Below are 70,738 nucleotides of genomic sequence, written 5' to 3'. Positions count from 1 at the left end.
TTGCGGCGGGAACCTGGGGTATATTCTCGAGTTATGACGGGGATGGCCCTTCCACCCACGTGTTTGTTCAGCGACGTCAGGACTCCTGCCTAGTTGCGAGGGACAACTCGGGATTCTCCTCGAGGCTTGGGAGGGCAATTGGGACGCCTCTCCAGCTGAGGCGGGAGACCAAGGGTCCCTTTCCACGTGCCACAGGAATCCTGGGACTCCTATCAAGTTTCACGAGGAGTCAGGCATCGTCTCCTTTGGAGGCACTGATCTCCGCGTACCTCTGGAGTTTTCAAAGGATGTGAGGCCTCCGGTCACGATGAGGTGGGGAACTAGGTCTTTCTCTGTGGTCTCCACAGGGGATTCAGACATCCTTTCGTCTTGGGAGATGCAAGACGAGCCTGCATTCAAGTCACTGCAGGGATGTCCGGCCTTATTTCGAGTCAGGGCATTGCGGTGTCCATTCCACTTGAGGCCGCAAAATCAGGGTACCTCTCACATACCTAGAGCTGAGAGAAGCCTCCTCCTGAGGTGCTTGTGGTAAGGTGGTATTCCTCTGGAGTCGAAGCCAGGGACTAACCTCTCATCTCGACTTGATTTTTGGTCCACGGAGCTCTTTCGTGATGCTACAGTGACCTCAGAATCCCTCTAGCCTTGAAACAGTGTTCTTGGGGTTTCTCTGGAGTGCCATCAAGGAAATCAAGGCTCCTTTCATGTTTGATGTGCAACACGGAATTGCTCTGCACGCACTGCAGGGGAATCGGGCCTCATCTCGCGGCGAGGGGGACGTCTCATGATTTTTCTCGAGTTGCGGCGGGAACCTGGTGTATATTCTCGAGTTACGAGGGGGATGGCCCTTCCACACACGTGTTTGTTCAGCGACGTCAGGACTCCTGCCTAGTTGCGAGGGACAACTCGGGATTCTCCTCGAGGCTTGGCAGGGCAATTGGGATGCCTATCCAGCTGAGGCGGGAGACCAAGGGTCCCTTTCCACGTGCCACAGGAATCCTGGGACTCCTATCAAGTTTCACGAGGAGTCAGGCATCGTCTCCTTTAAAGGCACTGATCTCCGCGTACCTCTGTAGTTTTCAAAGGATGTGAGGCCTCCGGTCACGATGAGATGGGGACTAGGTCCTTCTCTGTGGTCTCCACAGGGGATTCAGACATCCTTTCGTTTTGGGAGATGCAAGACGAGCCTGCATTGAAGTCACTGCAGGGATAACAGGCCTTATTTCGAGTCAGGGCATCGCGGTGTCCATTCCACTTGAGGCCGCAAACTCAGGGTCCCTCTCACATACCTAGAGCTGAGAGAAGCCTCCTCTTGAGGTGCTTGTGGTAAGGTGGTATTCCTCTGGAGTCGAAGCCTGGGACTAACCTCTCATCTCGAGTTGATTTTTGGTCCACGGAGCTCTTTTGTGTTGCTACAGTGACCTCAGGATCCCTCTAGCCTTGAAACTGTGTTCTTGGGGTTTCTCTGGAGTGCCATCAAGGAAATCAAGGCTCCTTTCATGTGTGATGTGCAACACGGAATTGCTCTGCACGCAGTGCAGGGGAATCGGGCCTCATCTCGCCGCGAGGGGGAAGTCTCATGGTTTTTCTCGAGTTGCGGCAGGAACCTGGGGTATATTCTCGAGTTACGACGGGGATGGTACTTCCACACACGTGTTTGTTCAGCGACGTCAGGACTCCTGCCTAGTTGCGAGGAACAACTCGGGATTCTCCTCGAGCCTTGGCAGGGCAATTGGGACGCCTCTCCAGCTGAGGCGGGAGACCAAGGGTCCCTTTCCACGTGCCACAGGAATCCTGGGACTCCTATCAAGTTTCACGAGGAGTCAGGCATCGTCTCCTTTGGAGGCACTGATCTCCGCGTACCTCTGGAGTTTTCAAAGGATGTGAGGCCTCCAGTCGCCATGAAGTGGGGAACTAGGTCTTTCTCTGTGGTCTCCACAGGGGATTCAGACATCCTTTCATCTTGGGATATGCAAGACGAGCCTGCATTCAAGTCACTGCAGGGATATCCGGCCTTATTTCCAGTCAGGGCATCGCGGTGTCCATTCCACTTGAGGCCGCAAACTCAGGGTCCCTCTCACATACCTAGAGCTGAGAGAAGCCTCCTCTTGAGGTGCTTGTGGTAAGGTGGTTTCCTCTGGAGTCGAAGCCAGGGACTAACCTCTCATCTCGAGTTGATTTTTGGTCCACGGAGCTCTTTCGTGTAGCTGCCGTGACCTCAGAATCCCTCTAGCCTTGAAACAGTGTTCTTGGGGTTTCTGTGGAGTGCCATCAAGCAAATCAAGGCTCCTTTCATGTGTGATGTGCAACACGGAATTGCTCTGCACGCACTGCAGGGGAATCTGGCCTCATCTCGCGGCGAGGGGGACGTCTCATGGTTTTTCTCGAGTTGCGGTGGGAACCTGGGGTATATTCTCGAGTTACGACGGGGATGTCCCTTCCACACACGTGTTTGTTCAGCGACGGCAGGACTCCTGCCTAGTTGCGAGGGAAAACTCGGGATTCTCCTCGAGGCTTGGCAGAGCAATTGGGACGCCTCTCCAGCTGCCGCGGGAGACCAAGGGTCCCTTTCCACGTGCCACAGGAATCCTGGGACTCCTAAGAAGTTTCACGAGGAGTCTGGCATCGTCTCCCTTGGAGGCACTGATCTCCGCATACGTCGGGAGTTTTCAAAGGATGTGAGGCCTCCGGTCGCGATGAGGTGGGGAACTAGGTCTTTCTCTGTGGTCTCCTCAGGGGATTCAGACATCCTTTTGTCTTGGGAGAAGCATGACGAGCATGCATTCAAGTCACTACAAGGATATCCGGCCTTATTTCGAGTCAGGGCATCGCAGTTTCCATTCCACTTGAGGCCGCAATCTCAGGGTCCCTCTCACATACCTAGAGCTGAGAGAAGCCTCCTCTTGAGGTGCTTGTGGTAAGGTGGTATTCCTCTGGAGTCGAAGCCAGGGACTAACCTCTCATCTCGAGTTGACTTTTGGTCCACGGAGCTCTTTCGTGTTGCTACAGTGACCTCAGGATCCCTCTAGCCTTGAAACAGTGTTCTTGGGGTTTCTCTCGAGTGCCATCAAGGAAATCAAGGCTCCTTTCATGTTTGATGTGTAATACGGAATTGCTTTGAATGCAGTGCAGGGGAATCGGGCCTCATCTCGCGGTGAGGGGGAATTCTCATGGCTTTTCTCGAGTTGTGTCGGGAACCTGGGGTATATTCTCGAGTTACGACGGGAATGGCCCTTCCACACACGTGTTTGTTCCGTGACGTCAGGACTCCTGCCTAGTTGCGAAGGACATCTCGGGATTCTCCTCGAGGCTTGGCAGGGCAATTGGGACGCCTCTCCAGCTGAGGCGGGAGACCAAGGGTCCCTTTCCACGTGCCACAGGAATCCTGGGACTCCTATCAAGTTTCACGAGGAGTCAGGCATCGTCTCCTTTGGAGGCACTGATCTCCGCGTACCTCTGGAGTTTTCAAAGGATGTGAGGCCTCCGGTCGCGTTGAGGTGGGGAACTAGGTCTTACTCTGTGGTCTCCACAGGGGATTCAGACATCCTTTCGTCTTGGGAGATGCAAGACGAGCCTGCATTCAAGTCACCGCAGGGATATCTGGCCTTATTTCGAGTCAGGGCATCGCGGTGTCCATTCCACTTGAGGCCGCAAACTCAGGGTCCCTCTCACATACCTAGAGCTGAGGGAAGCCTCCTCTTGAGGTGCTTGTGGTAAGGTGGTATTCCTCTGGAGTCGAAGCCCGGGACTAACCTCTCATCTCGAGTTGTTTTTTGGTCCACGGAGCTCTTTCGTGTTGCTACAGTGACCTCAGAATCCCTCTAGCCTTGAAACAGTGTTCTTGGGGTTTCTCTGGAGTGCCATCAAGTTAATCAAGGCTCCTTTCATGTTTGATGTGGAACACGGAATTGCTCTGCACGCAGTGCAGGGGAATCGGGCCTCATTCCGCGGAGAGGGGGAAGTCTCATGGTTTTTCTCGAGTTGCGGCGGGAACCTGGGGTATATTCTCGAGTTACGAAGGGGATGGCCCTTCCACCCACGTGTTTGTTCAGCGACGTCAGGACTCCTGCCTAGTTGCGAGGGATAATTCCGGATTCTCCTCGAGGCTTGGCAGGGCAATTGGGACGCCTCTCCAACTGAGGCGGGAGACCAAGGGTCCCTTTCCACGTGCCACAGGAATCCTGGGACTCCTAAGAAGTTTCACGAGGAATCAGGCATCGTCCCTTTTGGAGGCACTGATCTCCTCATACCTCTGGAGTTCTCAAAGGATGTGAGGCCTCCGGTTGCGATGAGGTGGGGAACTAAGTCTTTCTCTGTGGTCTCCACAGGGGATTCAGACATCCTTTCGTCTTGGGAGATGCAAGACGAGCCTGCATTTAAGTCACTGCAGGGATATCCGGCCTTATTTCGAGTCAGGGCATCGCGGTGTTTATTCCACGTGAGGCCGCAAACTCAGGGTCCCTCTCACATACATAGAGCTGAGAGAAGCCTCCTCTTGAGGTGCTTGTGGTAAGGTGGTATTCCTCTGGAGTCGAAGCTAGGGACTAACCTCTCATCTCGAGTTGATTTTTGGTCCACGGAGCTCTTTCGTGTTGCTACAGTGACCTCAGGATCCCTCTATCCTTGAAACACTGTTCTTGGGGTTTCTCTGGAGTGCCATCAAGGAAATCAAGGCTCCTTTCATGTGTGATGTGCAACACGGAATTGCTCTGCACACAGTGCAGGGGAATCGGGCCTCATCTCGCTGCGAGGGGTAAGTCTCATGGTTTTTCTCGAGTTGCGGCGGTAACCTGGGGTATATTCTCGAGTTACGACGGGGATGGCCCTTCCACACACGTGTTTGTTCAACGAGTGAGTACTCCTGCCTAGTTGCGAGGGACAACTCGGGATTCTCCTCGAGGCTTGGGAGGGCAATTGGGACGCCTCTCCAGCTGATCGGGAAACCAAGGGTCCCTTTCCACGTGCCACAGGAATCCTGGGACTCCTATCAAGTCTCACGAGTAGTCAGGTATCGTCTCCTTTGGAGGCACTGATCTCCACGTACCTCTGGAGTTTTCAAAGGATGTGAGGCGTCCGGTCACGATGAGGTGGGGAACTAGGTCTTTCTCTGTGGTCTCCACAGGGGATTCAGACATCCTTTCATCTTCGGAAATGAAAGACGAGCCTGCATTCAAGTCACTGCAGGGATATCTGGCGTTATTTCGCGTTAGGGCATCGCGGTGTCCATTCCACTTGAGGCCGCAAACTCAGGGTCCCTCTCACATACCTAGAGCTGAGAGAAGCCTCCTCTTGAGGTGCTTGTGGTAAGGTGGTATTCCTCTGGAGTCGAAGCCAGGGACTAACCTCTCATCTCGAGTTGATTTTTGGTCCACGGAGCTCTTTCGTGTTGCTACAGTGACCTCAGGATCCCTCTAGCCTTGAAACAGTGTTCTTGGGGTTTCTCTGGAGTGCCATCAAGGAGATCAAGGCTCCTTTCATGTGTGATGTGAAATACGGAATTGTTTTGAATACAGTGCAGGGGAATCGGGCCTCATCTCGCGGCGAGATGGAAGTCTCATGGTTTTTCTCGAGTTGCGGCGGGAACCTGGGGTATATTCTCGAGTTACGACGGGGATGGCCCTTCCACACACGTGTTTGTTCAGCGACGTCTGGACTCCTGCCTAGTTGCGAGGAACAACTCGGGATTCTCCTCGAGGCTTGGCAGGGCAATTGGGACGCCTCTCCAGCTGAGGCGGGAGACCAAGGGTCCCTTTCCACGTGCCACAGGAATCCTGGGACTCCTATCAAGTTTCACGAGGAGTCAGGCATCGTCTCCTTTGGAGGCACTGATCTCAGTCTACCCCTGGAATTTTCAAAGTATGTGAGGCCTCCGGTCTCAATGAAGTGGGGAACTAGGTCTTTCTCTGTGGTCTCCACAGGGGATTCAGACATCCTTTCGTCTTGGGAGATGCAAGACGAGCCTGCATTCAAGTCACTGCAGGGATATCCGGCCTTATTTCGAGTCAGGGCATCGCGGTGTCCATTCCACTTGAGGCCGCAAACTCAGGGTCCCTCTCACATACCTAGAGCTGAGAGAAGCCTCCTCTTGAGGTGCTTGTGGTAAGGTGGTATTCCTCTGGAGTCGAAGCCTGGGACTAACCTCTCCTCTCGAGTTGATTTTTCGTCCACGGAGCTCTTTCGTGTTGCTACAGTGACCTCAGGATCCCTCTAGCCTTGAAACTCTGTTCTTGGGGTTTCTCTGGAGTGCCATCAAGGAAATCATGGCTCCTTTCATGTTTGATGTGCAACACGGAATTGCTCTGCACGCAGTGCAGGGGAATCGGGCCTCATCTCGCGGCGAGGGGGAAGTCTCATGGTTTTTCTCGAGTTGCGGCAGGAACCTGGGGTATATTCTCGAGTTACGACGGGGATGGCCCTTCCACCCTCGTGTTTGTTCAGCGACGTCAGGACTCCTGCCTAGTTGCGAGGAACAACTCGGGATTCTCCTCGAGGCTTGGCAGGGCAATTGGGACGCCTCTCCAGCTGAGGCGGGAGACCAAGGGTCCCTTTCCACGTGCCACAGGAATCCTGGGACTCCTATCAAGTTTCACGAGGAGTCAGGCATCGCCTCCTTTGGAGGCACTGATCTCCGCGTACCTCTGGAGTTTACAAAGGATGTGAGGCCTCCGGTCGCCATGAAGTGGGGAACTAGGTCTTTCTCTGTGGTCTCCACAGGGGATTCCGACATCCTTTCATCTTGGGAGATGCAAGACGAGCCTGCATTCAAGTCACTGCAGGGATATCCGGCCTTATTTCGAGTCAGGGCATCGCGGTGTCCATTCCACTTGAGGCCGCAAACTCAGGGTCCCTCTCACATACCTAGAGCTGAGAGAAGCCTCCTCTTGATTTGCTTGTGGTAAGGTGGTTTCCTCTGGAGTCGAAGCCAGGGACTAACCTCTCATCTCGAGTTGATTTTTGGTCCACGGAGCTCTTTCGTGTAGCTGCCGTGACCTCAGAATCCCTCTAGCCTTGAAACAGTGTTCTTGGGGTTTCTCTGGAGTGCCATCAAGCAAATCAAGGCTCCTTTCATGTGTGATGTGCAACACGGAATTGCTCTGCACGCACTGCAGGGGAATCGGGCCTCATCTCGCGGCGAGGGGGACGTCTCATGGTTTTTCTCGAGTTGCGGCGGGAACCTGGGGTATATTCTCGAGTTATGACGGGGATGGTCCTTCCACCCACGTGTTTGTTCAGCGACGTCAGGACTCCTGCCTAGTTGTGAGGGAAAACTCGGGATTCTCCTCGTGGCTTGGCAGGGCAATTGGGATGCCTCTCCAGCTGAGGCGGGAGACCAAGGGTCCCTTTCCACGTGCCACAGAAATCCTGGGACTCCTATCAAGTTTCAGGAGGAGTCAGGCATCGTCTCCTTTGGAGGCACTGATCTCCGCGTACCTCTGGAGTTTTCAAAGGATGTGAGGCCTCCGGTCGCGATGAGGTGGGGAACTAGGTCTTTCTCTGTGGTCTTCACAGGGGATTCAGACATCCTTTCGTCTTGGGAGATGCAAGACGAGCCTACATTCAAGTCACTGCAGGGATATCCGGCCTTATTTCGAGTCAGGGCATCGCAGTGTCCATTCCACTTGAGGCCGCAATCTCAGGGTCCCTCTCACATACCTAGAGCTGAGAGAAGCCTCCTCTTGAGGTGCTTGTGGTAAGGTGGTATTCCTCTGGAGTCGAAGCCAGGGACTAACCTCTCATCTCGAGTTGACTTTTGGTCCACGGAGCTCTTTCGTGTTGCTACAGTGACCTCAGGATCCCTCTAGCCTTGAAACAGTGTTCTTGGGGTTTCTCTGGAGTGCCATGAAGGAAATCAAGGCTCCTTTCATGTTTGATGTGCACTATGGAATTGCTTTGAATGCAGTGCAGGGGAATCGGGCCTCATCTCGCGGTGAGGGGGAATTCTCATGGTTTTTCTCGAGTTGTGGCGGGAACCTGGGGTATATTCTCGAGTTACGACGGGAATGGCCCTTCCACACACGTGTTTGTTCCGTGACGTCAGGACTCCTGCCTAGTTGCGAAGGACAACTCGGGATTCTCCTCGAGGCTTGGCAGGGCAATTGGGACGCCTCTCCAGCTGAGGCGGGAGACCAAGTGTCCCTTTCCACGTGCCACAGGAATCCTGGGACTCCTATCAAGTTTCACGAGGAGTCAGGCATCGTCTCCTTTGGAGGCACTGATCTCCGCTTACCTCTGGAGTTTTCAAAGGATGTGAGGCCTCCGGTGGCGATGAGGTGGGGAACTAGGTCTTACTCTGTGGTCTCCACAGGGGATTCAGACATCCTTTCGTCTTGGGAGATGCAAGACGAGCCTGCATTCAAGTCACCGCAGGGATATCTGGCCTTATTTCGAGTCAGGGCATCGCGGTGTCCATTCCACTTGAGGCCGCAAACTCAGGGTCCCTCTCACATACCTAGAGCTGAGAGAAGCCTCCTCTTGAGGTGCTTGTGGTAAGGTGGTATTCCTCTGGAGTCGAAGCCCGGGACTAACCTCTCATCTCGAGTTGATTTGTGGTCCACGGAGCACTTTTGTGTTGCTACAGTGACCTCAGGATTCCTCTAGCCTTGAAACAGTGTTCTTGGGGTTTCTCTGGAGTGCCATCAAGGAAATCAAGGCTCCTTTCATGTGTGATGTGCAACAAGGAATTGCTCTGCACCCAATGCAGGTGAATCGGGCCTCATCTCGCGGCGAGGGGGAAGTCTCATGGTTTTTCTCGAGTTGCGGCGGGAACCTGGGGTATATTCTCGAGTTACGACGGGGATGTCCCTTCCTCACACGTGTTTGTTCAACGTCGTCAGGACTCCTGCCTAGTTGCGAGGGACAACTCGGGATTCTCCTGGAGGCTTGGGAGGGCAATTGGGACGCCTCTCCAGCTGAGGCGGGAGACCAAGGGTCCCTCTCCAGGTGCCACAGGAATCCTGGGACTCCTATCAAGTTTCACGAGGAGTCAGGTATCGTCTCCTGTGGAGGCACTGATCTCCGCGTACCTCTGGAGTTTTCAAAGGATGTGAGGCCTCCGGTCACGATGAGGTGGGGAACTAGGTCTTTCTCTGTGGTCTCCACAGGGGATTCAGACATCCTTTCGTTTTGGGAGATGCAAGACGAGCCTGCATTCAAGTCACTGCAGGGATATCCGGCCTTATTTCGAGTCAGGGCATCGCGGTGTTTATTCCACGTGAGGCCGCAAACTCAGGGTACCTCTCACATACCTAGAGCTGAGAGAAGCCTCCTCCTGAGGTGCTTGTGGTAAGGTGGTATTCCTCTGGAGTCGAAGCCAGGGACTAACCTCTCATCTCGAGTTGTTTTTTGGTCCACGGAGCTCTTTCGTGTTGCTACAGTGACCTCAGAATCCCTCTAGCCTTGAAACAGTGTTCTTGGGGTTTCTCTGGAGTGCCATCAAGGAAATCAAGGCTCCTTTCATGTTTGATGTGCAACACGGAATTGCTCTGCACGCAGTGCAGGGGAATCGGGCCTCATCTCGCGGAGAGGGGGAAGTCTCATGGTTTTTCTCGAGTTGCGGCGGGAACCTGGGGTATATTCTCGAGTTACGACGGGGATGGCCCTTCCACCCACGTGTTTGTTCAGCGACGTCAGGACTCCTGCCTAGTTGCGAGGGATAACTCCGGATTCTCCTCGAGGCTTGGCAGGGCAATTGGGACGCCTCTCCAGCTGAGGCGGGAGACCAAGGGTCCCTTTCCACGTGCCACAGGAATCCTGGGACTCCTAAGAAGTTTCACGAGGAAACAGGCATCGTCTCTTTTGGAGGCACTGATCTCCTCATACCTCTGGAATTCTCAAAGGATGTGAGGCCTCCGGCTGCGATGAGGTGGGGAACTAGGTCTTTCTCTGTGGTCTCCACAGGGGATTCAGACATCCTTTCGTCTTGGGAGATGCAAGACGAGCCTGCATTCAAGTCACTGCAGGGATATCCGGCCTTATTTCGAGTCAGGGCATCGCGGTGTTTATTCCACGTGAGGCCGCAAACTCAGGGTCCCTCTCACATACCTAGAGCTGAGAGAAGCCTCCTCTTGAGGTGCTTGTGGTAAGGTGGTATTCCTCTGGAGTCGAAGCCAGGGACTAACCTCTCATCTCGAGTTGATTTTTGGTCCACGGAGCTCTTTCGTGTTGCTACAGTGACCTCAGGATCCCTCTATCCTTGAAACACTGTTCTTGGGGTTTCTCTGGAGTGCCATCAAGGAAATCAAGGCTCCTTTCATGTGTGATGTGCAACACGGAATTGCTCTGCACACAGTGCAGGGGAATCGGGCCTCATCTCGCTGCGAGGGGTAAGTCTCATGGTTTTTCTCGAGTTGCGGCGGTAACCTGGGGTATATTCTCGAGTTACGACGGGGATGGCCCTTCCACACACGTGTTTGTTCAACGACGTGAGTACTCCTGCCTAGTTGCGAGGGACAACTCGGGATTCTCCTCGAGGCTTGGGAGGGCAATTGGGACGCCTCTCCAGCTGATCGGGAAACCAAGGGTCCCTTTCCACGTGCCACAGGAATCCTGGGACTCCTATCAAGTCTCACGAGTAGTCAGGTATCGTCTCCTTTGGAGGCACTGATCTCCACGTACCTCTGGAGTTTTCAAAGGATGTGAGGCGTCCGGTCACGATGAGGTGGGGAACTAGGTCTTTCTCTGTGGTCTCCACAGGGGATTCAGACATCCTTTCATCTTCGGAAATGAAAGACGAGCCTGCATTCAAGTCACTGCAGGGATATCTGGCGTTATTTCGCGTTAGGGCATCGCGGTGTCCATTCCACTTGAGGCCGCAAACTCAGGGTCCCTCTCACATACCTAGAGCTGAGAGAAGCCTCCTCTTGAGGTGCTTGTGGTAAGGTGGTATTCCTCTGGAGTCGAAGCCAGGGACTAACCTCTCATCTCGAGTTGATTTTTGGTCCACGGAGCTCTTTCGTGTTGCTACAGTGACCTCAGGATCCCTCTAGCCTTGAAACAGTGTTCTTGGGGTTTCTCTGGAGTGCCATCAAGGAGATCAAGGCTCCTTTCATGTGTGATGTGAAATACGGAATTGTTTTGAATACAGTGCAGGGGAATCGGGCCTCATCTCGCGGCGAGATGGAAGTCTCATGGTTTTTCTCGAGTTGCGGCGGGAACCTGGGGTATATTCTCGAGTTACGACGGGGATGGCCCTTCCACACACGTGTTTGTTCAGCGACGTCTGGACTCCTGCCTAGTTGCGAGGAACAACTCGGGATTCTCCTCGAGGCTTGGCAGGGCAATTGGGACGCCTCTCCAGCTGAGGCGGGAGACCAAGGGTCCCTTTCCACGTGCCACAGGAATCCTGGGACTCCTATCAAGTTTCACGAGGAGTCAGGCATCGTCTCCTTTGGAGGCACTGATCTCAGTCTACCCCTGGAATTTTCAAAGTATGTGAGGCCTCCGGTCTCAATGAAGTGGGGAACTAGGTCTTTCTCTGTGGTCTCCACAGGGGATTCAGACATCCTTTCGTCTTGGGAGATGCAAGACGAGCCTGCATTCAAGTCACTGCAGGGATATCCGGCCTTATTTCGAGTCAGGGCATCGCGGTGTCCATTCCACTTGAGGCCGCAAACTCAGGGTCCCTCTCACATACCTAGAGCTGAGAGAAGCCTCCTCTTGAGGTGCTTGTGGTAAGGTGGTATTCCTCTGGAGTCGAAGCCTGGGACTAACCTCTCCTCTCGAGTTGATTTTTCGTCCACGGAGCTCTTTCGTGTTGCTACAGTGACCTCAGGATCCCTCTAGCCTTGAAACTCTGTTCTTGGGGTTTCTCTGGAGTGCCATCAAGGAAATCATGGCTCCTTTCATGTTTGATGTGCAACACGGAATTGCTCTGCACGCAGTGCAGGGGAATCGGGCCTCATCTCGCGGCGAGGGGGAAGTCTCATGGTTTTTCTCGAGTTGCGGCAGGAACCTGGGGTATATTCTCGAGTTACGACGGGGATGGCCCTTCCACCCTCGTGTTTGTTCAGCGACGTCAGGACTCCTGCCTAGTTGCGAGGAACAACTCGGGATTCTCCTCGAGGCTTGGCAGGGCAATTGGGACGCCTCTCCAGCTGAGGCGGGAGACCAAGGGTCCCTTTCCACGTGCCACAGGAATCCTGGGACTCCTATCAAGTTTCACGAGGAGTCAGGCATCGCCTCCTTTGGAGGCACTGATCTCCGCGTACCTCTGGAGTTTACAAAGGATGTGAGGCCTCCGGTCGCCATGAAGTGGGGAACTAGGTCTTTCTCTGTGGTCTCCACAGGGGATTCCGACATCCTTTCATCTTGGGAGATGCAAGACGAGCCTGCATTCAAGTCACTGCAGGGATATCCGGCCTTATTTCGAGTCAGGGCATCGCGGTGTCCATTCCACTTGAGGCCGCAAACTCAGGGTCCCTCTCACATACCTAGAGCTGAGAGAAGCCTCCTCTTGATTTGCTTGTGGTAAGGTGGTTTCCTCTGGAGTCGAAGCCAGGGACTAACCTCTCATCTCGAGTTGATTTTTGGTCCACGGAGCTCTTTCGTGTAGCTGCCGTGACCTCAGAATCCCTCTAGCCTTGAAACAGTGTTCTTGGGGTTTCTCTGGAGTGCCATCAAGCAAATCAAGGCTCCTTTCATGTGTGATGTGCAACACGGAATTGCTCTGCACGCACTGCAGGGGAATCGGGCCTCATCTCGCGGCGAGGGGGACGTCTCATGGTTTTTCTCGAGTTGCGGCGGGAACCTGGGGTATATTCTCGAGTTATGACGGGGATGGTCCTTCCACCCACGTGTTTGTTCAGCGACGTCAGGACTCCTGCCTAGTTGTGAGGGAAAACTCGGGATTCTCCTCGTGGCTTGGCAGGGCAATTGGGATGCCTCTCCAGCTGAGGCGGGAGACCAAGGGTCCCTTTCCACGTGCCACAGAAATCCTGGGACTCCTATCAAGTTTCACGAGGAGTCAGGCATCGTCTCCTTTGGAGGCACTGATCTCCGCGTACCTCTGGAGTTTTCAAAGGATGTGAGGCCTCCGGTCGCGATGAGGTGGGGAACTAGCTCTTTCTCTGTGGTCTTCACAGGGGATTCAGACATCCTTTCGTCTTGGGAGATGCAAGACGAGCCTACATTCAAGTCACTGCAGGGATATCCGGCCTTATTTCGAGTCAGGGCATCGCAGTGTCCATTCCACTTGAGGCCGCAATCTCAGGGTCCCTCTCACATACCTAGAGCTGAGAGAAGCCTCCTCTTGAGGTGCTTGTGGTAAGGTGGTATTCCTCTGGAGTCGAAGCCAGGGACTAACCTCTCATCTCGAGTTGACTTTTGGTCCACGGAGCTCTTTCGTGTTGCTACAGTGACCTCAGGATCCCTCTAGCCTTGAAACAGTGTTCTTGGGGTTTCTCTGGAGTGCCATGAAGGAAATCAAGGCTCCTTTCATGTTTGATGTGCACTATGGAATTGCTTTGAATGCAGTGCAGGGGAATCGGGCCTCATCTCGCGGTGAGGGGGAATTCTCATGGTTTTTCTCGAGTTGTGGCGGGAACCTGGGGTATATTCTCGAGTTACGACGGGAATGGCCCTTCCACACACGTGTTTGTTCCGTGACGTCAGGACTCCTGCCTAGTTGCGAAGGACAACTCGGGATTCTCCTCGAGGCTTGGCAGGGCAATTGGGACGCCTCTCCAGCTGAGGCGGGAGACCAAGTGTCCCTTTCCACGTGCCACAGGAATCCTGGGACTCCTATCAAGTTTCACGAGGAGTCAGGCATCGTCTCCTTTGGAGGCACTGATCTCCGCTTACCTCTGGAGTTTTCAAAGGATGTGAGGCCTCCGGTGGCGATGAGGTGGGGAACTAGGTCTTACTCTGTGGTCTCCACAGGGGATTCAGACATCCTTTCGTCTTGGGAGATGCAAGACGAGCCTGCATTCAAGTCACCGCAGGGATATCTGGCCTTATTTCGAGTCAGGGCATCGCGGTGTCCATTCCACTTGAGGCCGCAAACTCAGGGTTCCTCTCACATACCTAGAGCTGAGAGAAGCCTCCTCTTGAGGTGCTTGTGGTAAGGTGGTATTCCTCTGGAGTCGAAGCCCGGGACTAACCTCTCATCTCGAGTTGATTTGTGGTCCACGGAGCACTTTTGTGTTGCTACAGTGACCTCAGGATTCCTCTAGCCTTGAAACAGTGTTCTTGGGGTTTCTCTGGAGTGCCATCAAGGAAATCAAGGCTCCTTTCATGTGTGATGTGCAACAAGGAATTGCTCTGCACCCAATGCAGGTGAATCGGGCCTCATCTCGCGGCGAGGGGGAAGTCTCATGGTTTTTCTCGAGTTGCGGCGGGAACCTGGGGTATATTCTCGAGTTACGACGGGGATGTCCCTTCCTCACACGTGTTTGTTCAACGTCGTCAGGACTCCTGCCTAGTTGCGAGGGACAACTCGGGATTCTCCTGGAGGCTTGGGAGGGCAATTGGGACGCCTCTCCAGCTGAGGCGGGAGACCAAGGGTCCCTCTCCAGGTGCCACAGGAATCCTGGGACTCCTATCAAGTTTCACGAGGAGTCAGGTATCGTCTCCTGTGGAGGCACTGATCTCCGCGTACCTCTGGAGTTTTCAAAGGATGTGAGGCCTCCGGTCACGATGAGGTGGGGAACTAGGTCTTTCTCTGTGGTCTCCACAGGGGATTCAGACATCCTTTCGTTTTGGGAGATGCAAGACGAGCCTGCATTCAAGTCACTGCAGGGATATCCGGCCTTATTTCGAGTCAGGGCATCGCGGTGTTTATTCCACGTGAGGCCGCAAACTCAGGGTACCTCTCACATACCTAGAGCTGAGAGAAGCCTCCTCCTGAGGTGCTTGTGGTAAGGTGGTATTCCTCTGGAGTCGAAGCCAGGGACTAACCTCTCATCTCGAGTTGTTTTTTGGTCCACGGAGCTCTTTCGTGTTGCTACAGTGACCTCAGAATCCCTCTAGCCTTGAAACAGTGTTCTTGGGGTTTCTCTGGAGTGCCATCAAGGAAATCAAGGCTCCTTTCATGTTTGATGTGCAACACGGAATTGCTCTGCACGCAGTGCAGGGGAATCGGGCCTCATCTCGCGGAGAGGGGGAAGTCTCATGGTTTTTCTCGAGTTGCGGCGGGAACCTGGGGTATATTCTCGAGTTACGACGGGGATGGCCCTTCCACCCACGTGTTTGTTCAGCGACGTCAGGACTCCTGCCTAGTTGCGAGGGATAACTCCGGATTCTCCTCGAGGCTTGGCAGGGCAATTGGGACGCCTCTCCAGCTGAGGCGGGAGACCAAGGGTCCCTTTCCACGTGCCACAGGAATCCTGGGACTCCTAAGAAGTTTCACGAGGAAACAGGCATCGTCTCTTTTGGAGGCACTGATCTCCTCATACCTCTGGAATTCTCAAAGGATGTGAGGCCTCCGGTTGCGATGAGGTGGGGAACTAGGTCTTTCTCTGTGGTCTCCACAGGGGATTCAGACATCCTTTCGTCTTGGGAGATGCAAGACGAGCCTGCATTCAAGTCACTGCAGGGATATCCGGCCTTATTTCGAGTCAGGGCATCGCGGTGTTTATTCCACGTGAGGCCGCAAACTCAGGGTCCCTCTCACATACCTAGAGCTGAGAGAAGCCTCCTCTTGAGGTGCTTGTGGTAAGGTGGTATTCCTCTGGAGTCGAAGCCAGGGACTAACCTCTCATCTCAAGTTGATTTTTGGTCCACGGAGCTCTTTCGTGTTGCTACAGTGACCTCAGGATCCCTCTAGCCTTGAAACAGTGTTCTTGTGGTTTCTCTGGAGTGCCATCAAGGAAATCAAGGCTCCTTTCATGTGTGATGTGCAATACGGAATTGCTTTGAATGCAGTACAGGGGAATCGGGCCTCATCTTGCGGCGAGGGGGAAGGCTCATGGTTTTTCTCGAGTTGCGGCGGGAACCTGGGGTATATTCTCGAGTTACGACGGGGATGGCCCTTCCACCCTCGTGTTTGTTCAGCGACGTTTGGACTCCTGCCTAGTTGCGAGGAACAACTCGGGATTCTCCTCGAGGCTTGGCAGGGCAATTGGGACGCCTCTCCAGCTGAGGCGGGAGACCAAGGGTCCCTTTCCACGTGCCACAGGAATCCTGGGACTCCTATCAAGTTTCACGAGGAGTCAGGCATCGTCTCCTTTGGAGGCACTGATCTCAGTCTACCCCTGGAATTTTCAAAGTATGTGAGGCCTCCGGTCTCAATGAAGTGGGGAACTAGGTCTTTCTCTGTGGTCTCCACAGGGGATTCAGACATCCTTTCGTCTTGGGAGATGCAAAACGAGCCTGCATTCAAGTCACTGCAGGAATATCCGGCCTTATTTCGAGTCAGGGCATCGCGGTGTCCATTCCACTTGAGGCCGCAAACTCAGGGTCCCTCTCACATACCTAGAGCTGAGAGAAGCCTCCTCTTGAGGTGCTTGTGGTAAGGTGATTTCCTCTGGAGTCGAAGCCAGGGACTAACCTCTCATTTCGAGTTGATTTTTGGTCCACGGAGTTCTTTCGTGTAGCTACACTGACCTCAGGATCCCTCTAGCCTTGAAACAGTGTTCTTGGGGTTTCTCTGGAGTGCCATCAAGGAAATCAAGGCTCCTTTCATGTGTGATGTGCAACACGGAATTGCTCTGCACGCACTGCAGGGGAATCGGGCCTCATCTCGCGGCGAGGGGGACGTCTCATGATTTTTGCGAGTTGCGGCGGGAACCTGGGGTATATTCTCGAGTTACGACGGGGATGGCCCTTCCACACACGTGTTTGTTCAGCGACGTCAGGACTCCTGCCTAATTGCGAGGGACAACTCGGGATTCTCCTCGAGGCTTGGCAGGGCAATTGGAATGCCTATCCAGATGAGGCGGGAGACCAAGGGTCCCTTTCCACGTGCCACAGTAATCCTGGGACTCCTATCAAGTTTCACAAGGAGTCAGGCATCGTTTCCTTTGAAGGCACTGATCTCCGCGTGCCTCTGTAGTTTTCAAAGGATGTGAGGCCTCCGGTCACGATGAGGTGGGGACTAGGTCTTTCTCTGTGGTCTCCACAGGGGATTCAGACATCCTTTCGTCTTGGGAGATGCAAGACGAGCCTGCATTCAAGTCACTGCAGGGATAACCGGCCTTATTTCGAGTCAGGGCATCGCGGTGTCCATTCCACTTGAGGCCGCAAACTCAGAGTCCCTCTCACATACCTAGAGCTGAGAGAAGCCTCCTCTTGAGGTGCTTGTGGTAAGGTGGTATTCCTCTGGAGTCGAAGCCTGGGACTAACCTCTCCTCTCGAGTTGATTTTTCGTCCACCGAGCTCATTCCTGTTGCTACAGTGACCTCAGGATCCCTCTAGCCTTGAAACAGTGTTCTTGGGGTTTCTCTGGAGTGCCATCAAGGAAATCAAGTGTCCTTTCATGTTTGATGTGCAATACGGAATTGCTTTGAATGCAGTGCAGGGGAATCGGGCCTCATCTCGCGGTGAGGGGGAATTCTCATGGTTTTTCTCGAGTTGTGGCGGGAACCTGGGGTATATTCTCGAGTTACGACGGGAATGGCCCTTCCACACACGTGTTTGTTCCGTGACGTCAGGACTCCTGCCTAGTTGCGAAGGACAACTCGGGATTCTCCTCGAGGCTTGGCAGGGCAATTGGGACGCCTCTCCAGCTGCCGCGGGGGACCAAGGGTCCCTTTCCACGTGCCACAGGAATCCTGGGACTCCTATCAAGTTTCACGAGGAGTCAGGCATCGTCTCCTTTGGAGGCACTGATCTCCGCGTCCCTCTGGAGTTTTCAAAGGATGTGAGGCCTCCGGTCACGATGAGGTGGGGAACTAGGTCTTTCTCTGTGGTCTCCACAGGGGATTCAGACATCCTTTCGTCTTGGGAGATGCAAGACGAGCCTGCATTCAAGTCACTGCAGGGATAACCGGCCTTATTTCGACTCAGGGCATCGCGCTGTCCATTCCACTTGAGGCCGCAAAATCAGGGTCCCTCTCACATACCTAGAGCTGAGAGAAGCCTCCTCTTGAGGTGCTTGTGGTAAGGTGGTATTCCTCTGGAGTCGAAGCCTGGGACTAACCTCTCCTCTCGAGTTGATTTTTCGTCCACGGAGCTCTTTTGTGTTGCTACAGTGACCTCAGGATCCCTCTAGCCTTGAAACAGTGTTCTTGGGGTTTCTCTGGAGTGCCATCAAGGAAATCAAGGCTCCTTTCATGTGTGATGTGCAACACGGAATTGCTCTGCACGCAGTGCAGGGGAATCGGGCCTCATCTCGCGGCGAGGGGGAAGTCTCATGGTTTTTCTCGAGTTGCGGCGGGAACCTGGGGTATATTCTCGAGTTACGACGGGGATGGTCCTACCACCCACGTGTTTGTTCAGTGACGTCAGGACTCCTGCCTAGTTGCGAGGGACAACTCGGGATTCTCCTCGAGGCTTGGCAGGGCATTTGGGACGCCTCTCCAGCTGAGGCGGGAGACCAAGGGTCCCTTTCCACGTGCCACAGGAATCCTGGGACTCCTATCAAGTTTCACGAGGAGACAGGCATCGTCTCCTTTGGAGGCACTGAACTGCGCGTACCTCTGGAGTTTTTAAAGGATGTGAGGCCTCCGGTCGCCATGAAGTGGGGAACTACGTCTTTCTCTGTGGTCTCCACAGGGGATTCAGACATCCTTTCATCTTGGGAGATGCAAGACGAGCCTGCATTCAAGTCACTGCAGGGATATCCGGCCTTATTTCGCGTCAGGGCTTCGCGGTGTCCATTCCACTTGAGGCCGCAAACTCAGCGTCCCTCTCACATACCTAGAGCTGAGCGAAGCCTCCTCTTGAGGTGCTTGTGGTAAGGTGGTATTCCTCTGGAGTCGAAGCCAGGGACTAACCTCTCATCTCGAGTTGATTTTTGGTCCACGGAGCTCTTTCGTGTGGCTACAGTGACCTCAGGATCCCTCTAGCCTTGAAACAGTGTTCTTGTGGTTTATCTGGAGTGCCATCAAGGAAATCAAGGCTCCTTTCATGTTTGATGTGCAACACGGAATTGCTCTGCACGCAGTGCAGGGGAATCGGGCCTCATCTCGCGGCGAGGGGGAAGTCTCATTGTTTTTCTCGAGTTGCGGCGGGAACCTGGGGTGTATTCTCGAGTTACGACGGGGATGTCCCTTCCACACACGTGTTTGTTCAGCGACGGCAGGACTCCTGCCTAGTTGCGAGGGAAAACTCGGGATTCTCCTCGAGGCTTGGCAGGGTAATTGGAACGCCTCTCCAGCTGAGGCGGGAGACCAAGGGTCCCTTTTCACGTGCCACAGGAATCCTGGGACTCCTATCAAGTTTCACGAGGAGTCAGGCATCGTCTCCTTTGGAGGCACTGATCTCCGCGTACCTCTGGAGTTTTCAAAGGATGTGAGGCCTCCGGTCGCGATGAGGTGGGGAACTAGGTCTTTCTCTGTGTCTCCACAGAGGATTCAGACATCCTTTCGTCTTGGGAGATGCAAGACGAGCCTGCATTCAAGTCACTGCAGGGATATCCGGCCTTATTTCGAGTCAGGGCATCGCGGTGTCCATTCCACTTGTGGCCGCAAACTCAGGGTCTCTCTCACATACCTAGAGCTGAGAGAAGCCTCCTCTTGAGGTGCTTGTGGTAAGGTGGTATTTCTCTGGAGTCGAAGCCCGGGACTAACCTCTCATCTCGAGTTGATTTGTGATCCACGGAGCTCTTTCATGTTGCTACAGTGACCTCAGGATTCCTCTAGCCTTGAAACACTGCTCTTGGGGTTTCTCTGGAGTGCCATCAAGGAAATCAAGGCTCCTTTCATGTGTGATGTGCAACACGGAATTGCTCTGCACGCAGTGCAGGGGAATCGGGCCTCATCTCGCGGCGAGGGGGAAGTCTCATGGTTTTTCTCGAGTTGCGGCGGGAACCTGGGCTATATTATCGAGTTACGACGGGGATGGTCCTTCCACCCACGTGTTTGTTCAGCGACGTCAGGACTCCTGCCTAGTTGCGAGGGACAACTCGGGATTCTCCTCGAGGCTTGGCAGGGCAATTGGGACGCCTCTCCAGCTGAGGCGGGAGACCAAGGGTCCCTTTCCACGTGCCACAGAAATCCTGGGACTCCTATCAAATTTCACGAGGAGTCAGGCATCGTCTCTTTTGGAGGCACTGATCTCCGCGTACCTCTGGAGTTTTCAAAGGATGTGAGGCCTCCGGTCGCCATGAAGTGGGAAACTAGGTCTTTCTCTGTGGTCTCCACAGGGGATTCAGACATCCTTTCATCTTGGGAGATGCAAGACGAGCCTGCATTCAAGTCACTGCAGGGATATCCGGGCTTATTTCGAGTCAGGGCATCGCGGTGTCCATTCCACTTGTGGCCGCAAACTCAGGGTCTCTCTCACATACCTAGAGCTGAGAGAAGCCTCCTCTTGAGGTGCTTGTGGTAAGGTGGTATTCCTCTGGAGTCGAAGCCCGGGACTAACCTCTCATCTCGAGTTGATTTGTGGTCCACGGAGCTCTTTCATGTTGCTACAGTGACCTCAGGATTCCTCTAGCCTTGAAACACTGCTCTTGGGGTTTCTCTGGAGTGCCATCAAGGAAATCAAGGCTCCTTTCATGTGTGATGTGCAACACGGAATTGCTCTGCACGCAGTGCAGGGAATCGGGCCTCATCTCGCGGCGAGGGGGAAGTCTCATGGTTTTTCTCGAGTTGCGGCGGGAACCTGGGGTATATTCTCGAGTTACGACGGGGAAGGCCCTTCCACCCACGTGTTTGTTCAGCGACGGCAGGACTCCTGCCTAGTTGCGAGGGACAACTCGGGATTCTCCTCGAGGCTTGGCAGGGCAATTGGGACGCCTCTCCAGCTGAGGCGGGAGACCAAGGGTCCCTTTCCACATGCCACAGGAATCCTGGGACTCCTATCAATTTTCACGAGGAGTCAGGTATCGTCTCCTTTGGAGGCACTGACCTCCGCGTACCTCTGGAGTTTTCAAAGGATGTGAGGCCTCCGCTCGCGATGAGGTGGGGAACTAGGTCTTTCTCTGTGGTCTGCACAGGGGATTCAGACATGCTTTCGTCTTGGGAGATGCAAGACGAGCCTGCATTCAAGTCACTGCAGGTATATCCGGCCTTATTTCGAGCCAGGGCATCGCGGTGTCCATTCCACTTGAGGCCGCAAACTCAGGGTCCCTCTCACATACTTAGAGCTGAGAGAAGCCTCCTCTTGAGGTGCTTGTGGTAAGGTGGTATTCCTCTGGAGTCGAAGCCAGGGACTAACCTCTCATCTCGAGTTGATTTTTGGTCCACGGAGCTCTTTCTTGTTGCTACAGTGACCTCAGGATCCCTCTAGTCTAGAAACAGTGTTCTTGGGGTTACTCTGGAGTGCCATCAAGGAAATCAAGGCTCCTTTCATGTGTGATGTGCAACACGGAATTGCTCTGCACGCAGTGCAGGGGAATCGGGCCTCATCTCGCGGCGAGGGGGAAGTCTCATGGTTTTTCGCGAGTTGCGGTGGGAACCTGGGGTATATTCTCGAGTTACGACGGGGATGGCCCTTCCACCCACGTGTTTGTTCAGCGACGTCAGGACTCCTGCCTAGTTGCGAGGGACAACTCGGGATTCTCCTCGAGGCTTGGCAGGGCAATTGGGACGCCTCTCCAGCTGAGGCGGGAGACCAAGGGTCCCTTTCCACGTGCGACAGTAATCCTGGGACTCCTATCAAGTTTCACGAGGAGTCAGGCATCGTCTCCTTTGGAGGCACTGATCTCTGCGTACCTCTGGAGTTTTCAAAGGATGTGAGGCCTCCGGTCGCGATGAGGTGGGGAACTAGGTCTTTCTCTGTGGTCTCCACAGGGGATTCAGACATCCTTTCGTCTTGGGAGATGCAAGACGAGCCTGCATTCAAGTCACTGCAGGGATATCCGGCCTTATTTCGAGTCAGGGCATCGCGGTGTTTATTCCACGTGAGGCCGCAAACTCAGGGTCCCTCTCACATACCTAGAGCTGAGAGAAGCCTCCTCTTGAGGTGCTTGTGGTAAGGTGGTATTCCTCTGGAGTCGAAGCCAGGGACTAACCTCTCATCTCAAGTTGATTTTTGGTCCACGGAGCTCTTTCGTGTTGCTACAGTGACCTCAGGATCCCTCTAGCCTTGAAACAGTGTTCTTGTGGTTTCTCTGGAGTGCCATCAAGGAAATCAAGGCTCCTTTCATGTGTGATGTGCAATACGGAATTGCTTTGAATGCAGTACAGGGGAATCGGGCCTCATCTTGCGGCGAGGGGAAAGGCTCATGGTTTTTCTCGAGTTGCGGCGGGAACCTGGGGTATATTCTCGAGTTACGACGGGGATGGCCATTCCACCCTCGTGTTTGTTCAGCGACGTTTGGACTCCTGCCTAGTTGCGAGGAACAACTCGGGATTCTCCTCGAGGCTTGGCAGGGCAATTGGGACGCCTCTCCAGCTGAGGCGGGAGACCAAGGGTCCCTTTCCACGTGCCACAGGAATCCTGGGACTCCTATCAAGTTTCACGAGGAGTCAGGCATCGTCTCCTTTGGAGGCACTGATCTCAGTCTACCCCTGGAATTTTCAAAGTATGTGAGGCCTCCGGTCTCAATGAAGTTGGGAACTAGGTCTTTCTCTGTGGTCTCCACAGGGGATTCAGACATCCTTTCGTCTTGGGAGATGCAAAACGAGCCTGCATTCAAGTCACTGCAGGAATATCCGGCCTTATTTCGAGTCAGGGCATCGCGGTGTCCATTCCACTTGAGGCCGCAAACTCAGGGTCCCTCTCACATACCTAGAGCTGAGAGAAGCCTCCTCTTGAGGTGCTTGTGGTAAGGTGATTTCCTCTGGAGTCGAAGCCAGGGACTAACCTCTCATTTCGAGTTGATTTTTGGTCCACGGAGTTCTTTCGTGTAGCTACACTGACCTCAGGATCCCTCTTGCCTTGAAACAGTGTTCTTGGGGTTTCTCTGGAGTGCCATCAAGGAAATCAAGGCTCCTTTCATGTGTGATGTGCAACACGGAATTGCTCTGCACGCACTGCAGGGGAATCGGGCCTCATCTCGCGGCGAGGGGGACGTCTCATGATTTTTGCGAGTTGCGGACGGAACCTGGGGTATATTCTCGAGTTACGACGGGGATGGCCCTTCCACACACGTGTTTGTTCAGCGACGTCAGGACTCCTGCCTACTTGCGAGGGACAACTCGGGATTCTCCTCGAGGCTTGGCAGGGCAATTGGAATGCCTATCCAGATGAGGCGGGAGACCAAGGGTCCCTTTCCACGTGCCACAGTAATCCTGGGACTCCTATCAAGTTTCACAAGGAGTCAGGCATCGTTTCCTTTGAAGGCACTGATCTCCGCGTGCCTCTGTAGTTTTCAAAGGATGTGAGGCCTCCGGTCACGATGAGGTGGGGACTAGGTCTTTCTCTGTGGTCTCCACAGGGGATTCAGACATCCTTTCGTCTTGGGAGATGCAAGACGAGCCTGCATTCAAGTCACTGCAGGGATAACCGGCCTTATTTCGAGTCAGGGCATCGCGGTGTCCATTCCACTTGAGGCCGCAAACTCAGAGTCCCTCTCACATACCTAGAGCTGAGAGAAGCCTCCTCTTGAGGTGCTTGTGGTAAGGTGGTATTCCTCTGGAGTCGAAGCCTGGGACTAACCTCTCCTCTCGAGTTGATTTTTCGTCCACCGAGCTCATTCCTGTTGCTACAGTGACCTCAGGATCCCTCTAGCCTTGAAACAGTGTTCTTGGGGTTTCTCTGGAGTGCCATCAAGGAAATCAAGTGTCCTTTCATGTTTGATGTGCAATACGGAATTGCTTTGAATGCAGTGCAGGGGAATCGGGCCTCATCTCGCGGTGAGGGGGAATTCTCATGGTTTTTCTCGAGTTGTGGCGGGAACCTGGGGTATATTCTCGAGTTACGACGGGAATGGCCCTTCCACACACGTGTTTGTTCCGTGACGTCAGGACTCCTGCCTAGTTGCGAAGGACAACTCGGGATTCTCCTCGAGGCTTGGCAGGGCAATTGGGACGCCTCTCCAGCTGCCGCGGGGGACCAAGGGTCCCTTTCCACGTGCCAAAGGAATCCTGGGACTCCTAAGAAGTTTCACGAGGAGTCTGGCATCGTCTCCCATGGAGGCAGTGATCTCCGCATACGTCGGGAGTTTTCAAAGGATGTGAGGCCTCCGGTCGCGATGAGGTGGGGAACTAGGTCTTTCTCTGTGGTCTCCACAGGGGATTCAGACATCCTTTTGTCGTGGGAGATGCAAGACGAGCCTGCATTCAAGTCACTGCAGGGATATCCGGCCTTATTTCGAGTCAGGGCATCACAGTGTCCATTCCACTTGAGGCCGCAATCTCAGGGTCCCTCTCACATACCTAGAGCTGAGAGAAGCCTCCTCTTGAGGTGCTTGTGGTAAGGTGGTATTCCTCTGGAGTCGAAGCCAGGGACTAACCTCTCATCTCGAGTTGACTTTTGGTCCACGGAGCTCTTTCGTGTTGCTACAGTGACCTCAGGATCCCTCTAGCCTTGAAACTGTGTTCTTGGGGTTTCTCTGGAGTGCCATCAAGGAAATCAAGGCTCCTTTCATGTTTGATGTGCAATACGGAATTGCTTTGAATGCAGTGCAGGGGAATCGGGCCTCATCTCGCGGTGAGGGGGAATTCTCATGGTTTTTCTCGAGTTGTGGCGGGAACCTGGGGTATATTCTCGAGTTACGACGGGAATGGCCCTTCCACACACGTGTTTGTTCCGTGACGTCAGGACTCCTGCCTAGTTGCGAAGGACAACTCGGGATTCTCCTCGAGGCTTGGCAGGGCAATTGGGACGCCTCTCCAGCTGAGGCGGGAGACCAAGGGTCCCTTTCCACGTGCCACAGGAATCCTGGGACTCCTATCAAGTTTCACGAGGAGTCAGGCATCGTCTCCTTTGGAGGCACTGATCTCCGCGTCCCTCTGGAGTTTTCAAAGGATGTGAGGCCTCCGGTCACGATGAGATGGGGAACTAGGTCTTTCTCTGTGGTCTCCACAGGGGATTCAGACATCCTTTCGTCTTGGGAGATGCAAGACGAGCCTGCATTCAAGTCACTGCAGGGATAACCGGCCTTATTTCGACTCAGGGCATCGCGCTGTCCATTCCACTTGAGGCCGCAAAATCAGTGTCCCTCTCACATACCTAGAGCTGAGAGAAGCCTCCTCTTGAGGTGCTTGTGGTAAGGTGGTATTCCTCTGGAGTCGAAGCCTGGGACTAACCTCTCCTCTCGAGTTGATTTTTCGTCCACGGAGCTCTTTTGTGTTGCTACAGTGACCTCAGGATCCCTCTAGCCTTGAAACAGTGTTCTTGGGGTTTCTCTGGAGTGCCATCAAGGAAATCAAGGCTCCTTTCATGTGTGATGTGCAACACGGAATTGCTCTGCACGCAGTGCAGGGGAATCGGGCCTCATCTCGCGGCGAGGGGGAAGTCTCATGGTTTTTCTCGAGTTGCGGCGGGAACCTGGGGTATATTCTCGAGTTACGACGGGGATGGTCCTACCACCCACGTGTTTGTTCAGTGACGTCAGGACTCCTGCCTAGTTGCGAGGGACAACTCGGGATTCTCCTCGAGGCTTGGCAGGGCATTTGGGACGCCTCTCCAGCTGAGGCGGGAGACCAAGGGTCCCTTTCCACGTGCCACAGGAATCCTGGGACTCCTATCAAGTTTCACGAGGAGACAGGCATCGTCTCCTTTGGAGGCACTGAACTGCGCGTACCTCTGGAGTTTTTAAAGGATGTGAGGCCTCCGGTCGCCATGAAGTGGGGAACTACGTCTTTCTCTGTGGTCTCCACAGGGGATTCAGACATCCTTTCATCTTGGGAGATGCAAGACGAGCCTGCATTCAAGTCACTGCAGGGATATCCGGCCTTATTTCGCGTCAGGGCTTCGCGGTGTCCATTCCACTTGAGGCCGCAAACTCAGCGTCCCTCTCACATACCTAGAGCTGAGCGAAGCCTCCTCTTGAGGTGCTTGTGGTAAGGTGGTATTCCTCTGGAGTCGAAGCCAGGGACTAACCTCTCATCTCGAGTTGATTTTTGGTCCACGGAGCTCTTTCGTGTGGCTACAGTGACCTCAGGATCCCTCTAGCCTTGAAACAGTGTTCTTGTGGTTTATCTGGAGTGCCATCAAGGAAATCAAGGCTCCTTTCATGTTTAATGTGCAACACGGAATTGCTCTGCACGCAGTGCAGGGGAATCGGGCCTCATCTCGCGGCGAGGGGGAAGTCTCATTGTTTTTCTCGAGTTGCGGCGGGAACCTGGGGTGTATTCTCGAGTTACGACGGGGATGTCCCTTCCACACACGTGTTTGTTCAGCGACGGCAGGACTCCTGCCTAGTTGCGAGGGAAAACTCGGGATTCTCCTCGAGGCTTGGCAGGGTAATTGGAACGCCTCTCCAGCTGAGGCGGGAGACCAAGGGTCCCTTTTCACGTGCCACAGGAATCCTGGGACTCCTATCAAGTTTCACGAGGAGTCAGGCATCGTCTCCTTTGGAGGCACTGATCTCCGCATACCTCTGGAGTTTTCAAAGGATGTGAGGCCTCCGGTCGCGATGAGGTGGGGAACTAGGTCTTTCTCTGTGTCTCCACAGAGGATTCAGACATCCTTTCGTCTTCGGAGATGCAAGACGAGCCTGCATTCAAGTCACTGCCGGGATATCCGGCCTTATTTCGAGTCAGGGCATCGCGGTGTCCATTCCACTTGTGGCCGCAAACTCAGGGTCTCTCTCACATACCTAGAGCTGAGAGAAGCCTCCTCTTGAGGTGCTTGTGGTAAGGTGGTATTCCTCTGGAGTCGAAGCCCGGGACTAACCTCTCATCTCGAGTTGATTTGTGATCCACGGAGCTCTTTCATGTTGCTACAGTGACCTCAGGATTCCTCTAGCCTTGAAACAGTGTTCTTGTGGTTTCTCTGGAGTGCCATCAAGGAAATCAAGGCTCCTTTCATGTGTGATGTGCAACACGGAATTGCTCTGCACGCAGTGCAGGGGAATCGGGCCTCATCTCGCGGCGAGGGGGAAGTCTCATGGTTTTTCTCGAGTTGTGGCGGGAACCTGGGCTATATTATCGAGTTACGACGGGGATGGTCCTTCCACCCACGTGTTTGTTCAGCGACGTCAGGACTCCTGCCTAGTTGCGAGGGACAACTCGGGATTCTCCTCGAGGCTTGGCAGGGCAATTGGGACGCCTCTCCAGCTGAGGCGGGAGACCAAGGGTCACTTTCCACGTGCCACAGAAATCCTGGGACTCCTATCAAATTTCACGAGGAGTCAGGCATCGTCTCTTTTGGAGGCACTGATCTCCGCGTACCTCTGGAGTTTTCAAAGGATGTGAGGCCTCCGGTCGCCATGAAGTGGGAAACTAGGTCTTTCTCTGTGGTCTCCACAGGGGATTCAGACATCCTTTCATCTTGGGAGATGCAAGACGAGCCTGCATTCAAGTCACTGCAGGGATATCCGGGCTTATTTCGAGTCAGGGCATCGCGGTGTCCATTCCACTTGTGGCCGCAAACTCAGGGTCTCTCTCACATACCTAGAGCTGAGAGAAGCCTCCTCTTGAGGTGCTTGTGGTAAGGTGGTATTCCTCTGGAGTCGAAGCCCGGTACTAACCTCTCATCTCGAGTTGATTTGTGGTCCACGGAGCTCTTTCATGTTGCTACAGTGACCTCAGGATTCCTCTAGCCTTGAAACACTGCTCTTGGGGTTTCTCTGGAGTGCCATCAAGGAAATCAAGGCTCCTTTCATGTGTGATGTGCAACACGGAATTGCTCTGCACGCAGTGCAGGGAATCGGGCCTCATCTCGCGGCGAGGGGGAAGTCTCATGGTTTTTCTCGAGTTGCGGCGGGAACCTGGGGTATATTCTCGAGTTACGACGGGGATGTCCCTTCCACCCACGTGTTTGTTCAGCGACGGCAGGACTCCTGCCTAGTTGCGAGGGACAACTCGGGATTCTCCTCGAGGCTTGGCAGGACAATTGGAATGCCTATCCAGCTGAGGCGGGAAACCAAGTGTCCCTTTCCAAGTGCCACAGGAATCCTGGGACTCCTATCAAGTTTCACGAGGAGTCAGGCATCGTCTCCTTTGGAGGCACTGATCTCTGCGTACCTCTGGAGTTTTCAAATGATGTGAGGCCTCCGGTCGCCATGAGGTGGGGAACTAGGTCTTTCTCTGTGGTCTCCACAGAGGATTCAGATATCCTTTCGTCTTGGGAGATGCAAGACGAGCCTGCATTCAAGTCACTGCAGGGATATCCGGGCTTATTTCGAGTCAGGGCATCGCGGTGTCCATTCCACTTGTGGCCGCAAACTCAGGGTCCCTCTCACAGAGCTAGAGCTGAGAGAAGCCTCCTCTTGAGGTGCTTGTGGTAAGGTTGTATTCCTCTGGAGTCGAAGCCAGGGACTACCCTCTCATCTCGAGTTGATTTTTGGTCCACGGAGCTCTTTTGTGTGGCTACAGTGACCTCAGGATCCCTCTAGCCTTGAAACAGTGTTCTTGGGGTTTCTCTGGAGTGCCATCAAGGAAATCAATGCTCCTTTCATGTGTGATGTGCAACACGGAATTGCTCTGCACGCAGTGCAGGGGAATCGGCCTCATCTCGCGGCGAGGGGGAAGTCTCATGGTTTTTCTCGAGTTGCGGCGGGAACCTGGGGTATATTCTCGAGTTACGACGGGGATGGCCCTTCCACCCACGTGTTTGTTCAGCGACGTCAGGACTCCTGCCTAGTTGCGAGGGACAACTCGGGATTCTCCTCGAGGCTTGGCAGGGCAATTGGGACGCCTCTCCAGCTGAGGCGGGAGACCAAGGGTCCCTTTCCACGTGCGACAGTAATCCTGGAACTCCTATCAAGTTTCACGAGGAGTCAGGCATCGTCTCCTTTGGAGGCACTGATCTCTGCGTACCTCTGGAGTTTTCAAATGATGTGAGGCCTCCGGTCGCCATGAGGTGGGGAACTAGGTCTTTCTCTGTGGTCTCCACAGAGGATTCAGATATCCTTTCGTCTTGGGAGATGCAAGACGAGCCTGCATTCAAGTCACTGCAGGGATATCCGGGCTTATTTCGAGTCAGGGCATCGCGGTGTCCATTCCACTTGTGGCCGCAAACTCAGGGTCTCTCTCACATACCTAGAGCTGAGAGAAGCCTCCTCTTGAGGTGCTTGTGGTAAGGTGGTATTCCTCTGGAGTCGAAGCCCGGGACTAACCTCTCATCTCGAGTTGATTTGTGGTCCACGGAGCTCTTTCATGTTGCTACAGTGACCTCAGGATTCCTCTAGCCTTGAAACACTGCTCTTGGGGTTTCTCTGGAGTGCCATGAAGGAAATCAAGGCTCCTTTCATGTGTGATGTGCAACACGGAATTGCTCTGCACGCAGTCCTGGGAATCGGGCCTCATCTCGCGGCGAGGGGGAAGTCTCATGGTTTTTCTCGAGTTGCGGCGGGAACCTGGGGTATATTCTCGAGTTACGACGGGGATGGCCCTTCCACTCACGTGTTTGTTCAGCGACGTCAGGACTCCTGCCTAGTTGCGAGGGACAACTCGCGATTCTCCTCGAGGCTTGGCAGGGCAAATGGGACGCCTCTCCAGCTGAAGCGGGAGACCAAGGGTCCCTTTCCACGTGCCACAGGAATCCTGGGACTCCTATCAAGTTTCACGAGGAGTCAGGCATCGTCTCCTTTGGAGGCACTGATCTCCGCGTACCTCTGGAGTTTTCAGAGGATGTGAGGCCTCCGGTCGCGATGAGGTGGGGAACTAGGTCTTTCTCTGTGGTCTCCACAGGTGATTCAGACATCCTTTCGTCTTGGGAGATGCAAGACGAGCCTGCATTCAAGTCACTGCAGGGATATCCGGCCTTATTTCGAGTCAGGGCATCGCAGTGTCCATTCCACTTGAGGCCGCAATCTCAGGGTCCCTCTCACATACCTAGAGCTGAGAGAAGCCTCCTCTTGAGGTGCTTGTGGTAAGGTGGTATTCCTCTGGAGTCGAAGCCAGGGACTAACCTCTCATCTCGAGTTGACTTTTGGTCCACGGAGCTCTTTCGTGTTGCTACAGTCACCTCAGGATCCCTCTAGCCTTGAAACAGTGTTCTTGGGGTTTCTCTGGAGTGCCATCAAGGAAATCAAGGCTCCTTTCATGTTTGATGTGCAATACGGAATTGCTTTGAATGCAGTGCAGGGGAATCGGGCCTCATCTCGCGGTGAGGGGGAATTCTCATGGTTTTTCTCGAGTTGTGGCCGGAACCTGGGGTATATTCTCGAGTTACGACGGGAATGGCCCTTCCACACACGTGTTTGTTCCGTGACGTCAGGACTCCTGCCTAGTTGCGAAGGACAACTCGGGATTCTCCTCGAGGCTTGGAAGGGCAATTGGGACGCCTCTCCATCTGAGGCGGGAGACCAAGGGTCCGTTTCCACGTGCCACAGGAATCCTGGGACTCCTATCAAGTTTCACGAGGAGTCAGGCATCGTCTCCTTTGGAGGCACTGATCTCCGCGTACCTCTGGAGTTTTCAAAGGATGTGAGGCCTCCGGTCGCGATGAGGTGGGGAACTAGGTCTTTCTCTGTGGTCTCCACAGGGGATTCAGACATCCTTTCGTCTTGGGAGATCTAAGACGAGCCTGCATTCAAGTCACTGCAGGGATAACCGGCCTTATTTCGAGTCAGGGCATCGCGGTTTCCATTCCACTTGAGGCCGCAAACTCAGGGTCCCTCTCACATACCTAGAGCTGAGAGAAGCCTCCTCTTGAGGTGCTTGTGGTAAGGTGGTGTTCCTCTGGAGTCGAAGCCTGGGACTAACCTCTCCTCTCGAGTTGATTTTTCGTCCACGGAGCTCTTTCGTGTTGCTACAGTGACCTCAGGATCCCTCCAGCCTTGAAACTGTGTTCTTGGGGTTTCTCTGGAGTGCCATCAAGGAAATCAAGGCTCCTTTCATGTGTGATGTGCAACAGGAAATTGCTCTGCACGCAGTGCAGGGGAATCGGGCCTCATCTCGCGGCGAGGGGGAAGTCTCATGGTTTTTCTCGAGTTGCGGCGGGAACCTGGGGTATATTCTCGAGTTACCACGGGAATGGCCCTTCCACCCACGTGTTTGTTCAGCGACGTCAGGACTCCTGCCTAGTTGCGAGGGACAACTCGCTATTCTCCTCGAGGCTTGGCAGGGCAATTGGGACGCCTCTCCAGCTGAGGCGGGAGACCAAGGGTCCCTTTCCACGTGGCACAGGAATCCTGGGACTCCTATCAAGTTTCACGAGGAGTCAGGCATCGTCTCCTTTGGAGGCACTGATCTCCGCATACCTCTGGAGTTTTCAAAGAATGTGAGGCCTCCAGTCGCGATGAGGTGGGGAACTAGGTCTTTCTCTGTGGTCTCCACAGAGGATTCAGATATCCTTTCGTCTTGGGAGATGCAAGACGAGCCTGCATTCAAGTCACTGCAGGGATATCCGGGCTTATTTCGAGTCAGGGCATCGCGGTGTCCATTCCACTTGTGGCCGCAAACTCAGCGTCTCTCTCACATACCTAGAGCTGAGAGAAGCCTCCTCTTGAGGTGCTTGTGGTAAGGTGGTATTCCTCTGGAGTCGAAGCCCGGGACTAACCTCTCATCTCGAGTTGATTTGTGGTCCACGGAGCTCTTTCATGTTGCTACAGTGACCTCAGGATTCCTCTAGCCTTGAAACTGTGTTCTTGGGGTTTCTCTGGAGTGCCATCAAGGAAATCAAGGCTCCTTTCATGTGTGATGTGCAACAGGGAATTGCTCTGCACGCAGTGCAGGGGAATCGGGCCTCATCTCGCGGCGAGGGGGAAGTCTCATGGTTTTTCTCGAGTTGCGGCGGGAACCTGGGGTATATTCTCGAGTTACCTCGGGAATAGCCCTTCCACCCACGTGTTTGTTCAGCGACGTCAGGACTCCTGCCTAGTTGCGAGGGACAACTCGCGATTCTCCTCGAGGCTTGGCAGGGCAATTGGGACGCCTCTCCAGCTGAGGCGGGAGACCAAGGGTCCCTTTCCACGTGCCACAGGAATCCTGGGACTCCTATCAAGTTTCACGAGGAGTCAGGCATCGTCTCCTTTGGAGGCACTGATCTCCGCATACCTCTGGAGTTTTCAAAGAATGTGAGGCCTCCGGTCGCGATGAGGTGGGGAACAAGGTCTTTCTCTGTGGTCTCCACAGAGGATTTAGATATCCTTTCGTCTTGGGAGATGCAAGACGAGCCTGCATTCAAGTCACTGCAGGGATATCCGGGCTTATTTCGAGTCAGGGCATCGCGGTGTCCATTCCACTTGTGGCCGCAAACTCAGCGTCTCTCTCACATACCTAGAGCTGAGAGAAGCCTCCTCTTGAGGTGCTTGTGGTAAGGTGGTATTCCTCTGGAGTCGAAGCCCGGGACTAACCTCTCATCTCGAGTTGATTTGTGGTCCTCGGAGCTCTTTCATGTTGCTACAGTGACCTCAGGATTCCTCTAGCCTTGAAACACTGCTCTTGGGGTTTCTCTGGAGTGCCATCAAGGAAATCAAGGCTCCTTTCATGTGTGATGTGCAACACGGAATTGCTCTGCACGCAGTGCAGGGGAATCGGGCCTCATCTCGCGGCGAGGGGGAAGTCTCATGGTTTTTCTCGAGTTGCGGTGGGAACCTGGGGTATATTCTCGAGTTACGACGGGGATGGCCCTTCCACCCACGTGTTTGTTCAGCGACGTCAGGACTCCTGCCTAGTTGCGAGGGACAACTCGGGATTCTCCTCGAGGCTTGGCAGGGCAATTGGGACGCCTCTCCAGCTGAGGCGGGAGACCAAGGGTCCCTTTCCACGTGCCACAAGAATCCTGGGACTCCTATCAAGTTTCACGAGGAGTCAGGCATCGTCTCCTTTGGAGGCACTGATCTCCGCGTACCTCTGGAGTTTTCAGAGGATGTGAGGCCTCCGGTCGCGATGAGGTGGGGAACTAGGTCTTTCTCTGTGGTCTCCACAGGTGATTCAGACATCCTTTCGTCTTGGGAGATGCAAGACGAGCCTGCATTCAAGTCACTGCAGGGATATCCGGCCTTATTTCGAGTCAGGGCATCGCAGTGTCCATTCCACTTGAGGCCGCAATCTCAGGGTCCCTCTCACATACCTAGAGCTGAGAGAAGCCTCCTCTTGAGGTGCTTGTGGTAAGGTGGTATTCCTCTGGAGTCGAAGCCAGGGACTAACCTCTCATCTCGAGTTGACTTTTGGTCCACAGAGCTCTTTGGTGTTGCTACAGTGACCTCAGGATCCCTCTAGCCTTGAAACTGTGTTCTTGGGGTTTCTCTGGAGTACCATCAAGGAAATCAAGGCTCCTTTCATGTGTGATGTGCAACACGGAATTGCTCTGCACGCAGTGCAGGGGAATCGGGCCTCATCTCGCCGCGAGGGGGAAGTCTCATGGTTTTTCTCGAGTTGCGGCAGGAACCTGGGGTATATTCTCGAGTTACGACGGTGATGGTACTTACACACACGTGTTTGTTCAGCGACGTCAGGACTCCTGCCTAGTTGCGAGGAACAACTCGGGATTCTCCTCGAGCCTTGGCAGGGCAATTGGGACGCCTCTCCAGCTGAGGCGGGAGACCAAGGGTCCCTTTCCACGTGCCACAGGAATCCTGGGACTCCTATCAAGTTTCACGAGGAGTCAGGCATCGTCTCCTTTGGAGGCACTGATCTCCGCGTACCTCTGGAGTTTTCAAAGTATGTGAGGCCTCCGGTCGCGTTGAGGTGGGGAACTAGGTCTTACTCTGTGGTCTCCACAGGGGATTCAGACATCCTTTCGTCTTGGGAGATGCAAGACGAGCCTGTATTCAAGTCACCGCAGGGATATCTGGCCTTATTTCGAGTCAGGGCATCGCGGTGTCCATTCCACTTGAGGCCGCAAACTCAGGGTCCCTCTCACATACCTAGAGCTGAGAGAAGCCTCCTCTTGAGGTGCTTGTGGTAAGGTGGTATTCCTCTGGAGTCGAAGCTAGGGACTAACCTCTCATCTCGAGTTGATTTTTGGTCCACGGAGCTCTTTCGTGTTGCTACAGTGACCTCAGGATCCCTCTAGCCTTGAAACACTGTTCTTGGGGTTTCTCTGGAGTGCCATCAAGGAAATCAAGGCTCCTTTCATGTGTGATGTGCAACACGGAATTGCTCTGCACACAGTGCAGGGGAATCGGGCCTCATCTCGCGGCGAGGGGTAAGTCTCATGGTTTTTCTCGAGTTGCGGCGGTAACCTGGGGTATATTCTCGAGTTACGACGGGGATGGCCCTTCCACACACGTGTTTGTTCAACGACGTGAGGACTCCTGCCTAGTTGCGAGGGACAACTCGGGATTCTCCTCGAGGCTTGGGAGGGCAATTGGGACGCCTCTCCAGCTGATCGGGAAACCAAGGGTCCCTTTCCACGTGCCACAGGAATCCTGGGACTCCTATCAAGTCTCACGAGTAGTCAGGTATCGTCTCCTTTGGAGGCACTGATCTCCGCGTACCTCTGGAGTTTTCAAAGGATGTGAGGCGTCCGGTCACGATGAGGTGGGGAACTAGGTCTTTCTCTGTGGTCTCCACAGGGGATTCAGACATCCTTTCATCTTCGGAAATGAAAGACGAGCCTGCATTCAAGTCACTGCAGGGATATCTGGCGTTATTTCGCGTCAGGGCATCGCGGTGTCCATTCCACTTGAGGCCGCAAACTCAGGGTCCCTCTCACATACCTAGAGCTGAGAAAAGCCTCCTCTTGAGGTGCTTGTGGTAAGGTGGTATTCCTCTGGAGTCGAAGCCAGGGACTAACCTCTCATCTCGAGTTGATTTTTGGTCCACGGAGCTCTTTCGTGTTGCTACAGTGACCTCAGGATCCCTCTAGCCTTGAAACAGTGTTCTTGGGGTTTCTCTGGAGTGCCATCAAGGAAATCAAGGCTCCTTTCATGTGTGATGTGCAATACGGAATTGTTTTGAATGCAGTGCAGGGGAATCGGGCCTCATCTCGCGGCGAGATGGAAGTCTCATGGTTTTTCTCGAGTTGCGGCGGGAACCTGGGGTATATTCTCGAGTTACGACGGGGATGGCCCTTCCACACACGTGTTTGTTCAGCGACGTCTGGACTTCTGCCTAGTTGCGAGGAACAACTCGGGATTCTCCTCGAGGCTTGGCAGGGCAATTGGGACGCCTCTCCAGCTGAGGCGGGAGACCAAGGGTCCCTTTCCACGTGCCACAGGAATCCTGGGACTCCTATCAAGTTTCACGAGGAGTCAGGCATCGTCTCCTTTGGAGGCACTGATCTCAGTCTACCCCTGGAATTTTCAAAGTATGTGAGGCCTCCGGTCTCAATGAAGTGGGGAACTAGGTCTTTCTCTGTGGTCTCCACAGGGGATTCAGACATCCTTTCGTCTTGGGAGATGCAAGACGAGCCTGCATTCAAGTCACTGCAGGGATATCCGGCCTTATTTCGAGTCAGGGCATCGCGGTGTCCATTCCACTTGAGGCCGCAAACTCAGGGTCCCTCTCACATACCTAGAGCTGAGAGAAGCCTCCTCTTGAGGTGCTTGTGGTAAGGTGGTATTCCTCTGGAGTCGAAGCCTGGGACTAACCTCTCCTCTCGAGTTGATTTTTCGTCCACGGAGCTCTTTCGTGTTGCTACAGTGACCTCAGGATCCCTCTAGCCTTGAAACTCTGTTCTTGTGGTTTCTCTGGAGTGCCATCAAGGAAATCATGGCTCCTTTCATGTTTGATGTGCAACACGGAATTGCTCTGCATGCAGTGCAGGGGAATCGGGCCTCATCTCGCGGCGAGGGGGAAGTCTCATGGTTTTTCTCGAGTTGCGGCAGGAACCTGGGGTATATTCTCGAGTTACGACGGGGATGGCCCTTCCACCCTCGTGTTTGTTCAGCGACGTCAGGACTCCTGCCTAGTTGCGAGGAACAACTCGGGATTCTCCTCGAGGCTTGGCAGGGCAATTGGGATGCCTCTCCAGCTGAGGCGGGAGACCAAGGGTCCCTTTCCACGTGCCACAGGAATCCTGGGACTCCTATCAAGTTTCACGAGGAGTCAGGCATCGCCTCCTTTGGAGGCACTGATCTCCGCGTACCTCTGGAGTTTACAAAGGATGTGAGGCCTCCGGTCGCCATGAAGTGGGGAACTAGGTCTTTCTCTGTGGTCTCCACAGGGGATTCCGACATCCTTTCATCTTGGGAGATGCAAGACGAGCCTGCATTCAAGTCACTGCAGGGATATCCGGCCTTATTTCGAGTCAGGGCATCGCGGTGTCCATTCCACTTGAGGCCGCAAACTCAGGGTCCCTCTCACATACCTAGAGCTGAGAGAAGCCTCCTCTTGATTTGCTTGTGGTAAGGTGGTTTCCTCTGGAGTCGAAGCCAGGGACTAACCTCTCATCTCGAGTTGATTTTTGGTCCACGGAGCTCTTTCGTGTAGCTGCCGTGACCTCAGAATCCCTCTAGCCTTGAAACAGTGTTCTTGGGATTTCTCTGGAGTGCCATCAAGCAAATCAAGGCTCCTTTCATGTGTGATGTGCAACACGGAATTGCTCTGCACGCACTGCAGGGGAATCTGGCCTCATCTCGCGGCGAGGGGGACGTCTCATGGTTTTTCTCGAGTTGCGGCGGGAACCTGGGGTATATTCTCGAGTTATGACGGGGATGGTCCTTCCACCCACGTGTTTGTTCAGCGACGTCAGGACTCCTGCCTAGTTGTGAGGGAAAACTCGGGATTCTCCGCGAGGCTTGGCAGGGCAATTGGGATGCCTCTCCAGCTGAGGCGGGAGACCAAGGGTCCCTTTCCACGTGCCACAGAAATCCTGGGACTCCTATCAAGTTTCACGAGGAGTCAGGCATCGTCTCCTTTGGAGGCACTGATCTCCGCGTACCTCTGGAGTTTTCAAAGGATGTGAGGCCTCCGGTCGCGATGAGGTGGGGAACTAGGTCTTTCTCTGTGGTCTTCACAGGGGATTCAGACATCCTTTCGTCTTGGGAGATGCAAGACGAGCCTGCATTCAAGTCACTGCAGGGATATCCGGCCTTATTTCGAGTCAGGGCATCGCGGTGTCCATTCCACTTGAGGCCGCAAACTCAGGGTCCCTCTCACATACCTAGAGCTGAGAGAAGCCTCCTCTTGAGGTGCTTGTGGTAAGGTGGTATTCCTCTGGAGTCGAAGCCAGGGACTAACCTCTCATCTCGAGTTGATTTTTGGTCCACGGAGCTCTTTCGTGTGGCTACAGTGACCTCAGGATCCCTCTAGCCTTGAAACAGTGTTCTTTTGGTTTCTCTGGAGTGCCATCAAGGAAATCAAGGCTCCTTTCATGTTTGATGTGCAACACGGAATTGCTCTGCACGCAGTGCAGGGGAATCGGGCCTCATCTCGCAGTGAGGGGGAAGTCTCATTGTTTTTCTCGAGTTGCGGCGGGAACCTGGGGTATATTCTCGAGTTACGACGGGGATGTCCCTTCCACACACGTGTTTGTTCAGCGACGGCAGGACTCCTGCCTAGTTGCGAGGGAAAACTCGGGATTCTCCTCGAGGCTTGGCAGGGCAATTGGGACGCCTCTCCAGCTGCCGCGGTAGACCAAGGGTCCCTTTCCACGTGCCACAGGAATCCTGGGACTCCTAAGAAGTTTCACGAGGAGTCTGGCATCGTCTCCCTTGGAGGCACTGATCTCCGCATACGTCGGGAGTTTTCAAAGGATGTGAGGCCTCCGGTCGCGATGAGGTGGGGAACTAGGTCTTTCTCTGTGGTCTCCACAGGGGATTCAGACATCCTTTTGTCTTGGGAGATGCAAAACGAGCCTGCATTCAAGTCACTGCAGGGATATCCGGGCTTATTTCGAGTCAGGGCATCGCAGTGTCCATTCCACTTGAGGCCGCAATCTCAGGGTCCCTCTCACATACCTAGAGCTGAGGGAAGCCTCCTCTTGAAGTGCTTGTGGTAAGGTGGTATTCCTCTGGAGTCGAAGCCAGGGACTAACCTCTCATCTCGAGTTGACTTTTGGTCCACGGAGCTCTTTCGTGTTGCTACAGTGACCTCAGGATCCCTCTAGCCTTGAAACAGTGTTCTTGGGGTTTCTCTGGAGTGCCATGAAGGAAATCAAGGCTCCTTTCATGTTTGATGTGCAATATGGAATTGCTTTGAATGCAGTGCAGGGGAATCGGGCCTCATCTCGCGGTGAGGGGGAAGTCTCATGGTTTTTCTCGAGTTGCGGCGGGAACCTGGGGTATATTCTCGAGTTACGACGGGGATGTCCCTTCCTCACACGTGTTTGTTCAACGTCGTCAGGACTCCTGCCTAGTTGCGAGGGACAACTCGGGATTCTCCTGGAGGCTTGGGAGGGCAATTGGGACGCCTCTCCAGCTGAAGCGGGAGACCAAGGGTCCCTCTCCAGGTGCCACAGGAATCCTGGGACTCCTATCAAGTTTCACGAGGAGTCAGGTATCGTCTCCTGTGGAGGCACTGATCTCCGCGTACCTCTGGAGTTTTCAAAGGATGTGAGGCCTCCGGTCACGATGAGGTGGGGAACTAGGTTTTTCTCTGTGGTCTCCACAGGGGATTCAGACATCCTTTCGTTTTGGGAGATGCAAGACGAGCCTGCATTCAAGTCACTGCAGGGATATCCGGCCTTATTTCGAGTCAGGGCATCGCGGTGTTTATTCCACGTGAGGCCGCAAACTCAGGGTACCTCTCACATACCTAGAGCTGAGAGAAGCCTCCTCCTGAGGTGCTTGTGGTAAGGTGGTATTCCTCTGGAGTCGAAGCCAGGGACTAACCTCTCATCTCGAGTTGTTTTTTGGTCCACGGAGCTCTTTCGTGTTGTTACAGTGACCTCAGAATCCCTCTAGCCTTGAAACAGTGTTCTTGGGGTTTCTCTGGAGTGCCATCAGGGAAATCAAGGCTCCTTTCATGTTTGATGTGCAACACGGAATTGCTCTGCACGCAGTGCAGGGGAATCGGGCCTCATCTCGCGGAGAGGGGGAAGTCTCATGGTTTTTCTCGAGTTGCGGCGGGAACCTGGGGTATATTCTCGAGTTACGACGGGAATGGCCCTTCCACCCACGTGTTTGTTCAGCGACGTCAGGACTCCTGCCTAGTTGCGAGGGATAACTCCGGATTCTCCTCGAGGCTTGGCAGGGCAATTGGGACGCCTCTCCAGCTGAGGCGGGAGACCAAGGGTCCCTTTCCACGTGCCACAGGAATCCTGGGACTCCTAAAAAGTTTCACGAGGAAACAGGCATCGTCTCTTTTGGAGGCACTGATCTCCTCATACCTCTGGAATTCTCAAAGGATGTGAGGCCTCCGGTTGCGATGAGGTGGGGAACTAGGTCTTTCTCTGTGGTCTCCACAGGGGATTCAGACATCCTTTCGTCTTGGGAGATGCAAGACGAGCCTGCATTCAAGTCACTGCAGGGATATCCGGCCTTATTTCGAGTCAGGGCATCGCGGTGTTTATTCCACGTGAGGCCGCAAACTCAGGGTCCCTCTCACATACCTAGAGCTGAGAGAAGCCTCCTCTTGAGGTGCTTGTGGTAAGGTGGTATTCCTCTGGAGTCGAAGCCAGGGACTAACCTCTCATCTCGAGTTGATTTTTGGTCCACGGAGCTCTTTCGTGTTGCTACAGTGACCTCAGGATCCCTCTAGCCTTGAAACACTGCTCTTGGGGTTTCTCTGGAGTGCCATCAAGGAAATCAAGGCTCCTTTCATGTGTGATGTGCAACACGGAATTGCTCTGCACACAGTGCAGGGGAATCGGGCCTCATCTCGCGGCGAGGGGGAAGTCTCATGGTTTTTCTCGAGTTGCGGCGGTAACCTGGGGTATATTCTCGAGTTACGACGGGGATGGCCCTTCCACACACGTGTTTGTTCAGCGACGTCAGGACTTCGGCCTAGTTGCGAGGGACAACTCGGGATTCTCCTCCAGGCTTGGGAGGGCAATTGGGACGCCTCTTCAGCTGAGGCGGGAAACCAAGGGTCCCTTTCCACGTGCCACAGGAATCCTGGGACTCCTATCAAGTCTCACGAGGAGTCAGGTATCGTCTCCTTTGGAGGCACTGATCTCCACGTACCTCTGGAGTTTTCAAAGGATGTGAGGCGTCCGGTCACGATGAGGTGGGGAACTAGGTCTTTCTCTGTGGTCTCCACAGGGGATTCAGACATCCTTTCATCTTCGGAAATGCAAGACGAGCCTGCATTCAAGTCACTGCAGGGATATCCGGCGTTGTTTCGCGTCAGGGCATCGCGGTGTCCATTCTACTTGAGGCCGCAAACTTAGGGTCCCTCTCAGATACCTAGAGCTGAGAGAAGCCTCCTCTTGAGGTGCTTGTGGTAAGGTGGTATTCCTCTGGAGTCGAAGCCAGGGACTAACCTCTCATCTCGAGTTGATTTTTGGTCCACGGAGCTCTTTCGTGTTGCTACAGTGACCTCAGGATCACTCTAGCCTTGAAACAGTGTTCTTGTGGTTTCTCTGAAGTGCCATCAAGGAAATCAAGGCTCCTTTCATGTGTGATGTGCAATACGGAATTGCTTTGAATGCAGTACAGGGGAATCGGGCCTCATCTTGCGGCGAGGGGGAAGGCTCATGGTTTTTCTCGAGTTGCGGCGGGAACCTGGGGTATATTCTCGAGTTACGACGGGGATGGCCCTTCCACCCTCGTGTTTGTTCAGCGACGTTTGGACTCCTGCCTAGTTGCGAGGAACAACTCGGGATTCTCCTCGAGGCTTGGCAGGGCAATTGGGACGCCTCTCCAGCTGAGGCGGGAGACCAAGGGTCCCTTTCCACGTGCCACAGGAATCCTGGGACTCCTATCAAGTTTCACGAGGAGTCAGGCATCGTCTCCTTTGGAGGCACTGATCTCAGTCTACCCCTGGAATTTTCAAAGTATGTGAGGCCTCCGGTCTCAATGAAGTTGGGAACTAGGTCTTTCTCTGTGGTCTCCACAGGGGATTCAGACATCCTTTCGTCTTGGGAGATGCAAAACGAGCCTGCATTCAAGTCACTGCAGGAATATCCGGCCTTATTTTGAGTCAGGGCATCGCGGTGTCCATTCCACTTGAGGCCGCAAACTCAGGGTCCCTCTCACATACCTAGAGCTGAGAGAAGCCTCCTCTTGAGGTGCTTGTGGTAAGGTGGTATTCCTCTGGAGTCGAAGCCAGGGACTAACCTCTCATCTCGAGTTGATTTTTGGTCCACGGAGTTCTTTCGTGTAGCTACACTGACCTCAGGATCCCTCTAGCCTTGAAACAGTGTTCTTGGGGTTTCTCTGGAGTGCCATCAAGGAAATCAAGGCTCCTTTCATGTGTGATGTGCAACACGGAATTGCTCTGCACGCACTGCAGGGGAATCGGGCCTCATCTCGCGGCGAGGGGGACGTCTCATGATTTTTGCGAGTTGCGGCGGGAACCTGGGGTATATTCTCGAGTTACGACGGGGATGGCCCTTCCACACACGTGTTTGTTCAGCGACGTCAGGACTCCTGCCTACTTGCGAGGGACAACTCGGGATTCTCCTCGAGGCTTGGCAGGGCAATTGGGATGCCTATCCAGATGAGGCGGGAGACCAAGGGTCCCTTTCCACGTGCCACAGGAATCCTGGGACTCCTATCAAGTTTCACAAGGAGTCAGGCATCGTTTCCTTTGAAGGCACTGATCTCCGCGTGCCTCTGTAGTTTTCAAAGGATGTGAGGCCTCCGGTCACGATGAGGTGGGGACTAGGTCTTTCTCTGTGGTCTCCACAGGGGATTCAGACATCCTTTCGTCTTGGGAGATGCAAGACGAGCCTGCATTCAAGTCACTGCAGGGATAACCGGCCTTATTTCGAGTCAGGGCATCGCGGTGTCCATTCCACTTGAGGCCGCAAACTCAGGGTCCCTCTCACATACCTAGAGCTGAGAGAAGCCTCCTCTTGAGGTGCTTGTGGTAAGGTGGTATTCCTCTGGAGTCGAAGCCTGGGACTAACCTCTCCTCTCGAGTTGATTTTTCGTCCACGGAGCTCATTCCTGTTGCTACAGTGACCTCAGGATCCCTCTAGCCTTGAAACAGTGTTCTTGGGGTTTCTCTGGAGTGCCATCAAGGAAATCAAGTGTCCTTTCATGTTTGATGTGCAATACGGAATTGCTTTGAATGCAGTGCAGGGGAATCGGGCCTCATCTCGCGGTGAGGGGGAATTCTCATGGTTTTTCTCGAGTTGTGGCGGGAACCTGGGGTATATTCTCGAGTTACGACGGGAATGGCCCTTCCACACACGTGTTTGTTCCGTGACGTCAGGACTCCTGCCTAGTTGCGAAGGACAACTCGGGATTCTCCTCGAGGCTTGGCAGGGCAATTGGGACGCCTCTCCAGCTGCCGCGGGAGACCAAGGGTCCCTTTCCACGTGCCAAAGGAATCCTGGGACTCCTAAGAAGTTTCACGAGGAGTCTGGCATCGTCTCCCATGGAGGCACTGATCTCCGCATACGTCGGGAGTTTTCAAAGGATGTGAGGCCTCCGGTCGCGATGAGGTGGGGAACTAGGTCTTTCTCTGTGGTCTCCACAGGGGATTCAGACATCATTTTGTCTTGGGAGATGCAAGACGAGCCTGCATTCAAGTCACTGCAGGGATATCCGGCCTTATTTCGAGTCCGGGCATCACAGTGTCCATTCCACTTGAGGCCGCAATCTCAGGGTCCCTCTCACATACCTAGAGCTGAGAGAAGCCTCCTCTTGAGGTGCTTGTGGTAAGGTGGTATTCCTCTGGAGTCGAAGCCAGGGACTAACCTCTCATCTCGAGTTGACTTTTGGTCCACGGAGCTCTTTCGTGTTGCTACAGTGACCTCAGGATCCCTCTAGCCTTGAAACTGTGTTCTTGGGGTTTCTCTGGAGTGCCATCAAGGAAATCAAGGCTCCTTTCATGTTTGATGTGCAATACGGAATTGCTTTGAATGCAGTGCAGGGGAATCGGGCCTCATCTCGCGGTGAGGGGGAATTCTCATGGTTTTTCTCGAGTTGTGGCGGGAACCTGGGGTATATTCTCGAGTTACGACGGGAATGGCCCTTCCACACACGTGTTTGTTCCGTGACGTCAGGACTCCTGCCTAGTTGCGAAGGACAACTCGGGATTCTCCTCGAGGCTTGGCAGGGCAATTGGGACGCCTCTCCAGCTGAGGCGGGAGACCAAGGGTCCCTTTCCACGTGCCACAGGAATCCTGGGACTCCTATCAAGTTTCACGAGGAGTCAGGCATCGTCTCCTTTGGAGGCACTGATCTCCGCGTCCCTCTGGAGTTTTCAAAGGATGTGAGGCCTCCGGTCACGATGAGGTGGGGAACTAGGTCTTTCTCTGTGGTCTCCACAGGGGATTCAGACATCCTTTCGTCTTGGGAGATGCAAGACGAGCCTGCATTCAAGTCACTGCAGGGATAACCGGCCTTATTTCGACTCAGGGCATCGCGCTGTCCATTCCACTTGAGGCCGCAAAATCAGGGTCCCTCTCACATACCTAGAGCTGAGAGAAGCCTCCTCTTGAGGTGCTTGTGGTAAGGTGGTATTCCTCTGGAGTCGAAGCCTGGGACTAACCTCTCCTCTCGAGTTGATTTTTCGTCCACGGAGCTCTTTTGTGTTGCTACAGTGACCTCAGGATCCCTCTAGCCTTGAAACTGTGTTCTTGGGGTTTCTCTGGAGTGCCATCAAGGAAATCAAGGCTCCTTTCATGTGTGATGTGCAACACGGAATTGCTCTGCACGCAGTGCAGGGGAATCGGGCCTCATCTCGCGGCGAGGGGGAAGTCTCATGGTTTTTCTCGAGTTGCGGCGGGAACCTGGGGTATATTCTCGAGTTACGACGGGGATGGTCCTACCACCCACGTGTTTGTTCAGCGACGTCAGGACTCCTGCCTAGTTGCGAGGGACAACTCGGGATTCTCCTCGAGGCTTGGCAGGGCAATTGGGACGCCTCTCCAGCTGAGGCGGGAGACCAAGGGTCCCTTTCCACGTGCCACAGGAATCCTGGGACTCCTATCAAGTTTCACGAGGAGTCAGGCATCGTCTCCTTTGGAGGCACTGAACTGCGCGTACCTCTGGAGTTTTTAAAGGATGTGAGGCCTCCGGTCGCCATGAAGTGGGGAACTACGTCTTTCTCTGTGGTCTCCACAGGGGATTCAGACATCCTTTCATCTTGGGAGATGCAAGACGAGCCTGCATTCAAGTCACTGCAGGGATATCCGGCCTTATTTCGCGTCAGGGCTTCGCGGTGTCCATTCCACTTGAGGCCGCAAACTCAGCGTCCCTCTCACATACCTAGAGCTGAGAGAAGCCTCCTCTTGAGGTGCTTGTGATAAGGTGGTATTCCTCTGGAGTCGAAGCCAGGGACTAACCTCTCATCTCGAGTTGATTTTTGGTCCACGGAGCTCTTTCGTGTGGCTACAGTGACCTCAGGATCCCTCTAGCCTTGAAACAGTGTTCTTGTGGTTTATCTGGAGTGCCATCAAGGAAATCAAGGCTCCTTTCATGTTTGATGTGCAACACGGAATTGCTCTGCACGCAGTGCAGGGGAATCGGGCCTCATCTCGCGGCGAGGGGGAAGTCTCATTGTTTTTCTCGAGTTGCGGCGGGAACCTGGGGTGTATTCTCGAGTTACGACGGGGATGTCCCTTCCACACACGTGTTTGTTCAGCGACGGCAGGACTCCTGCCTAGTTGCGAGGGAAAACTCGGGATTCTCCTCGAGGCTTGGCAGGGCAATTGGGACGCCTCTCCAGCTGCCGCGGGAGACCAAGGGTTCCTTTCCACGTGCCACAGGAATCCTGGGACTCCTATCAAGGTTCACGAGGAGTCAGGCATCGTCTCCCTTGGAGGCACTGATCTCCGCGTACCTCTGGAGTTTTCAAAGGATGTGAGGCCTCCGGTCGCGATGAGGTGGGGAACTAGGTCTTTCTCTGTGGTCTCCACAGGGGATTCAGACATCCTTTCGTCTTGGGAGATGCAAGACGAGCCTGCATTCAAGTCACTGCAGGGATATCCGGCCTTATTTCGAGTCAGGGCGTCGCGATGTCCATTTCACTTGAGGCCACAAACTCAGGGTCCCTCTCACAGAACTAGAGCTGAGAGAAGCCTCCTCTTGAGGTGCTTGTGGTAAGGTTGTATTCTTCTGGAGTCCAAGCCAGGGACTACCCTCTCATCTCGAGTTGATTTTTGGTCCACGGAGCTCTTTTGTGTGGCTACAGTGACCTCAGGATCCCTCTAGCCTTGAAACAGTGTTCTTGGGGTTTCTCTGGAGTGCCATCAAGGAAATCAAGGCTCCTTTCATGTGTGATGTGCAACACGGAATTGCTCTGCACGCAGTGCAGGGGAATCGGCCTCATCTCGCGGCGAGGGGGAAGTCTCATGGTTTTTCTCGAGTTGCGGCGGGAACCTGGGGTATATTCTCGAGTTACGACGGGGATGGTCCTTCCACCCACGTGTTTGTTCAGCGACGTCAGGACTCCTGCCTAGTTGCGAGGGACATCTCGAGATTCTCCTCGTGGCTTGGCAGGGCAATTGGGACGCCTCTCCAGCTGAGGATGGAGACCAAGAGTCCCTTTCCACGTGCCACAGGAATCCTGGGACTCCTATCAAATTTCACGAGGAGTCAGGCATCGTCTCCTTTGGAGGCACTGATCTCCGCGTACCTCTGGGGTTTTCAAAGGATGTGAGGCTTCCGGTCGCCATGAAGTGGGGAACTAGGTCTTTCTCTGTGGTCTCCACAGGGGATTCAGACATCCTTTCATCTTGGGAGATGCAAGACGAGCCTGCATTCAAGTCACTGCATGGATATCCGGCCTTATTTTGCGTCAGGGCAACGCAGTGTCCATTCCACTTGAGGCCGCAAACTCAGGGTCCCTCTCACATACCTAGACCTGAGAGAAGCCTCCTCTTGAGGTGCTTGTGGTAAGGTGGTATTCCTCTTGAGTCGAAGCCAGGAACTAACCTCTCATCTCGAGTTGATTTTTGGTCCACGGAGCTCTTTCGTGTTGCTACAGTGACCTCAGGATCCCTCTAGCCTTGAAACTGTGTTCTTGGGGTTTCTCTGGAGTGCCATCAAGGAAATCAAGGCTTCTTTCATGTTTGATGTGCAACACGGAATTGCTCTGCATGCAGTGCAGGGGAATCGGGCCTCATCTCACGGCGAGGGGGAAGTCTCATGGTTTTTCTCGAGTTGCGGCGAGAACCTGGGGTATATTCTCGAGTTACGACGGGGATGGCCGCTCCACCCTTGTGTTTATTCAGAGACGTCAGGACTCCTTCCTAGTTGCGAGGGACAAGTCGGGATTCTCCTCGAGGCTTGGCAGGGTAATTGGAACGCCTCTCCAGCTGAGGCGGGAGACCAAGGGTCCCTTTTCACGTGCCACAGGAATCCTGGGACTCCTATCAAGTTTCACGAGGAGTCAGGCATCGTCTCCTTTGGAGGCACTGATCTCCGCATACCTCTGGAGTTTTCAAAGGATGTGAGGCCTCCGGTCGCGATGAGGTGGGGAACTAGGTCTTTCTCTGTGTCTCCACAGAGGATTCAGACATCCTTTCGTCTTGGGAGATGCAAGACGAGCCTGCATTCAAGTCACTGCAGGGATATCCGGCCTTATTTCGAGTCAGGGCATCGCGGTGTCCATTCCACTTGTGGCCGCAAACTCAGGGTCTCTCTCACATACCTAGAGCTGAGAGAAGCCTCCTCTTGAGGTGCTTGTGGTAAGGTGGTATTTTTCTGGAGTCGAAGCCCGGGACTAACCTCTCATCTCGAGTTGATTTGTGATCCACGGAGCTCTTTCATGTTGCTACAGTGACCTCAGGATTCCTCTAGCCTTGAAACAGTGCTCTTGGGGTTTCTCTGGAGTGCCATCAAGGAAATCAAGGCTCCTTTCATGTGTGATGTGCAACACGGAATTGCTCTGCACGCAGTGCAGGGGAATCGGGCCTCATCTCGCGGCGAGGGGGAAGTCTCATGGTTTTTCTCGAGTTGCGGCGGGAACCTGGGCTATATTATCGAGTTACGACGGGGATGGTCCTTCCACCCACGTGTTTGTTCAGCGACGTCAGGACTCCTGCCTAGTTGCGAGGGACAACTCGGGATTCTCCTCGAGGCTTGGCAGGGCAATTGGGACGCCTCTCCAGCTGAGGCGGGAGACCAAGGTTCCCTTTCCACGTGCCACAGAAATCCTGGGACTCCTATCAAATTTCACGAGGAGTCAGGCATCGTCTCTTTTGGAGGCACTGATCTCTGCGTACCTCTGGAGTTTTCAAAGGATGTGAGGCCTCCGGTCGCCATGAAGTGGGAAACTAGGTCTTTCTCTGTGGTCTCCACAGGGGATTCAGATATCCTTTCGTCTTGGGAGATGCAAGACGAGCCTGCATTCAAGTCACTGCAGGGATATCCGGGCTTATTTCGAGTCAGGGCATCGCGGTGTCCATTCCACTTGTGGCCGCAAACTCAGGGTCTCTCTACATATCTAGAGCTGAGAGAAGCCTCCTCTTGAGGTGCTTGTGGTAAGGTGGTATTCCTCTGGAGTCGAAGCCCGGGACTAACCTCTCATCTCGAGTTGATTTGTGGTCCACGGAGCTCTTTCATGTTGCTACAGTGACCTCAGGATTCCTCTAGCCTTGAAACACTGCTCTTGGGGTTTCTCTGGAGTGCCATCAAGGAAATCAAGGCTCCTTTCATGTGTGATGTGCAACACGGAATTGCTCTGCACGCAGTGCAGGGAATCGGGCCTCATCTCGCGGCGAGGGGGAAGTCTCATGGTTTTTCTCGAGTTGCGGCGGGAACCTGGGGTATATTCTCGAGTTACGACGGGGATGGCCCTTCCACCCACGTGTTTGTTCAGCGACGGCAGGACTCCTGCCTAGTTGCGAGGGACAACTCGGGATTCTCCTCGAGGCTTGGCAGGGCAATTGGGACGCCTCTCCAGCTGAGGCGGGAGACCAAGGGTCCCTTTCCACATGCCACAGGAATCCTGGGACTCCTATCAATTTTCACGAGGAGTCAGGTATCGTCTCCTTTGGAGGCACTGATCTCCGCGTACCTCTGGAGTTTTCAAAGGAGGTGAGGCCTCCGCTCGCGATGAGGTGGGGAACTAGGTCTTTCTCTGTGGTCTGCACAGGGGATTCAGACATGCTTTCGTCTTGGGAGATGCAAGACGAGCCTGCATTGAAGTCACTGCAGGGATATCCGGCCTTATTTCGAGCCAGGGCATCGCGGTGTCCATTCCACTTGAGGCCGCAAACTCAGGGTCCCTCTCACATACCTAGAGATGAGAGAAGCCTCCTCTTGAGGTGCTTGTGGTAAGGTGGTATTCCTCTGGAGTCGAAGCCAGGGACTAACCTCTCATCTCGAGTTGATTTTTGGTCCACGGAGCTCTTTCTTGTTGCTACAGTGACCTCAGGATCCCTCTAGTCTAGAAACAGTGTTCTTGGGGTTACTCTGGAGTGCCATCAAGGAAATCAAGGCTCCTTTCATGTGTGATGTGCAACACGGAATTGCTCTGCACGCAGTGGAGGGGAATCGGGCCTCATCTCGCGGCGAGGGGGAAGTCTCATGGTTTTTCTCGAGTTGCGGTGGGAACCTGGGGTATATTCTCGAGTTACGACGGGGATGGCCCTTCCACCCACGTGTTTGTTCAGCGACGTCAGGACTCCTGCCTAGTTGCGAGGGACAACTCGGGATTCTCCTCGAGGCTTGGCAGGGCAATTGGGACGCCTCTCCAGCTGAGGCGGGAGACCAAGGGTCCCTTTCCACGTGCGACAGTAATCCTGGGACTCCTATCAAGTTTCACGAGGAGTCAGGCATCGTCTCCTTTGGAGGCACTGATCTCTGCGTACCTCTGGAGTTTTCAAATGATGTGAGGCCTCCGGTCGCCATGAGGTGGGGAACTAGGTCTTTCTCTGTGGTCTCCACAGAGGATTCAGATATCCTTTCGTCTTGGGAGATGCAAGACGAGCCTGCATTCAAGTCACTGCAGGGATATCCGGGCTTATTTCGAGTCAGGGCATCGCGGTGTCCATTCCACTTGTGGCCGCAAACTCAGGGTCCCTCTCACAGAGCTAGAGCTGAGAGAAGCCTCCTCTTGAGGTGCTTGTGGTAAGGTTGTATTCCTCTGGAGTCCAAGCCAGGGACTACCCTCTCATCTCGAGTTGATTTTTGGTCCACGGAGCTCTTTTGTGTGGCTACAGTGACCTCAGGATCCCTCTAGCCTTGAAACAGTGTTCTTGGGGTTTCTCTGGAGTGCCATCAAGGAAATCAAGGCTCCTTTCATGTGTGATGTGCAACACGGAATTGCTCTGCACGCAGTGCAGGGGAATCGGCCTCATCTCGCGGCGAGGGGGAAGTCTCATGGTTTTTCTCGAGTTGCGGCGGGAACCTGGGGTATATTCTCGAGTTACGACGGGGATGGCCCTTCCACCCACGTGTTTGTTCAGCGACGTCAGGACTCCTGCCTAGTTGCGAGGGACAACTCGGGATTCTCCTCGAGGCTTGGCAGGGCAATTGGGACGCCTCTCCAGCTGAGGCGGGAGACCAAGGGTCCCTTTCCACGTGCGACAGTAATCCTGGGACTCCTATCAAGTTTCACGAGGAGTCAGGCATCGTCTCCTTTGGAGGCACTGATCTCTGCGTACCTCTGGAGTTTTCAAATGATGTGAGGCCTCCGGTCGCCATGAGGTGGGGAACTAGTTCTTTCTCTGTGGTCTCCACAGAGGATTCAGATATCCTTTCGTCTTGGGAGATGCAAGACGAGCCTGCATTCAAGTCACTGCAGGGATATCCGGGCTTATTTCGAGTCAGGGCATCGCGGTGTCCATTCCACTTGTGGCCGCAAACTCAGGGTCTCTCTCACATACCTAGAGCTGAGAGAAGCCTCCTCTTGAGGTGCTTGTGGTAAGGTGGTATTCCTCTGGAGTCGAAGCCCGGGACTAACCTCTCATCTCGAGTTGATTTGTGGTCCACGGAGCTCTTTCATGTTGCTACAGTGACCTCAGGATTCCTCTAGCCTTGAAACACTGCTCTTGGGGTTTCTCTGGAGTGCCATGAAGGAAATCAAGGCTCCTTTCATGTGTGATGTGCAACACGGAATTGCTCTGCACGCAGTCCTGGGAATCGGGCCTCATCTCGCGGCGAGGGGGAAGTCTCATGGTTTTTCTCGAGTTGCGGCGGGAACCTGGGGTATATTCTCGAGTTACGACGGGGATGGCCCTTCCACTCACGTGTTTGTTCAGCGACGTCAGGACTCCTGCCTAGTTGCGAGGGACAACTCGCGATTCTCCTCGAGGCTTGGCAGGGCAATTGGGACGCCTCTCCAGCTGAGGCGGGAGACCAAGGGTCCCTTTCCACGTGCCACAGGAATCCTGGGACTCCTATCAAGTTTCACGAGGAGTCAGGCATCGTCTCCTTTGGAGGCACTGATCTCCGCGTACCTCTGGAGTTTACAGAGGATGTGAGGCCTCCGGTCGCGATGAGGTGGGGAACTAGGTCTTTCTCTGTGGTCTCCACAGGTGATTCAGACATCCTTTCGTCTTGGGAGATGCAAGACGAGCCTGCATTCAAGTCACTGCAGGGATATCCGGCCTTATTTCGAGTCAGGGCATCGCAGTGTCCATTCCACTTGAGGCCGCAATCTCAGGGTCCCTCTCACATACCTAGAGCTGAGAGAAGCCTCCTCTTGAGGTGCTTGTGGTAAGGTGGTATTCCTCTGGAGTCGAAGCCAGGGACTAACCTCTCATCTCGAGTTGACGTTTGGTCCACGGAGCTCTTTCGTGTTGCTACAGTCACCTCAGGATCCCTCTAGCCTTGAAACAGTGTTCTTGGGGTTTCTCTGGAGTGCCATCAAGGAAATCAAGGCTCCTTTCATGTTTGATGTGCAATACGGAATTGCTTTGAATGCAGTGCAGGGGAATCGGGCCTCATCTCGCGGTGAGGGGGAATTCTCATGGTTTTTCTCGAGTTGTGGCCGGAACCTGGGGTATATTCTCGAGTTACGACGGGAATGGCCCTTCCACACACGTGTTTGTTCCGTGACGTCAGGACTCCTGCCTAGTTGCGAAGGACAACTCGGGATTCTCCTCGAGGCTTGGAAGGGCAATTGGGACGCCTCTCCATCTGAGGCGGGAGACCAAGGGTCCGTTTCCACGTGCCACAGGAATCCTGGGACTCCTATCAAGTTTCACGAGGAGTCAGGCATCGTCTCCTTTGGAGGCACTGATCTCCGCGTACCTCTGGAGTTTTCAAAGGATGTGAGGCCTCCGGTCGCGATGAGGTGGGGAACTAGGTCTTTCTCTGTGGTCTCCACAGGGGATTCAGACATCCTTTCGTCTTGGGAGATGCAAGACGAGCCTGCATTCAAGTCACTGCAGGGATAACCGGCCTTATTTCGAGTCAGGGCATCGCGGTTTCCATTCCACTTGAGGCCGCAAACTCAGGGTCCCTCTCACATACCTAGAGCTGAGAGAAGCCTCCTCTTGAGGTGCTTGTGGTAAGGTGGTGTTCCTCTGGAGTCGAAGCCTGGGACTAACCTCTCCTCTCGAGTTGATTTTTCGTCCACGGAGCTCTTTCGTGTTGCTACAGTGACCTCAGGATCCCTCTAGCCTTGAAACTGTGTTCTTGGGGTTTCTCTGGAGTGCCATCAAGGAAATCAAGGCTCCTTTCATGTGTGATGTGCAACAGGGAATTGCTCTGCACGCAGTGCAGGGGAATCGGGCCTCATCTCGCGGCGAGGGGGAAGTCTCATGGTTTTTCTCGAGTTGCGGCGGGAACCTGGGGTATATTCTCGAGTTACCACGGGAATGGCCCTTCCACCCACGTGTTTGTTCAGCGACGTCAGGACTCCTGCCTAGTTGCGAGGGACAACTCGCGATTCTCCTCGAGGCTTGGCAGGGCAATTGGGACGCCTCTCCAGCTGAGGCGGGAGACCAAGGGTCCCTTTCCACGTGCCACAGGAATCCTGGGACTCCTATCAAGTTTCACGAGGAGTCAGGCATCGTCTCCTTTGGAGGCACTGATCTCCGCATACCTCTGGAGTTTTCAAAGAATGTGAGGCCTCCGGTCGCGATGAGGTGGGGAACTAGGTCTTTCTCTGTGGTCTCCACAGAGGATTCAGATATCCTTTCGTCTTGGGAGATGCAAGACGAGCCTGCATTCAAGTCACTGCAGGGATATCCGGGCTTATTTCGAGTCAGGGCATCGCGGTGTCCATTCCACTTGTGGCCGCAAACTCAGCGTCTCTCTCACATACCTAGAGCTGAGAGAAGCCTCCTCTTGAGGTGCTTGTGGTAAGGTGGTATTCCTCTGGAGTCGAAGCCCGGGACTAACCTCTCATCTCGAGTTGATTTGTGGTCCACGGAGCTCTTTCATGTTGCTACAGTGACCTCAGGATTCCTCTAGCCTTGAAACTGTGTTCTTGGGGTTTCTCTGGAGTGCCATCAAGGAAATCAAGGCTCCTTTCATGTGTGATGTGCAACAGGGAATTGCTCTGCACGCAGTGCAGGGGAATCGGGCCTCATCTCGCGGCGAGGGGGAAGTCTCATGGTTTTTCTCGAGTTGCGGCGGGAACCTGGGGTATATTCTCGAGTTACCACGGGAATGGCCCTTCCACCCACGTGTTTCTTCAGCGACGTCAGGACTCCTGCCTAGTTGCGAGGGACAACTCGCGATTCTCCTCGAGGCTTGGCAGGGCAATTGGGACGCCTCTCCAGCTGAGGCGGGAGACCAAGGGTCCCTTTCCACGTGCCACAGGAATCCTGGGACTCCTATCAAGTTTCACGAGGAGTCAGGCATCGTCTCCTTTGGAGGCACTGATCTCCGCATACCTCTGAAGTTTTCAAAGAATGTGAGGCCTCCGGTCGCGATGAGGTGGGGAACAAGGTCTTTCTCTGTGGTCTCCACAGAGGATTCAGATATCCTTTCGTCTTGGGAGATGCAAGACGAGCCTGCATTCAAGTCACTGCAGGGATATCCGGGCTTATTTCGAGTCAGGGCATCGCGGTGTCCATTCCACTTGTGGCAGCAAACTCAGCGTCTCTCTCACATACCTAGAGCTGAGAGAAGCCTCCTCTTGAGGTGCTTGTGGTAAGGTGGTATTCCTCTGGAGTCGAAGCCCGGGACTAACCTCTCATCTCGAGTTGATTTGTGGTCCACGGAGCTCTTTCATGTTGCTACAGTGACCTCAGGATTCCTCTAGCCTTGAAACACTGCTCTTGGGGTTTCTCTGGAGTGCCATCAAGGAAATCAAGGCTCCTTTCATGTGTGATGTGCAACACGGAATTGCTCTGCACGCAGTGCAGGGGAATCGGGCCTCATCTCGCGGCGAGGGGGAAGTCTCATGGTTTTTCTCGAGTTGCGGTGGGAACCTGGGGTATATTCTCGAGTTACGACGGGGATGGCCCTTCCACCCACGTGTTTGTTCAGCGACGTCAGGACTCCTGCCTAGTTGCGAGGGACAACTCGGGATTCTCCTCGAGGCTTGGCAGGGCAATTGGGATGCCTCTCCAGCTGAGGCGGGAGACCAAGGGTCCCTTTCCACGTGCCACAGGAATCCTGGGACTCCTATCAAGTTTCACGAGGAGTCAGGCATCGTCTCCTTTGGAGGCACTGATCTCCGCGTACCTCTGGAGTTTTCAGAGGATGTGAGGCCTCCGGTCGCGATGAGGTGGGGAACTAGGTCTTTCTCTGTGGTCTCCACAGGTGATTCAGACATCCTTTCGTCTTGGGAGATGCAAGACGAGCCTGCATTCAAGTCACTGCAGGGATATCCGGCCTTATTTCGAGTCAGGGCATCGCAATGTCCATTCCACTTGAGGCCGCAATCTCAGGGTCCCTCTCACATACCTAGAGCTAAGAGAAGCCTCCTCTTGAGGTGCTTGTGGTAAGGTGGTATTCCTCTGGAGTCGAAGCCAGGGACTAACCTCTCATCTCGAGTTGACTTTTGGTCGACGGAGCTCTTTGGTGTTGCTACAGTCACCTCAGGATCCCTCTAGCCTTGAAACAGTGTTCTTGGGGTTTCTCTGGAGTGCCATCAAGGAAATCAAGGCTCCTTTCATGTTTGATGTGCAATACGGAATTGCTTTGAATGCAGTGCAGGGGAATCGGGCCTCATCTCCCGGTGAGGGGGAATTCTCATGGTTTTTCTCGAGTTGTGGCGGGAACCTGGGGTATATTCTCGAGTTACGACGGGAATGGCCCTTCCACACACGTGTTTCTTCCGTGACGTCAGGACTCCTGCCTAGTTGCGAAGGACAACTCGGGATTCTCCTCGAGGCTTGGCAGGGCAATTGGGACGCCTCTCCATCTGGGGCGGGAGACCAAGGGTCCCTTTCCACGTGCCACAGGAATCCTGGGACTCCTATCAAGTTTCACGAGGAGTCAGGCATCGTCTCCTTTGGAGGCACTGATCTCCGCGTACCTCTGGAGTTTTCAAAGGATGTGAAGCCTCCGGTCGCGATGAGGTGGGGAACTAGGTCTTTCTCTGTGGTCTCCACAGGGGATTCAGACATCCTTTCGTCTTGGGAGATGAAAGACGAGCCTGCATTCAAGTCACTGCAGGGATATCCGGCCTTATTTCGAGTCAGGGCATCGCGGTGTCCATTCCACTTGAGGCCGCAAACTCAGGGTCCCTCTCACATACCTAGAGCTGAGAGAAGCCTCCTCTTGAGGTGCTTGTGGTAAGGTGATTTCCTCTGGAGTCGAAGCCAGGGACTAACCTCTCATCTCGAGTTGTTTTTTGGTCCACGGAGGTCTTTCGTGTAGCTACACTGACCTCAGGATCCCTCTAGCATTGAAACAGTGTTCTTGGGGTTTCTCTGGAGTGCCATCAAGGAAATCAAGGCTCCTTTCATGTGTGATGTGCAACACGGAATTGCTCTGCACGCACTGCAGGGGAATCGGGCCTCATCTCGCGGCGAGGGGGACGTCTCACGGTTTTTCTCGAGTTGCGGCGGGAACCTGGGGTACATTCTCGAGTTATGATGGGGATGGCCCTTCCACCCAAGTGTTTGTTCAGCGACGTCAGGACTCCTGCCTAGTTGGGAGGGACAACTCGGGATTCTCCTCGAGGCTTGGCAGGACAATTGGAATGCCTATCCAGCTGAGGCGGGAAACCAAGTGTCCCTTTCCAAGTGCCACAGGAATCCTGGGACTCCTATCAAGTTTCACGAGGAGTCAGGCATCGTCTCCTTTGGAGGCACTGATCTCCGCGTACCTCTGGGGTTTTCAAAGGATGTGAGGCCTCCGGTCGCGATGAGGTGGGGAACTAGCTCTTTCTCAGTGGTCTTCACAGGGGATTCAGACATCGTTTCGTTTTGGGAGATGCAAGACGAGCCTGCATTCAAGTCACTGCAGGAATATCCGGCCTTATTTCGCGTCAGGGCATCGCAGTGTCCATTCCACTTGAGGCCGCAATCTCAGGGTCCCTCTCACATACCTAGAGCTGAGAGAAGCCTCCTCGTGAGGTGCTTGTGGTAAGGTGGTATTCCTCTGGAGTCGAAGCCAGGGATTAACCTCTCATCTCGAGTTGACTTTTGGTCCACGGAGCTCTTTCATGTTGCTACAGTGACCTCAGGATTCCTCTAGCCTTGAAACACTGCTCTTGGGGTTTCTCTGGAGTACCATCAAGGAAATCAAGGCTCCTTTCATGTTTGATGTGCAACACGGAATTGCTCTGCACGCACTGCAGGGGAATCGGGCCTCATTTCAAGGCGAGGGGGAAGTCTCATGGTTTTTCTTTAGTTGCGGCGGGAACCTGGGGTATATTCTCGAGTTACGACGGGGATGGCCCTTCCACACACGTGTTTGTTCAACGACGTCAGGACTCCTGCCTAGTTGCGAGGGACAACTCAGGATTCTCCTCGAGGCTTGGGAGGGCAATTAGGACGCCTCTCCAGCTGAGGCCGGAGACCAAGGGTCCCTTTCCAGGTGCCACAGGAATCCTGGGACTCCTATCAAGTTTCACGAGGAGTCAGGTATCATCTCCTGTGGAGGCAATGATCTCCGCCTACCTCTGGAGTTTTCAAAGGATGTGAGGATTCCGGTCACGATGAGGTGGGGAACTAGGTCTTTCTCTGTGGTCTCCACAGGGGATTCAGACATCCTTTCATCTTGGGAGATGCAAGACGAGCCTGCATTCAAGTCACTGCAGGGATATCCGGCCTTATTTCGAGTCAGGGCATCGCGGTGTCCATTCCACTTGAGGCCGCAAACTCAGGGTACCTCTCACATACCTAGAGCTGAGAGAAGCCTCCTCCTGAGGTGCTTGTGGTAAGGTGGTATTCCTCTGGAGTCGAAGCCAGGGACTAATCTCTCATCTCGAGTTGATTTTTGGTCCACGGAGCTCTTTCGTGTTGCGACAGTAACCTCAGAATCCCTCTAGCCTTGAAACAGTGTTCTTGGGGTTACTCTGGAGTGCCATCAAGGAAATCAAGGCTCCTTTCATGTGTGATTTGCAACACGGAATTGCTCTGCACGCAGTGCAGGGGAATCGGGCCTCATCTCGCGGCGAGGGGGAAGTCTCATGGTTTTTCTCGAGTTGCGGCGGGAACCTGGGGTATATTCTCGAGTTACGACGGGGATGGCCCTTCCACCCACGTGTTTGTTCAGCGACGTCAGGACTCCTGCCTAGTTGCGAGGGACAACTTGCGATTCTCCTCGAGGCTTGGCAGGTCAATTGGGACGCCTCTCCAGCTGAGGCGGGAGACCAAGGGTCCCTTTCCACGTGCCACAGGAATCCTGGGACTCCTATCAAGTTTCACGAGGAGTCAGGCATCGTCTCCTTTGGAGGCACTGATCTCCGCGTACCTCTGGAGTTTTCAGAGGATGTGAGGCCTCCGGTCGCGATGAGGTGGGGAACTAGGTCTTTCTCTCTGGTCTCCACAGGGGATTCAGACATCCTTTCGTCTTGGGAGATGAAAGACGAGCCTGCATTCAAGTCACTGCAGGGATATCCGGCCTTATTTCGAGTCAGGGCATCGCGGTGTCCATTCCACTTGAGGCCGCAAACTCAGGGTCCCTCTCACATACCTAGAGCTGAGAGAAGCCTCCTCTTGAGGTGCTTGTGGTAAGGTGATTTCCTCTGGAGTCGAAGCCAGGGACTAACCTCTCATCTCGAGTTGATTTTTGGTCCACGGAGGTCTTTCGTGTAGCTACACTGACCTCAGGATCCCTTTAGCATTGAAACAGTGTTCTTGGGGTTTCTCTGGAGTGCCATCAAGGAAATCAAGGCTCCTTTCATGTGTGATGTGCAACACGGAATTGCTCTGCACGCACTGCAGGGGAATCGGGCCTCATCTCGCAGCGAGGGGGACGTCTCATGGTTTTTCTCGAGTTGCGGCGGGAACCTGGGGTACATTCTCGATTTATGATGGGGATGGCCCTTCCACCCAAGTGTTTGTTCAGCGACGTCAGGACTCCTGCCTAGTTGCGAGGGACAACTCGGGATTCTCCTCGAGGCTTGGCAGGGCAATTGGGATGCCTATCCAGCTGAGGCGGGAAACCAAGTGTCCCTTTCCAAGTGCCACAGGAATCCTGGGACTCCTATCAAGTTTCACGAGGAGGCATTCATCGTCTCCTTTGGAGGCACTGATCTCCGCGTACCTCTGGGGTTTTCAAAGGATGTGAGGCCTCCGGTCGCGATGAGGTGGGGAACTAGCTCTTTCTCAGTGGTCTTCACATGGGATTCAGACATCCTTCCGTCTTGGGAGATGCAAGACGAGCCTGCATTCAAGTCACTGCATGGATATCCGGCCTTATTTCGCGTCAGTGCATCGCGGTGTCCATTCCACTTGAGGCCGCAAACTCAGCGTCCCTCTCACATACCAAGAGCTGAGAGAAGCCTCCTCTTGAGGTGCCTGTGGTAAGGTGGTATTCCTCTGGAGTCGAAGCCAGGGACTAACCTCTCATCTCGAGTTGATTTTTGGTCCACGGAGCTCTTTCGTGTGGCTACAGTGACCTCAGGATCCCTCTAGCCTTGAAACAGTGTTCTTGTGGTTTCTCTGGAGTGCCATCAAGGAAATCAAGGCTCCTTTCATGTTCAATGTGCAACACGGAATTGCTTTGCACGCAGTGCAGGGGAATCGGGCCTCATCTCGCTTCGAGGGGGAAGTCTCATTGTTTTTCTCGAGTTGCGGCGGGAACCTAGGGTATATTCTCGAGTTAAGACGGGGATGTCTCTTCCACACACGTGTTTGTTCAGCGACGGCAGGACTCCTGCCTAGTTGCGAGGGAAAACTCGGGATTCTCCTCGAGGCTTGGCAGGGCAATTGGGACGCCTCTCCAGCTGCCGCGGGAGACCAAGGGTCCCTTTCCACGTGCCACAGGAATCCTGGTACTCCTAAGAAGTTTCACGAGGAGTCAGGCATCGTCTCCCTTGGAGGCACTGATCTCCGCATACGTCTGGCGTTTTCAAAGGATGTGAGGCCTCCGGTCGCGATGAGGCGGGGAACTAGGTCTTTCTCTGTGGTCTCCTTAGGGGATTCAGACATCCTTTTGTCTTGGGAGATGCAAGACGAGCCTGCATTCAAGTCACTGCAGGGATATCCGGCCTTATTTCGCGTCAGGGCATCGCAGTGTCCATTCCACTTGAAGCCGCAATCTCAGGGTCCCTCTCACATACCTAGAGCTGAGAGAAGCCTCCTCTTGAGGTGCTTGTGGTAAGGTGGTATTCCTCTGGAGTCGAAGCCAGGGACTAACCTCTCATCTCGAGTTGACTTTTGGTCCACGGATCTCTTTCGTGTTGCTACAGTGACCTCAGGATCCCTCTAGCCTTGAAACAGTGTTCTTGGGGTTTCTCTGGAGTGCCATCAAGGAAATCAAGGCTCCTTTCATGTTTGATGTGCAATACGGAATTGCTTTGAATGCAGTGCAGGGGAATCGGGCCTCATCTCGCGGTGAGGGGGAATTCTCATGGTTTTTCTCGAGTTGTGGCCGGAACCTGGGGTATATTCTCGAGTTACGACGGGAATGGCCCTTCCACACACGTGTTTGTTCCGTGACGTCAGGACTCCTGCCTAGTTGCGAAGGACAACTCGGGATTCTCCTCGAGGCTTGGCAGGGCAATTGGGACGCCTCTCCAGCTGAGGCGGGAGACCAAGGGTCCCTTTCCACGTGCCACAGGAATCCTGGGACTCCTATCAAGTTTCACGAGGAGTCAGGCATGGTCTCCTTTGGAGGCACTGATCTCCGCGTACCTCTGGAGTTTTCAAAGGATGTGAGGCCTCCGGTCGCGATGAGGTGGGGAACTAGGTCTTTCTCTGTGGTCTCCACAGGGGATTCAGACATCCTTTCGTCTTGGGAGATGCAAGACGAGCCTGCATTCAAGTCACTGCAGGGATATCCGGCCTTATTTCGAGTCAGGGCGTCGCGGTGTCCATTTCACTTGAGGCCACAAACTCAGGGTCCCTCTCACATACCTAGAGCTGAGAGAAGCCTCCTCTTGAGGTGCTTGTGGTAAGGTTGTATTCCTCTGGAGTCCAAGCCAGGGACTACCCTCTCATCTCGAGTTGATTTTTGGTCCACGGAGCTCTTTCGTGTTGCTACAGTGACCTCAGGATCCCTCTAGCCTTGAAACAGTGTTCTTGGGGTTTCTCTGGAGTGCCATCAAGGAAATCAAGGCTCCTTTCATGTGTGATGTGCAACACGGAATTGCTCTGCACGCAGTGCAGGGGAATCGGGCCTCATCTCGCGGCGAGGGGGAAGTCTCATGGTTTTTCTCGAGTTGCGGCGGGAACCTGGGGTATCTTCTCGAGTTACGACGGGGATGGTCCTTCCACCCACGTGTTTGTTCAGCGACGTCAGGACTCCTGCCTAGTTTCGAGGGACAACTCGGGATTCTCCTCGAGGCTTGGCAGGGCAATTGGGACGCCTCTCCAGCTGAGGCGGGAGACCAAGGGTCCCTTTCCACGAGCCACAGGAATCCTGGGACTCCTATCAAATTTCACGAGGATTCAGGCATCGTCTCCTTTGGAGGCACTGATCTCCGCGTACCTCTGGAGTTTTCAAAGGATGTGAGGCCTCCGGTCGCCATGAAGTGGGGAACTAGGTCTTTCTCTGTGGTCTCCACAGGGGATTCAGACATCCTTTCATCTTGGGAGATGCAAGACGAGCCTGCATTCAAGTCACTGCATGGATATCCGGCCTTATTTCGCGTCAGGGCATCGCAGTGTCCATTCCACTTGAGGCCGCAAACTCAGGGTCCCTCTCACATACCTAGAGCTGAGAGAAGCCTCCTCTTGAGGTGCTTGTGGTAAGGTGGTATTCCTCTGGAGTCGAAGCCAGGAACTAACCTCTCATCTTGAGTTGATTTTTGGTACACGGAGCTCTTTCGTGTTACTACAGTGACCTCAGGATCCCTCTAGCCTTGAAACAGTGTTCTTGGGGTTTCTCTGGAGTGCCATCAAGGAAATCAAGGCTTCTTTCATGTGTGATGTGCACACGGAATTGCTCTGCATGCAGTGCAGGGGAATCGGGCCTCATCTCACGGCGAGGGGGAAGTCTCATGGTTTTTCTCGAGTTGCGGCGAGAACCTGGGGTATATTCTCGAGTTACGACGGGGGTGACCGCTCCACCCTTGTGTTTATTCAGAGACGTCAGGACTCCTTCCTAGTTGCGAAGGACAAGTCGGGATTCTCCTCGAGGCTTGGCAAGGCAATTGGAACGCCTCTCCAGCTGAGGCGGGAGACCAAGTGTCCCTTTTCACGTGCCACAGGAATCCTGGGACTCCTATCAAGTTTCACGAGGAGTTAGGCATCGTCTCCTTTGGAGGCACTGATCTCCGCATACCTCTGGAGTTTTCAAAGAATGTGAGGCCTCCGGTCGCGATGAGGTGGGGAACTAGGTCTTTCTCTGTGGTCTCCACAGAGAATTCAGACATCCTTTCGTCTTGGGAGATGCAAGACGAGCCTGCATTCAAGTCACTGCAGGGATATCCGGCCTTATTTCGAGTCAGCGCATCGCGGTGTCCATTCCACCTGTGGCCGCAAACTCAGGGTCCCTCTCACATACCTAGAGCTGAAAGAAGCCTCCTCTTGAGGTGCTTGTGGTAAGGTGGTATTCCTCTGGAGTCGAAGCCCCGGACTAACCTCTCATCTCGAGTTGATTTGTGGTCCACGGAGCTCTTTCATGTTGCTACAGTGACCTCAGGATTCCTCTAGCCTTGAAACACTGCTCTTGGGGTTTCTCTGGAGTACCATCAAGGAAATCAAGGCTCCTTTCATGTGTGATGTGCAACACGGAATTGCTCTGCACGCACTGCAGGGGAATCGGGCCTCATTTCAAGTCGAGGGGGAAGTCTCATGGTTTTTCTTGAGTTGCGGCGGGAACCTGGGGTATATTCTCGAGTTACGACGGGGATGGCCCTTCCTCACACGTATTTGTTCAACGACGTCAGGACTCCTGCCTAGTTGCGAGGGACAATTCGGGATTCTCCTCGAGGCTTGGCAGGGAAATTGGGACGCCTCTCCAGCTGAGGCGGGAGACCAAGGGTCCCTTTCCACGTGCCACAGGAATCCTGGGACTCCTATCAAGTTTCACGAGGAGTCAGGCATTGTCTCCTTTGGAGGCACTGATCTCCGCGTACCTCTGGAGTTTTCAAAGGATGTGAGGCCTCCGGTCGCCATGAGGTGAGGAACTAGGTCTTTCTCTGTGGTCTCCACAGTGGATTCAGACATCCTTTCGTCTGGGAGATGCAAGACGAGCCTGCATTCAAGTCACTGCAGGGATAACAGGCCTTATTTCGAGTCAGGGCATCACGGTGTCCATTCCACTTGAGGCCGCAAACTCAGGGTCCCTCTCACATACCTAGAGCTGAGAGAAGCCTTCTCTTGAGGTGCTTGTGGTAAGGTGGTATTCCTCTGGAGTCGAAGCCTGGGACTAACCTCTCATCTCGAGTTGATTTTTCGTCCACGGAGCTCTTTTGTGTTGCTGCAGTGACCTCAGGATCCCTCTAGCCTTGAAACTGTGCCCTTGGGGTTTCTCTGGAGTGCCATCAAGGAAATCAAGGCTCCTTTCCTGTGTGATGTGCAACACGGCATTGCTCTGCACGCAGTGCAGGGGAATCGGGCCTCATCTCGCGGCGAGGGGGAAGTCTCATGGTTTTTCTCGAGTTGTGGCGGGAACCTGGGGTATATTCTCGAGTTACGACGGGGAAGGTCCTACCACACACGTGTTTGTTCAGCGACGTCAGGACTCCTGCCTAGTTGCGAGGGACAACTCGGGATTCTCCTCGAGGCTTGGCAGGGCAATTGGGACGCCTCTCCAGCTGAGGCGGGAGACCAAGGGTCCCTTTCCACGTGCCACAGGAATCCTGGGACTCCTATCAAGTTTCACGAGGAGTCAGGCATCGTCTCCTTTGAAGGCACTGATCTCCGTGTACCTCTGGAATTTGCAAAGGATGTGAGGCCTCCGGTCGCCATGAAGTGGGGAACTAGGTCTTTCTCTGTGGTCTCCACAGGGGATTCAGACATTCTTTCATCTTGGGAGATGCAAGACAAGCCTGCATTCAAGTCACTGCAGGGATATCCGGCCTTATTTCGAGTAAGTGCATCGCGGTGTCCATTCCACTTGAGGCCGCAAAATCAGGGTCCCTCTCACATAGCTAGAGCTGAGAGAAGCCTCCTCTTGAGGTGCTTGTGGTAAGGTGGTATTCCTCTGGAGTCGAAGCCAGGGACTAACCTCTCATCTCGAGTTGATTTTTGGTCCACGGAGCTCTTTCGTGTGGCTACAGTGACCTCAGGATCCCTCTAGCCTTGAAACAGTGTTCTTGTGGTTTCTTTGGAGTGCCATCAAAGAAATCAAGGCTCCTTTCATGTTTGATGTGCAATACGGAATTGCTTTGAATGCAGTGCAGGGGAAGCGGGCCTCTTCTTGCGGCGAGGGGGAAGTCTCATGGTTTTTCTCGAGTTGCGGCGGGAACCTGGGGTATATTCTCGAGTTACGACGGGTATGGCCCTTCCACCCACGTGTTTGTTCAGCGACGGCAGGACTCCTGCCTAATTGCGAGGGACAACTCGGGATTCTCCTCGAGGCTTGGCAGGGCAATTGGGACGCCTCTCCAGCTGCGGTGGGAGACCGAGGGTCCCTTTCCACATGCCACAGGAATCCTGGGACTCCTATCACGTTTCACGAGGAGTCAGGCATCGTCTTCTTTGGAGGCACTGATCTCCGCGTACCTCTGGAGTTTTCAAAGGATGTGAGGCCTCCGGTCGCGATGAGGTGGGGAACTAGGTTTTTCTCTGTGGTCTTCACAGGGGATTCAGACATCCTTTCTTCTTGGGAGATGCAAGACGAGCCTGCATTCAAGTCACTGCAGGGATATCCGGCCTTATTTCGCGTCAGGGCATCGCGGTGTCCATTCCACTTGAGGCCGCAAACTCAGGGTCCCTCTCACATAGCTAGAGCTGAGAGAAGCCTCCTCTTGAGGTGCTTGTGGTAGGGTGGTTTCCTCTGGAGTCGAAGCCAGGGACTAACCTCTCATCTCGAGTTGATTTTTGGTCCACGGAGCTCTTTCGTGTAGCTGCCGTGACCTCAGAATCCCTCTAGCCTTGAAACAATGTTCTTGGGGTTTCTCTGGAGTGCCATCAAGCAAATCAAGGCTCCTTTCATGTGTGATGTGCAGCACGGAATTGCTCTGCACGCACTGCAGGGGAATCTGGCCTCATCTCGCGGCGAGGGGGACGTCTCATGGTTTTTCTCGAGTTGCGGCGGGAACCTGGGGTATATTCTCGAGTTATGACGGGGATGGCCCTTCCACACACGTGTTTGTTCGGCGACGTCAGAACTCCTGCCTAGTTGCGAGGGATAACTCGGGATTCTCCTCGAGGCTTGGCAGGGCAATTGGGATGCCTCTCCAGCTGAGGCGGGAGACCAAGGGTCCCTTTCCACGTGCCACAGGAATCCTGGGACTCCTATCAAGTTTCACGAGGAGTCAGGCATCGTCTCCTTTGGAGGCACTGATCTCCGCGTACCTCTGGAGTTTTCAAAGGATGTGAGGCCTCCGGTCGCCATGAGGTGGGGAACTAGCTCTTTCTCTGTGGTCTTCACAGGGGATTCAGACATCCTTTCATCTTGGGAGATGCAAGACGAGCCAGCATTCAAGTCACTGCAGGGATATCCGGCCTTATTTCGCGTCAGGGCATCGCGGTGTCCATTCCACTTGAGGCCGCAAACTCAGCGTCCCTCTCACATACCTAGAGCTGAGAGAAGCCTCCTCTTGAGGTGCTTGTGGTAAGGTGGTATTCCTCTGGAGTCGAAGCCAGGGACTAACCTCTCATCTCGTGTTGATTTTTGGTCCACGGAGCTCTTTCGTGTTGCTACAGTGTCCTCAGGATCCCTCTAGCCTTGAAACAGTGTTCTTGGGGTTTCTCTGGAGTGCCATCAAGGAAATCAAGGCTCCTTTCATGTTCGATGTGCAACACGGAATTGCTCTGCACGCAGTGCAGGGGAATCTGGCCTCATATCGCGGCGAGGGGGAAGTCTCATGGTTTTTCTTGAGTTGCGGCGGGAACCTGGGGTATATTCTCGAGTTATGACGGGGATGGCCGTTCCACCCACGTGTTTGTTCAGCGACGGCAGGACTCCTGCCTAGTTGCGAGGGACAACTCGGGATTCTCCTCGAGGCTTGGCAGGGCAATTAGGACGCCTCTCCAGCTTAGGCGGGAGACCAAGGGTCCCTTTCCACGTGCCACAGGAATCCTGGGACTCCTATCAAGTTTCACGAGGAGTCAGGCATCGTCTCCTTTGGAGGCACTGATCTCCGCGTACCTCTGGAGTTTTCAAAGGATGTGAGGCCTCCGCTCGCGATGAAGTGGGGAACTAGGTCTTTCTCTGTGGTCTGCACAGGGGATTCAGACATGCTTTCGTCTTGGGAGATGCAAGACGAGCCTGCATTCAAGTCACTGCAGGGATATCCGGCCTTATTTCGAGCCAGGGCATCGCGGTGTCCATTCCACTTGAGGCCGCAAACTCAGGGTCCCTATCACATACCTAGCGATGAGAGAAGCCTCCTCTTGAGGTGCTTGTGGTAAGGTGGTATTCCTCTGGAGTCGAAGCCAGGGACTAACCTCTCATCTCGAGTTGATTTTTGGTCCACGGAGCTCTTTCGTGTTGCTACAGTGACCTCAGGATCCCTCTAGCCTTGAAACAGTGTTCTTGGGGTTTCTCTGGAGTGCCATCAAGGAAATCAAGGCTCCTTTCATGTGTGATGTGCAACACGGAATTGCTCTGCACGCAGTGACAGGGGAATCGGGCCTCATCTCGCGGCGAGGGGGAAGTCTCATGGTTTTTCTCGAGTTGCGGTGGGAACCTGGGGTATATTCTCAAGTTACGACGGAGATGGCCCTTCCACCCACGTGTTTGTTCAGCGACGTCAGGACTCCTGCCTAGTTGGGAGGGACAACTCGGGATTCTCCTCGAGGCTTGGCAGGGCAATTGGGACGCCTCTCCAGCTGAGGCGGGAGACCAAGGGTCCCTTTCCACGTGCCACAGGAATCCTGGGACTCCTATCAAGTTTCACGAGGAGTCAGGCATCGTCTCCTTTGGAGGCACTGATCTCCGCATACCTCTGGAGTTTTCAAAGAATGTGAGGCCTCCGGTCGCGATGAGGTGGGGAACTAGGTCTTTCTCTGTGGTCTCCACAGAGGATTCAGATATCCTTTCGTCTTGGGAGATGCAAGACGAGCCTGCATTCAAGTCACTGCAGGGATATCCGGGCTTATTTCGAGTCAGGGCATCGCGGTGTCCATTCCACTTGTGGCCGCAAACTCAGCGTCTCTCTCACATACCTAGAGCTGAGAGAAGCCTCCTCTTGAGGTGCTTGTGGTAAGGTGGTATTCCTCTGGAGTCGAAGCCCGGGACTAACCTCTCATCTCGAGTTGATTTTTGGTCCACGGAGCTCTTTCGTGTTGCTACAGTGACCTCAGGATTCCTCTAGCCTTGAAACTGTGTTCTTGGGGTTTCTCTGGAGTGCCGTCAAGGAAATCAAGGCTCCTTTCATGTGTGATGTGCAACAGGGAATTGCTCTGCACGCAGTGCAGGGGAATCGGGCCTCATCTCGCGGCGAGGGGGAAGTCTCATGGTTTTTCTCGAGTTGCGGCGGGAACCTGGGGTATATTCTCGAGTTACGACGGGGAAGGCCCTTCCACCCACGTGTTTGTTCAGCGACGTCAGGACTCCTGCCTAGTTGCGAGGGACAACTCGGGATTCTCCTCGAGGCTTGGCAGGGCAATTGGGACGCCTCTCCAGCTGAGGCGGGAGACCAAGGGTCCCTTTCCACGTGCCACAGGAATCCTGGGACTCCTATCAAGTTTCACGAGGAGTCAGGCATCGTCTCCTTTGGAGGCACTGATCTCCGCATACCTCTGGAGTTTTCAAAGAATGTGAGGCCTCCGGTCGCGATGAGGTGGGGAACTAGGTCTTTCTCTGTGGTCTCCACAGAGGATTCAGATATCCTTTCGTCTTGGGAGATGCAAGACGAGCCTGCATTCAAGTCACTGCAGGGATATCCGGGCTTATTTCGAGTCAGGGCATCGCGGTGTCCATTCCACTTGTGGCCGCAAACTCAGCGTCTCTCTCACATACCTAGAGCTGAGAGAAGCCTCCTCTTGAGGTGCTTGTGGTAAGGTGGTATTCCTCTGGAGTCGCAGCCCGGGACTAACCTCTCATCTCGAGTTGATTTGTGGTCCACGGAGCTCTTTCATGTTGCTACAGTGACCTCAGGATTCCTCTAGCCTTGAAACACTGCTCTTGGGGTTTCTCTGGAGTGCCATCAAGGAAATCAAGGCTCCTTTCATGTGTGATGTGCAACACGGAATTGCTCTGCACGCAGTGCAGGGGAATCGGGCCTCATCTCGCGGCGAGGGGGAAGTCTCATGGTTTTTCTCGAGTTGCGGTGGGAACCTGGGGTATATTCTCGAGTTACGACGGGGATGGCCCTTCCACCCACGTGTTTGTTCAGCGACAGCAGGACTCCTGCCTAGTTGCGAGGGACAACTCGGGATTCTCCTCGAGGCTTGGCAGGGCAATTGGGACGCCTCTCCAGCTGAGGCGGGAGACCAAGGGTCCCTTTCCACGTGCCACAGGAATCCTGGGACTTCTATCAAGTTTCACGAGGAGTCAGGCATCGTCTCCTTTGGAGGCACTGATCTCCGCGTACCTCTGGAGTTTTCAGAGGATGTGAGGCCTCCGGTCGCGATGAGGTGGGGAACTAGGTCTTTCTCTGTGGTCTCCACAGGTGATTCAGACATCCTTTCGTCTTGGGAGATGCAAGACGAGCCTGCATTCAAGTCACTGCAGGGATATCCGGCCTTATTTCGAGTTAGGGCATCGCAGTGTCCATTCCACTTGAGGCCACAATCTCAGGGTCCCTCTCACATACCTAGAGCTGAGAGAAGCCTCCTCTTGAGGTGCTTGTGGTAAGGTGGTATTCCTCTGGAGTCGAAGCCAGGGACTAACCTCTCATCTCGAGTTGACTTTTGGTCCACGGAGCTCTTTCGTGTTGCTACAGTGACCTCAGGATCCCTCTAGCCTTGAAACAGTGTTCTTGGGGTTTCTCTGGAGTGCCATCAAGGAAATCAAGGCTCCTTTCATGTTTGATGTGCAATACGGAATTGCTTTGAATGCAGTGCAGGGGAATCGGGCCTCATCTCCCGGTGAGGGGGAATTCTCATGGTTTTTCTCGAGTTGTGGCGGGAACCTGGGGTATATTCTCGAGTTACGACGGGAATGGCCCTTCCACACACGTGTTTGTTCCGTGACGTCAGGACTCCTGCCTAGTTGCGAAGGACAACTCGGGATTCTCCTCGAGGCTTGGCAGGGCAATTGGGACGCCTCTCCATCTGGGGCTGGAGACGAAGGGTCCCTTTCCACGTGCCACAGGAATCCTGGGACTCCTATCAAGTTTCACGAGGAGTCAGGCATCGTCTCCTTTGGAGGCACTGATCTCCGCGTACCTCTGGAGTTTTCAAAGGATGTGAAGCCTCCGGTCGCGATGAGGTGGGGAACTAGGTCTTTCTCTGTGGTCTCCACAGGTGATTCAGACATCCTTTCGTCTTGGGAGATGCAAGACGAGCCTGCATTCAAGTCACTGCAGGGATATTCGGCCTTATTTCGAGTCAGGGCATCGCGGTGTCCATTCCACTTGAGGCCGCAAACTCAGGGTCCCTCTCACATACCTAGAGCTGAGAGAAGCCTCCTCTTGAGGTGCTTGTGGTAAGGTGATTTCCTCTGGAGTCGAAGCCAGGGACTAACCTCTCATCTCGAGTTGATTTTTGGTCCACGGAGGTCTTTCGTGTAGCTACACTGACCTCAGGATCCCTCTAGCATTGAAACAGTGTTCTTGAGGTTTCTCTGGAGTGCCATCAAGGAAATCAAGGCTCCTTTCATGTGTGATGTGCAACACGGAATTGCTCTGCACGTACTGCAGGGGAATCGGGCCTCATCTCGCGGCGAGGGGAACGTCTCACGGTTTTTCTCGAGTTGCGGCGGGAACCTGGGGTACATTCTCGAGTTATGATGGGGATGGCCCTTCCACCCAAGTGTTTGTTCAGCGACGTCAGGACTCCTGCCTAGTTGGGAGGAACAACTCGGGATTCTCCTCGAGGCTTGGCAGGGCAATTGGGATGCCTATCCAGCTGAGGCGGGAAACCAAGTGTCCCTTTCCAAGTGCCACAGGAATCCTGGGACTCCTATCAAGTTTCACGAGGAGTCAGGCATCGTCTCCTTTGGAGGCACTGATCTCCGCGTACCTCTGGGGTTTTCAAAGGATGTGAGGCCTCCGGTCGCGATGAGGTGGGGAACTAGCTCTTTCTCAGTGGTCTTCACAGGGGATTCAGACATCCTTTCGTTTTGGGAGATGCAAGACGAGCCTGCATTCAAGTCACTGCAGGGATATCCGGCCTTATTTCGCGTCAGTGCATCGCGGTGTCCATTCCACTTGAGGCCGCAAACTCAGCGTCCCTCTCACATACCAAGAGCTGAGGGAAGCCTCCTCTTAAGGTGCCTGTGGTAAGGTGGTATTCCTCTGGAGTCGAAGCCAGGGACTAACCTCTCATCTCGAGTTGATTTTTGGTCCACGGAGCTCTTTCGTGTGGCTACAGTGACCTCAGGATCCCTCTAGCCTTGAAACAGTGTTCTTGTGGTTTATCTGGAGTGCCATCAAGGAAATCAAGGCTCCTTTCATGTTCGATGTGCAACACGGAATTGCTCTGCACGCAGTGCAGGGGAATCGGGCCTCATCTCGCGGCGAGGGGGAATTCTCATTGTTTTTCTCGAGTTGCGGCGGGAACCTAGGGTATATTTTCGAGTTACGACGGGGATGGCCCTTCCACACACGTGTTTGTTCAGCGACGGCAGGACTCCTGCCTAGTTGCGAGGGACAACTCGGGATTCTCCTCGAGGCTTGGCAGGGCAATTGGGACGCCTCTCCAGCTGCCGCGGGAGACCAAGGGTCCCTTTCCACGTGCCACAGGAATCCTGGTACTCCTAAGAAGTTTCACGAGGAGTCAGGCATCGTCTCCCTTGGAGGCACTGATCTCCGCATACGTCTGGAGTTTTCAAAGGATGTGAGGCCTCCGGTCGCGATGAGGTGGGGAACTAGGTCTTTCTCTGTGGTCTCCTTAGGGGATTCAGACATCCTTTTGTCTTGGGAGATGCAAGACGAGCCTGCATTCAAGTCACTGCAGGAATATCCGGCCTTATTTCGCGTCAGGGCATCGCAGTGTCCATTCCACTTGAGGCCGCAATCTCAGGGTCCCTCTCACATACCTAGAGCTGAGAGAAGCCTCCTCGTGAGGTGCTTGTGGTAAGGTGGAATTCCTCTGGAGTCGAAGCCAGGGACTAACCTCTCATCTCGAGTTGACTTTTGGTCCACGGAGCTCTTTCATGTTGCTACAGTGACCTCAGGATTCCTCTAGCCTTGAAACACTGCTCTTGGGGTTTCTCTGGAGTACCATCAAGGAAATCAAGGCTCCTTTCATGTTTGATGTGCAACACGGAATTGCTCTGCACGCACTGCAGGGGAATCGGGCCTCATTTCAAGGCGAGGGGGAAGTCTCATGGTTTTTCTTGAGTTGCGGCGGGAACCTGGGATATATTCTCGAGTTACGACGGGGATGGCCCTTCCTCACACGTGTTTGTTCAACGACGTCAGGACTCCTGCCTAGTTGCGAGGGACAACTCGGGATTCTCCTCAAGGCTTGGGAGGGCAATTGGGACGCCTCTCCAGCTGAGGCGGGAGACCAAGGGTCCCTTTCCAGGTGCCACAGGAATCCTGGGACTCCTATCAAGTTTCACGAGGAGTCAGGTATCATCTCCTGTGGAGGCAATGATCTCCGCCTACCTCTGGAGTTTTCAAAGGATGTGAGGATTCCGGTCACGATGAGGTGGGGAACTAGGTCTTTCTCTGTGGTCTCCACAGGGGATTCAGACATCCTTTCATCTTGGGAGATGCAAGACGAGCCTGCATTCAAGTCACTGCAGGGATATCCGGCCTTATTTCGAGTCAGGGCATCGCGGTGTCCATTCCACTTGAGGCCGCAAACTCAGGGTACCTCTCACATACCTAGAGCTGAGAGAAGCCTCCTCCTGAGGTGCTTGTGGTAAGGTGGTATTCCTGTGGAGTCGAAGCCAGGGACTAACCTCTCATCTCGAGTTGATTTTTGGTCCACGGAGCTCTTTCGTGTTGCGACAGTAACCTCAGAATCCCTCTAGCCTTGAAACAGTGTTCTTGGGGTTTCTCTGGAGTGCCATCAAGGAAATCAAGGCTCCTTTCATGTGTGATTTGCAACACGGAAT

This window comes from Cervus elaphus, chromosome 22, assembly GCF_910594005.1.
Source record: "Cervus elaphus chromosome 22, mCerEla1.1, whole genome shotgun sequence".
Taxonomy (NCBI): Eukaryota; Metazoa; Chordata; class Mammalia; order Artiodactyla; family Cervidae; genus Cervus; species Cervus elaphus.
Note: the sequence above shows the minus strand (reverse complement) of the source record.